Below are 72,089 nucleotides of genomic sequence, written 5' to 3' on the forward strand. Positions count from 1 at the left end.
TATTAGCGGGCAGAGGATAGCAGATCTGGGCCCTGCAGCTGCTCTTTTAAATCCCCACCCCTCTGCCTTCCCTCCTCCCAGTCACTAGGTTTTAGGATAGGATAATTACTAATGTGTTGAAATCTGGGTGGGGCACAGGTATATCTAAAATTACAAACCAGCTTGTGACAAACTATTTCAGCTGTGTACATTGTAAGGCACCATTTGCCTCAGGCAGCTGATTATCACTGTGTTGTAAAGTAATTTGGGTTGGGGGCAGGAGTAGGGAGGGTCCCCAGAGAGTGGGGACACCACGGCAGGGTCTCAGATGCTGTGTGCTGATCTGGGAAAGAACTCCAGTGGAACCCACGCACGGGAAGGGGAAGTCAGTCGCTCTCTGTTCTCTGTGTTCCAATTGATTCCTTGTGAGGGCTGGAGACAACTGAGCCAGAAGCAGAATGTACTAGGATTTGTTTCTGGCACCGGGGAAACCAGACTCTAAAGTGATTGTTATGTGCTCTTGCAAACCAAAACAAACCAAAACAACAAACAACAAACAAAAAAACCCAGGTGTCTTTGGCCAGCATTGAATAGTATGTTTTAGTTCTTTTCGGTATCTCCAAACTACTTTCCATAGAGGTACTAGTTTGCAGCCCAATCAAAATGTGTTTTTTTTTTTTTTTTAATTTTCTTTTTTCCTCCAAGACAATGCCTAAGTAGACCAAAATGTGTTGTACCCCTGTAAAACTCTGAAATTAAAAAAAAAACTCCTCGGAAGTGAGTTCTCAGAAACAGTTACTACAATCCTCCAAAGCGAGTTCACAGAAACAGTTACTACAACAAGAGCTCGGGGTATTTAGTGACCTTTTGCAGGGCTGGAATGAGCTCTACTTGTTTTTCAGGCAGAAACAAAACAAAGAGACCTTCGGGTCCTCTAGCTCAAAGGAAAATAGTCTTTATCTCTTTGAGGTCAGCCTCCCTTCTTGCTTAGCTCTGTTAATATCAAATGAAGGACACAAAAGGGTCAAACATGCCCATGCTTATCTCTTAGCCAAATCCAGGCTTTCTTCCTTGAAAACAAGTTTCAAGCACGGGCCGGCCGCTCTACACCAGTTTTGAGTTAACCAGATCTTTCTCTCTGGAGTTCCCTGGGGCAGCTGGCCAAGAATCGTGCCCCCACTCCCAAGCCCTTCCCACCAGGAAGAGTTAAGTTCTACCCTCCCAGTTTTACGAAAGTTGATGTAATATGGCTGCATCATAGTTCCTGTGTTGCGTTTGTCTAAAACAAACCGGAGCTTTCCATTGAATGAGAGTCAGGGAAGAGTGAAAGGGAAATTGGGGGACTAAGAGCAAGCAAAATTCCTTGTGGCATTTCTAAGTGGGGCTGTGATTATACGTACACACACACAGGTATATTATCGGCTCTAAAAGCAAGATGTGACATTTTTGCATCCAGATCAACCTTCCCTGAAAAATTTCCTGCTCAGTTTCTTTGGTATTGGCTTCCCTTCTTTTTTTCCCTTTCCCCTCCTCTGTCCTAGTTCCTTCTCCTTTGCTCCCCTCCATGGGCAATTTTGGAGGCAGGCAAATCAGCTCCTTCTGTCCACTGCAATGCCCGCATATGGGAGTAAAGCAGTCTGGACACGCAAACTGTGCCACAGCTTCACATCTGTGACAGCTAAGGCCTCTGAACAGAACTGTCTGGGAACATCAAGAGAAGTCTTGAGCCACTGGCTTATGAACTCTTTCATGTCTTTAATCCTCAAGCCTACAGAGCCAGAACCACCCCAAAGGAGGGAGTGGGTCTGCAGTTCCGAAACGCTGCTGTGACCAGGCTCCCACGCAGCCCAGCTCTCCATGGGTCTCCCAGAGTGTTCTTGGAAGCAGCTCACCCCACCCAGCCCTCTCTGCTCTGTCGCTCCCTCGGTGGTCCTGGAACGCTGACATCCAGACTGGAGCAATGAGAATGCTTGGGTAAGTATAAGTAGATAAAGTCCCTGGGCCTGCAGCTCCCCCAGTGACTAGGCAACATGCATCTGAGCCCAACAGGACTGGAAAAGGAATCAAAGAAGGAGGGCCAAAGCCTCCCCATCCACAAGCCCCATGTCAGAAATCTACCATGTACCTTCTTTGTGAGTAGGAACTTCTCGCCAGGGAGTGGCTGGGCTGCATCCCTGAGGCTCCTACCCTGAGGGGAGATTTGAGAATCCCTTTGGTCTGCAGGGGAGCCAGAGGTGGAATTTCCCTGGGGCTTCTCTTGGGTCACTCATCTTTAGAATTGGAGCTTTGGAACAGGATGGTGGAACCATCACCCACTCCCCACATACATACATCCAACCCTGCTCAAGAAGGAAAAATCTTTCCTTCTCTCACATATGAGAGCTTTGGACAGAGAAATGGTTCTAGTTCATCTGGTTATTTTGTTTTGTTTTTCTGTATGTGCACGGGAGACACAAAAAACAACAAAACCAGGAGGGTTTTTTGTTATTGCTATAGAAATGTTTGTTTTACAGTTAAACAAATGCGTAGACAAACTTGTCTAAACTTTTTGCTGAGAAGATGAAACTTGAACTTCAATCCTTGAAGGATTTCTAGAATACTCTTCAGGAGGGCAGAGGATCTCCACTTTTATCCTTTTCTTTTGCCCTTTGACCCCTGCTGCCTGCTTCCCTTCACACACATGCCAAGTAGACAGCGTGTCCTAACCCAAGGAGCTGGAAGTCTGGTGACGTTCAATCAGAAAACTGTCTGAAGGACACTGAGAAGAAACAGAGAGTAGCAAGTCCGCAGAGAGGCCATAACTAATCATGCTAACGGTAGCTAAGGCTGTTTTGCATGCAGGCGCTGTGCCCATGCTGTAAACGGATTATCCCACTTGAATATCACAACACCCTAGGGAGGAGCTGCTACATTCATCCCCATTTTACAATTCATGAAACTGGCAGCCCAGGGTAGGGCTGCAATGCTCAGTTTCTAGAGTCACACAGGCAGGTGGACATCTTCACTCCACCACTATCTTGTGCCCCAGTTTGTTTCTTTATAAATTGGGGATAATAATAGTACCCAGAGTTTCTGAGAAGAGCGAGATAAGATATACAAAGTGCTTAGGGCAGTGCTGAGTACACAGGAAGTTATGTTTTATCATTATCGCCTCATTCACTCAGCTGAGAGGCCATGACCCAGGATTAGACCCAAATCTGGCCACCGTGGCCTCTGGCTCTTGGTTGTGCAGTTAGATTCTAGGAAGCAAGGAGCCACTGACAAAGCCCTGGGGGCACAGTCTTAATTCTGTTTCAGGTGCACAGGTCTGGGTTTTCCCTGTCGCAGGAAAGCTGGGCTACTGCTCTGATGCCTTCTAACATGTCCGTCAGCAGTGAACCACAAACAAACAGACAAAACCTGTGAGTGCCCATCTGTCTCTGCAGTGGCCAGTTTGTGACGCAAATCCCTGCTCTGAGAAGTGATTCTAGGAGGCCTTTGCTGTACCTTTCAGCCCTGGTGTCCTGCCAAGCACTGTGCTTGAGGCAGCCTCATTCTCGAGCCCTGGCCTTTTGAGCACCACGCTTTTCTGTGAACAATTCAATGAGCTCTTTCTTCAGCCCAGCCATGCATCAGTGAGGCATGACATGGGCTTGGCTCACCACCTCCAATCAGTGGGATCACTGGACTCCAGTCCCCAGAGAGGGTGGCCCTCTCCCCACTGGGGGCTGCTCTTTTTTGGGTATTCCCCTGGCTGGTACCCTCACCCTGGTAACAACTCCCAAGGGACTGCTGTGATTGTTGTCAGAACAACCATCCCCCATCCCCATAACCCACTGCCAGGCAGGGCCTCCCTGAGCTTGGGGAAAGGAGGCCCAGGATTAGAGCCCATGGCACTGCTCAGTGCAGAAGCTTGAGGGACATCAAGGAGCCACTGCCCCAAATGCTTTCCCCATTGGTCAGCATTCTAAGTCTCTTCATTACAGGCATTCCTCCAGGTTATATTTAGCTTACACCTGTGTTCCAGGTTGCCAGGACACACCTAATTCACACTTGCCATCTGGTGCATAATTGTTAACAGGGCCCCTTTCATTCTCAAAAGTGTCTTGATTTGAGTGATAAACCATGTGGTCCTCCTAGTCTTAGCACATATTTTTTCTGAGAGATTCCTGTTAAAGATGCGCATGGTCCCTGGGCACTGACATTTACTAGTTTAGGTAACAAGGCAGAAAAGGACTTAAGGGGACTTGGAAGAATTGCTCTAGGTTTGTTTATCTGGTGTGCATTGTGGGGGGGTGGTGAGGGGGTGAGGGAGAGGAGAGACTTCAGATCAAGTGGGTTTAAGAAAAGACCAGAGGCTTCTATCTTCACCTCCCTGCCAAACTCAGTCTGGTCAGGTACCATCTTCTGTGTTTTCTAATCCTTCCTGGGGTTTACTCCAGGACTGCAATTGTCTGTGGATTTGCCAGATTCGCCAACAGAACAAAAGTTTCTTAAGAGCAAGGGCTACATGTCTTTCTACTTTCTATCCCCGGTGTCTAATCCCACATTTGTCACATAGGAAGCACTCATTAAAATCTATTTCTTAGTGAATGAATAAATGAATCAGAGACTCAATTTCTTCATCAGTAAAAGAAAAAAATCTAGCCTGTCAAGGTTGTTGGGAGGCTTCGAGATAATTTATGTAAACTCTTTAGCACATGCTTAGCAAATTATAGACTTTCATTAAATAATAACTAAGTTATTATTAAAAGGGTTTGTTCTGTAAAATTTGGATTCAGTCAAAAGTCCGCGCTCAAGGATCCAGCAGGCCACATGCGTCCCCGAGGCTGCAGGTTCCCCATCCCTAACTTAGATGTCATCATTGTTGTTAGTCTTTTAATCAACCTAAAAGCAGTCCCAATAAAACCAAGCCAGAGGACTGGAACTTCAGCTCTCAGAGAGTGTTGCCATTGTGTGTAAGGTGGTTTTCCGTCTCTGGGCTGCCTCTGAAGTTCAGTGTCAATGGGGTTGATCTCCATGGACTTACTGGGATGGCAGGGGGAGCACACAAGGTTATCTGTCCCGGAACTCACTCAGGGCCATCAGTTCTTAGAAAATAAGACAAATAATTGAACGAATGGGAGGAAGCATTAGGTGTTTGGGAAGGGTCTCTATCGTGATTGGCTGCAGAAGTGGGGCTGAGTTGGAGAGGTGGCAGGGGAAACACAAAGAATGGGAAGGAAGTTCCAAGGGCACCTTCATATGCTTTGCAGAGTTCCAGGACCAAGATGATTAAATACATTAGGTATTTAATCCTTAGAAAGTCCCATGAGATGCGGTATTATTGTGCCATTTTTATCTGAGAACACTGCAGGGGTGGTGGTTAGATAACTTACCTAGGGGGCTACAGCTGTTAAGAAGCGGCACTGGGGTTCACACCAGGTCTGTCCCAATCAGAGCTTACACACACTCTTTCCACAGTCTTCCCCCATGTGACCTTGAGACTGGGAAAGTAAGAAAGGTTTGGGAGGGGGTGGCCCAATCTCCATTCCCTGACCCAAGCTACAATAGGTGGGACACCCCCAGCACAGGACCTGGCCCACAGTAGGCTCCCAGCAAACATCGAATGGCCAATGAGAACTAAGTTCAGAGATGTTCTCGCCAGGCCATGGCAGTAGGCAGATAAATCTCCAAACTGGAAGTATCATTTGTATCATTCCTAGATGCTCTTCATCTTGCTTCTTCCACAAAGACTGTGAGTCAGGAACCCAGAGAGAAATGTAATTTACATATTTTGCATGAGAATCATTATTTTTCATTTTATTTATTTTACATAGGAGAGATAAAATAGAAAAACCTGTTAGATGCCTATAAAAAATAGGGTTGGCCTAAATAATATGCATATAATTTACAATTCATGCTTCATGACTTCTCTTTTATTCTAAGACTTTCTTTTTTTTCTTTTCTTTTTTTTTTTTTGAGACAGAGTCTCACTTTGTTGCCCAGGCTAGAGTGAGTGCCGTGGCGTCAGCTTAGCTCACAGCAACCTCAGGCTCCTGGGCTCAAGCGATCCTACTGCCTCAGCCTCCCGAGTAGCTGGGACTACAGGCATGTGCCACCATGCCCGGCTAATATTTCTATATATATATTTAGTTGTCCGTATAATTTCTTTCTATTTTTAGTAGAGACGGGGTCTTGCTCTTGCTCAGGCTGGTCTCGAACTCCTGACCTTGAGCGATCCACCCGCCTCGGCCTCCCAGAGTGCTAGGATTACAGGCATGAGCCACCGCGCCCGGCCTAGACTTTCTAAAATTAGAGTTTATATTTACAGGTGTAATATTTTGAAGCTGGAAAGAACCTCAGCATTCATCTGATAAAGCGTCCCACTTTTCAGATGAGAGAGTGGAGACACAATTGTTATGTGGCTTGTCTAAGGCCAGCCTCTATGGATGGCAAAGTTGGTTGAAAGGCCAGGGCATTCCCTCTAGGCTATAAGTTCTCAAATTGTGGAGAGCAAGCCATTAATGGGTGGTAAAATCAATTTTAGCAGGTTAAAACCAACTTTTTTTCTTACTTTTTAAAATTTTTTTTTACACTTTATTTTTAAAACAATTTTAGGTTAACACAAAAATTGCACAGAAGTTATGTTTGTTACAATTGATGAACCAACATTGATACACTGTTATTAACTAAGGTCCACAGTTTACATTAGGGTTCATTCTTTGTGTTGTACAGTTCTATGGGTTTTGATAAATGTATAATGTCATGAATCCCTCATTTCCACATCAGGTAGAATCATTTCACTGCCCTAAAAGTGCCCTGTGTTCCACCTATTCATCCCTTCCCTGCTCCTCTGAACCTCTGACCCAACTTTTTAAAAATATGATAGAATAGAATTTTTAAAAAACCCCAAAACATAGTGTATACCTCATTGTAAGAGTTTTATTTCATGAAGGTTTTGTTTTAGATATAATGTAAATATACATGTATTTAGGTTAAAATGCAAAATATATTTCTTACCATGAATTGGAGTAAAAAAATTACTTAAAATTCTCAGAAATAAATCCAGAAAATGAATGCGCAGATGGAACATTTCATATATGAAACCAAAACAAATTAACCAAGAAACTAAACAAGCACACAAAAATTCTCTGAAGAGTAAGTACAGAGAGGTCAGAGAGTTGATGGTTTTTCCCCAAATCGGTTTAGACTTTAGTTTCTTTGTTGGGGCTGCAAATCATTCAGAGACTTTAAAGTTCTCAGAGTACAAGATAGGGAAAGTTGGGGGTCGGGGGGGGTGGAGGGAATAGGGGGAGTAGTGAGGGTTTCATCCATATAAAGTGATACAGTTTAAAGTTTCCAAAAATGTTGTCCCTGGATGGTAATCAACAAACAAAAATTTCTTTTAAGCAGGGTTTTTTTTTAAAAAAAAAGATTTATCTGGCTCTATGTCTTCATATTCTTTACTTTTTCATCAGAAGCATCATGGAACTAAGAGGGATATTGTATTTAATTTCATGTTATGCCAAATGTCTGAAGATTTCTAAAGAATTTGAAGTTATTCTCGAGTTAGATTCCTCAGTTTTAAAAAATCTCCCTTCTGTGTACAGCAGCACTTCATCTGTCCAACAGAGATATGGGATCTAGATATACCAAAGTTTTCAGAGAAATCCTGACTTCAAACTTTGAATCACATTGGCCAATCATGTAGCAATCTTTGCTTTGATGCAGTAGAAAGACTGCAGGTATGCTAGGGCTCAAATTCCAGGCTGTGTGTCCCTGGAAAGGGATTCTCTCTTTGTATACTTTTTCGAGAATGATATATAGAAATTCCATATTATGTGATGCTAAGATTATATTAGGAGCTTTCTGTGTGAACAATGTGCTGTGCTAAGCCCTTTGCATGTGTTTCTAATCCTGTTAACAATCCTATGAAACAGAAATTATGCACTTATTTAACAATTGAATAAAATTGAATAAATTTAGGCTCAGAAAGCACAAGAAGCATGCCCAAAGTCACCCAGCAAGAGGGTGGTTAAACCAGATTGGAACCTACGTCTGAAAGAGCATAGGCCCATTCTCCACATGTGCCCAGGGCTTAAACATGGTGCTGGGTACACAGTTTAAGTGCTCATTGTACACGCTCTACATTTCCTGAAGGAAGGACTAACTGAAAAGCCAAGGCTTGGCAAAGAATTTGGGATGGTTGTAAGGATAAATAAGATGATACTACTACTATCACCTGTAATTTATTGAGCACGTACTTTGTTCCAGGGACGATATTAAAGGCTTTGCATGTATTTTCTTATATATACAATGTACATAAAAGACTTAACACAAGGTATGGCATGTAATAAAGACTTCAATGTTACTAATATCACTATATATCACTATAATGGTAGCTATCATCATTATAGTAAAAGAGCTTAACGTGATGATGTCTTCCAACCCACACCCTTGGTGTTTCTGTCAGACTTATCCAACAGGTCCAACTGAGGGTGAGCCCTTTCAGCAGTGAACCAGCTCCAAAACTGGTTTCTCCTTCCATCTCCTTTTCACATAGGCCTGATTGCAACACGATGTGTTGGTTAATCTCTGAATTACATAAAGAGCCCTCAATCTGCTTTTTGGTATGAGGGAGGAAGGGGGTTGTGTTCCTATGTTCATACCTAGTTTGCATAACGTACTCTTCTCTTTCGGGGTGGGGGTTGTGTATGTGTGGTGGGGATTGAGAAAGAGGCCACCTGCTCTGGTGGCAGCAGCTGGAGGAAAGTGTGGTGACTCGGCAAGGCTCTGAATGGAACAGTACAGGGTGGTTCATCCTGGCCGGGAGGAAGGAAGGGAAAAAACCCACCAGTGGTGAGACTTGGGCAGGCTTGTGAGTAGCCTTGGGGACACCGGGAAGAAGTTCTGGTGAACTGGACCACAAGGGGCTATCTTAGCACTGAAAGCTCTTTGTGATCTGAGCTAGCATACTTTAAAGTGAGGAAGTATTGAGTATTGCCCATGGGCATAGGTAATTTCAAGCCCAAAGCCTTGAAATTAAACTTCCAGATGGTAACTGGAATTCTTCATGAAGTTCATGCTGCAGGCAGGAGTATTATGCACATTTTTAGAAATAGAGTACTTTAATCTAGTGGTACTACTCAGTATCAATATATTTTGAAACAGGACTCATAAAAATATAATATGAAGCCATTGTTACCTCTGATGACTTAAAAATCTTTCATCAAAAACTCTCAAGAAAGGGATCTTAGAGTTTATTCATTTCTTTATTCATCCATCCACTCATTCAGTCCACAAATATTTATCATTGCTTTTTGTTCTCTATATTCCCTGAGGTAGAGCCGATGACCACCTGAGTAGATAGAAGTGGACTCAAACTGGTGTTTGAGTCCCATTTTCACTCGTATTTAATTGTGAGGTCTTGGGAAAGTTCCTTGTTTATAAAATGTGGAAAAAAATTCTTAGCCTATATTCTAAGAACTTTAAAAAATTCACATGAGATAATGTATGGAAAGTGATACAGCACCATACGAAATGATTGCATTTTAACTACTAAAGAAAGAGACACAGAGTGAACAAAAGATTTGCCCAAAGTCATAATTAGCTAGCAAGGGAGGTCGAGGTCAAAGATGAGATATAAATTCAGGTGACTGAACATGGTATAGGCCAGAGTTGATTCAGACAAACAATTTCTTTTTTTGTAGTCAGCATGCACGTTGACCGTGAGAGGCTATAGTGCACTGAGGTAGAAAGGGGCATTTACTGAGAGCATATAGAGATCTCACAGAATCCAAGGACGGAATAACAGGTGTTGCTGGGCCTCACTCAGACTAGCCAGAGGACTGGGGACTCCTCACCAACAGGGTGGCTCGACCCTGTGTTGCCCTTTTCTGTGCTTCTGAGCTAGCCGCAGCCTCTCGCCCGTTCTGTCTGCTTTCCTCTGCTCACTTATCCTGTGGGAGGCACGACATGGCCGATCCACCATATCCACTAAGCTCCAGTGTTCACAATCAACTGGCAACACTTGCTGAAAGTCCTCATGGAGAAATGACCTAGCCTGGCTCCTCTGAGAGAACCTGGACCACACAAGTCATTTCTGAACAAACCATTGGCTCCTGCTGGGTCAGGTGTGTGTCCAGCCAGCCATGGGCTTCCCCACCCACCCACCACCAACATAAGCCTGGAACCTTCCACCAAGCCTGGAAGCCATATTATCTCACTTTATCTCGAGCAGCTGTATCTGCAAGAGAGCTGTGGGAGGCAAGGGTGCTAAATTGCCAGGCTGGGTGTTATCGCATAAAGAGAGGAACTATTTATAGAGAGAGCATACTTTGAATGATTTTATGATGTATTTCAGTTATGAGATTTAAGACCCAATTTTCCTGGTCAAAAAAATCAATTCAGTTTAATATTATAAATATTGTGTTGGGCTCCTAAGATAGACACATCTGTTCACAAGTTCTATCCACAAATAGCTGTAATGTAAGACAGTCTTTCAAAGTTTCTTAGAAACTGTCTCATAAAATTACATGGAAGCATAAAAAAAGGATTAAATCTCCTGGAGGACTCAGAAACCTTCCACTGAGTGAGTGCAGTTTGAAATAGGTCTTGAAGCTTTCATTTAATTTTTATAGAGAGGCCGGGCGTGGTGGCCCACCTGTAATCCTAGCACTCTGGGAGGCCGAGGTGGGAGGATCGTTTGAGCTCAGGAATTCGAGACCAGCCTGAGCAAGAGCAAGACGCCGTCTCTACTAAAAAAAAAAAGAAAGAAATTAGCTGGACAACTAAAAAATATATATATATTAAAAAGATTAGCCGGGCATGGTGGCGCATGCCTGTAATTCCAGCTACTCAGGAGGCTGAGGCAGAAGGATTGCTTGAGCCCAGGAGTTTGAGGTTGCTGTGAGCTAGGCTGACGCCATGGCACTCTAGCCTGGGCAACAGAGTGAGACTCTATCTCAAAAAAAAAAATAAATTTTTTTTATAGAGAGAGGTGGAAGATGGGGAGGACACACGTGAAACAGTGGGAAAAGCACGACAAAAAAATTGGAGAAGTGAAATTACATGTACACAGGGAGAGGGCAAACACTACATATGGCGGAAGAGCTGGGCACAGGAGGAAGAAAAAGAAACCAGTGCTAATTGGCCAGTCTCAACCACATGCCGGACATTTTCAGATGACACCTCATTTAACCTTTCAACAATCCTTGAGGTAGCACCAACTGTCCCTATTTTACCAAGGTACACAAAGCCAGAAGGCACTCCCTCCATTGTACTATGATGGAGCTGAGGGGGAGAGAGATGGAGCGGAGGTCCCCCCACCAGCTAAGGAGCTCACACCAGATTCTGAAGGCACTAGGAGGTCGTGCAAGATTTCTGAGCAAAGAATGGCACAATCAGATCTGAATGTTCAAAAAATATGCTGGTGATAAGGTGGAGCTCAGACAGAGTATTCTTTCACTTTTCTTCATTCATTTAATTAAAAATATATATTGAAAACTTACTGTAGGTCAAGACTTTGCACCAGGCACTGTGGGAAAAAATGTTATATATGCCAGACATGGCCCCTATCTCATGAGGCTTATAACACATAGCTCATATATGCCTTTCTTTCTTTCTTTTTTTTTTTTTGGAGACAGAGTCTCACTCTGTTGCCCAGGCTAGAGTGCCGTGGCATTAGCCTAGTTCACAGCAACCTCAGACTCCTGGGCTCAAGTGATCCTTCTGCCTCAGCCTCCCGAGTAGCTGGTACTACAGGCATGTGCCACCATGCCCAGCTAATTTTTACTATATATTTTTAGTTGTCCAGCTAATTTCTTTCTATTTTTAGTAGAGACAGGGTCTCACTCTTGTTCAGGCTGGTCTCGAACTCCTGAGCTCAAACAATCCGCCCCCCTCGGCCTCCAGAGTGCTAGGATTACAGGTGTGAGCCACCGCGCCTGGACATATATGCCTTTCTTGACATATATTTTATAATCCAGATGATACTCAACTTATCATGAGGCTACATCCCAATAAGCCTATCATAAGCTGAAAGTATGGTAGGTCAAAAATGCATTTAATACCCTGATAAACCGTTGATCACAAAGTTGAAAAATTGTAAGTCAAACCCATCATAAGTTGGAGACTCTGGGCCGGGCGCAGTGGCTCACGCCTGTAATCCTAACACTCTGGGAGGCCGAGGCGGGTGGATCGCTCGAGGTCAGGAGTTCGAGACCAGCCTGAGCAAGAGTGAGACCCCATCTCTACTAAAAATAGAAAGAAATTATATGGACAACTAAAATATATATATATACAAAAAATTAGCCGGGCATGGTGGCACATGCCTGTAGTCCCAGCTACTCGGGAGGCTGAGGCAGTAGGATCGCTTAAGCCCAGGAGTTTGAGGTTGCTGTGAGCAAGGCTGACGCCACGGCACTCACTCTAGCCTGGGCAACAGAGTGAGACTCTGTCTCAAAAAAAAAAAAAAAAAAAAGAAAAAGAAAAAAGAAAAAAGAAGTTGGAGACTCTGTACACACACGAATACATATACAGAGAGAAACTTCTAAATTTTAATTATCTTTTAGCTCACAAAAACAGTATGATACCATTTTTGTTTTATTTATTTATTATTATTTTATTTTATCTTATTTTTTTGAGACAGTCTCTTTCTGTCACCCTGGCTAGAGTATAGTGGTGTCATCATAGCTGACTGCAACCTCAAACTCTTGGGCTCAGGCAGTCCTCCTGCTTCAGCCTCCTCTGGGACTACAGGTATGCACCACTATGTCTGGCTAATTTTTTCTATTTTTAGTAGAGATGGGGGTCTTGCTCTTGCTAAGGCTGGTCTTGAACTCCTGACCTCAAGCGATCCTCCCACCTTGACCTCCCAAAGTGCTAGCATTATAGGTGTGAGCCGCTGTGCCCAGCCCATTTTTATTTTAAATATAATTTATATATTCTGGCAGTGTCCAGATATATCCTTTATCAGATATATAATTTGCACATTTTTCTCCCATTATGTGGGTTGCCCTTTTACCATGTTGATAGTGTCTTTCAATGCCTGAAAGTTTTTAATTTTCTTCTTTTTTAAAAAAATGTTTTTGGGCCAGGCGCGGTGGCTCACGCCTGTAATCTTAGCACTCTGGGAGGCCGAGGTGGGTGGATAGCTCGAGGTCAGGAGTTTCAAGACCAGCCTGAGCAAGAGTGAGACCTCGTCTCTACTAACAATAGAAAGAAAATTAGCTGGACAACTAAAAATATATAGAAAAAATTAGCCGGGTGTGGTGGTGCATGCCTGTAGTCCCAGCTACTCAGGAGGCTGAGGCAGTAGGATCGCTTGAGCCCAGGAGTTTGAGGTTGCTGTGAACTAGGCTGACACAATGGCACTCTAGCCTGGGCAACAGAGTGAGACTCTGTCTCAAAAAAAAAAAAAAAAAAAAAGAAAAGAAAAGAAAAGAAAAGAAAAGAAAAAAGAAAAAAAAATTGTTTTTGTAGAGATGGGGATCTTGCTATGTTGCGCAGGCTGATCTCAAAGTCCTGGCCTCAAGTGACCCTCCCTCGCCCTCCCAAAGTGTTGGGATTACAGGTGTGAGCCACTGTGCCCAGCCAGTTTTTAATTTTCATGAGGTCTAATTTGTCTGTCTTTTATTTTGTTTCCTATGCCTTTGTTGTCACATCCAAGAAACTGTCGCCAAATCCAATGTCATAAAGATTTTCTCCTGTGCTTTCTTCTAAGAGTTTTATAGTTTTAGGTCTTAGGTTTAGGTCTTTGATCCACTTGAGTTAATTATTGTAAATGGTGTAAGGCAAGGGTCCAACTTCATTCTTTTGCATGTGGATATCCAGTTTTCCCAGCACCATTTGTTAAAAAGACTGTCCTTTCCCCAATGAATAGTCTTGGCACTGTTCTTGAAAATCAAGTGACCATAGATGTGAGGGTTTATTTCTGGACTCTCTATTCTATTCCATTCATCTATATGTCTGTCCTTACGCCAGTACCATACTGTTTTGACTACTGTAGATTTGTAGTAAGTTTTGAGATCAGAAAGTGTGAATCCTCCAACTTTTTTTTTAATCAAGGTTGTTTTGGCTATTCAGGGTCCCTTGAGATTTCATATAAACTTTAGCATGAATTTTTCTGCAAACAAAATAAAACAAAAAACAAACAAAAAAATGGGATTTTGATAGGGATTGCATTGACTCTGTGGATTGTGTGGGCAGTATTATAGTTACACAGCATTTTGAAGGCACTAGACGCCACTGAAATGTATACATTAAATGGTTAATTGCGAGTTATGTGAAATTCAGCTCAATTTAAAAAAATATTAGGTGATTATGCCTCAAGAGCAGGTATGGGGACAGCCTGAGGCAACTGGAAGAGAAGGAAGAATGTTGGCGTTTAAGACCTCTAATTCACAACAGTTTAGGGTAGGTGAAGGTCCCTGGAGTTGAGCAGATAAAAGTGGGGAAGAGCAAGGAGCTCCAAAAGTAATCCACAGGACAATGACTTCACAAGGAGATCCAAGACTGCAGTTTAGGAAGCACACACACCAAGCTGTGAACGGTGGTCACCACTGCAGTGGGGTGCAGAGAGGATTTTAGAGGGATTTTATTATAGTAGCTTCTTAAAGAGAAAGAATAACAAAAATTGTTTTAAAGCTGTAATTTAGGAACTTTAGTTTAGGAGGGAAAGATCATGAACCAGGTGCCTTTTAAAAAAAAAAATCCTTGTGGGAGTGACAGGAAGGTGTTAGATGATACAGGCATGGACGGATGGGGAGGCGGGCATGCCAGCTGGCTTAATCTCTTATTTATTTTCAGAGTAATGGTCTGGCAGTAGCATTGTGGAGCTGGGAGAAGGCCAACGCTGTCTCCCAACCCTGCAGTATATGAGGACTGGTAAACACCCCTCAACTCAAGGCAGCAGGAGGGGAAGCTATGTTCTTGTAAGGTAGCCAAGTTTCAGTTAAGGCAAGGAGTGGGAGACAGACTGGGTGTGTAGGACAGTTTGCTCACCATAAAATGGGGGCCCCAGAAGGTACAATAGAAAGGAGTGAGAAAGAAAGGAGCAATGGGGAAATGACTGTGGGAAGGGACCAGTGTACAGGATAAGATGGATGAGTGCAGGCGCTTACATTTTAAGCATTTATATAGCATGGGAATGAGGATTTATATAGGGAATAGCAGCCCTTAAGAGCCCAGAGAGACCTGTGATGTCAAGTTTAACAACAGTGAAACAGGCCTCCTGGGATCAGAACAGGATGTTGGACTTGAGCTGGGACGCTATGGATGGCAGAATTTGGGTAGAAAATAAAACAATGATACAAAGTCCCAGAGGCAGACACTAGCATGGATAACTCAAGGACCCAAGAGCAAACCAGACAGACTTAAGCAGAAGATTTGTGTTGGGGATTAGAAGCCTTGCTCCCAAGGGTAGCGCTGGCTTCTGGAGAGCCTTCTAAGCCAGCAGAGGAGTCGAGACATGATTTGTAAGAAACAAGGGCTTATTATGGGGGTTTTTTGTTGTGGTTTTTTTAACCAGTGGAGGGACAGATGAAAATAGCATTTAAGGACAATTACTGTGAGAAATATCCATGCAAAGTGGATTGGGGCAGGAAAACTTGAACACTGTAGATTTTGCAACTATCCAAATATGATATGGTGCAGGCTTGGACTAAGGAGAAGAAAAATATAATTTCAAAATAAAAACAAACAGAACTTATTTTATATGTGGGTGAAGGGAAGAAAAGAGGGGGTTAAAAATTTTCAAAATTTTGAGTATGGCTAATTAGAGAGTTATATTAAGAACATGGGGCTGGGTGAGGTCACTCACTCCTGCAATCCAAGCACTTTGAGAGCCTGAGGTGGGAGGACTGCTTGAAATCAGGAGATCAAGACCAGCCTGGGCAACATGGCAAGACCCTGCCTCTACAAAAAAAAAAAAAATTCACAGGGCATGGTGGCGTGCACCTGTAGTCCCAGCTACTCAGTAGGCTGAGGCAGGAAGATTGCTTGAGCCCAGGAGTTCGAGGTTACAGTGAGCTATGATGATGTCACTGAACTCTAGCCTGGGCAACAGAGCTTATCTCCAAAAAAAAAAAAAAAAAGAAAGAAAGAAAGAAATGACATTTATTATTTCTTGTAGTTTTGGAGGCTGAGAATTTGGAGGCTGAGAAGTCTAAGATTGAGGGGCCAAATCTGGTGAGAGCCTTCTTGCTGGCGGGGACTCTGCGGCATCCTGAGGTAGGTAGGGCATCACGTGATTGAGGGGCTGAGTGTGCTCATGTGCTAGTTAGGCCTCTCTTCTTCTTCTTATAAAGCCACTAGTTTCCCTCCCATGATAACCCATTAATCTATTAACCCATTAGTCCATGAATGGATTAATGGATCCAATCTCCTCATAAAGGGCCACCTCTCAACACTGCCACATTGGGGATTAAGTTTCAACATGAGTTTTGGAGTGGACATTCCAACCATAGCAATACCCATTTCTTTGTTTTTGTAATAAAGTTCACCTACATTGGGCAGTTCAATAAATATTGAGGCCGGGCGCAGTGGCTCACGCCTGTAATCCTAGCACTCTGGGAGGCCGAGGCGGGTGGATCGCTCAAGGTCAGAAGTTCGAGACCAGCCTGAGCAAGAGCGAGACCCCGTCTCTACTAAAAATAGAAAGAAATTATATGGACAACTAAAAAAATATACATAGAAAAATTAGCCGGGCATAGTGGCGCATGCCTGTAGTCCCAGCTACTCGGGAGGCTGAGGCAGGAGGATCGCTTGAGCCCAGGAGTTTGAGGTTGCTGTGAGCTAGGCTGACGCCACGGCACTCACTCTAGCCTGGGCAACAAAGTGAGACTCTGTCTCAAAAAAAAAAAAATAAAATAAAAAATAAATAAATAAATATTGAATCCACTGAGCTAAGTACGGGCATAGTTGGGGTACAAGGAAGGCAAAAATAATTTTGCTGAGAGGGAAAATTCATGGAAATTTCCAAAAAGGAAAATTACACTAGCCCTGATTCTTAAAGAATAAACAGGCATTTATCAGGAGACAAGATGGGGAAGTTTAAAGGTTATTCAATGATTATAATTTGGAATGCAGTTTATTTGTACTGATTTTAAGGCTGAGTGGAAATATGGCAGGCATGAAGGAAATATTTCATAATTTGAAAATCTCCAGTCTTATTAAAATGTGAAATATTGAGCAACTCATAGGACTTTATCATTTGATTTCAAATATATCTTTAGAAATCCTAACAGCGTAACAGAGTCTACAAGGTCTTAATGGCCATTTTACTAAATTAGCACTCCTGAATCTCACCTGTTTTCTATTATAAATTTTATAAAAATATTATAAAAATATTTTTATGAGCACTCTGATCATCTAAAAACTTGTATCCAATAGTTCAGAAATTTCTTTAAGGGTCCAACTTAGAATGCACTTAGGATAAAGGCTACTCTCCCATTTTCAAGGCTGTTAAGATAAAGTTGAAATTCTATCATAGTTTTATTTTTCTTTTCTTTTCTTTTTTTTTTTTTGAGACAGAGTCTCACTCTGTTGCCCAGGCTGGAGTGCCATGGTGTCAGCCTAGCTCACAGCAACCTCAAACTCCTGCGCTCAAGCAGTCCTTCTGCCTCAGCCTTTCGAGTAGCTGGGACTACAGGCATGTGCCACTATGCCCAGCTAATTTTTTCTATATATATTTTTAGTTGTCCAGCTAATTTCTTTCTATTGTTAGTAGAGATGTGGTCTCACTCTTTCTCAGGCTGGTCTTGAACTCCTGAGCTCAAATGATCCACCCACCTCGGCCTCCCAGAATACTAGGATTACAGGCGTGAGCCACCGCGCCAGCCTTTCATTGTTGATTTTACTAATTCTGTGAGCTTTGAAGGTCTCTATATCTGCCCCACATTCTAGCACCTTCCTGCTTTCTTCCTTTATAGATTTGGTGTTCTGGATGCTTAGGATTAAGAGCATGGATGAACTTCAAAAAATCAGGTTTGGCAATTTCCCAACATGGCAAAAATGACAGAACATTTGGTAGGTTTTCCAAGGGTTTCTGTCCTCATAAGAAAGCCATCACTGTAAAATATGTTGTCCCATACTATCCCCTGCAAATCTGGCTCGCTCTCTGAGTCTGTCAGATCACACAGGCTTTGACCCATCTAACCAGACTCCCTAACAACTAAGCAATCAGAGGGCAGGAACAAGCAGCAATGGGGAGGCCTTAAGTAATCCAGCTCATGATGTTTGGAAGAATATTGCTTTTGCTTTTCTGACAATTATTCTCTAACAATTAAAAGCTTTAGTTCATTAATTTACTGTGATATTAGCAACCAAATTTTGGATCCAAGTGTTCAACAGTTCTGTAACTCTTTTGCCAGTGGGTTATAGTACGCGGGAAGCAGGAGGCATGCTGCAACACAGACCCATTGGCATTAAATCATCTCCCACTCAAGGGCCGCTGCTGGCAGCTGGAAATTTGATTTAGGAACCAGTATACTGTTAAGCACCATTGTTTTTGTGTACAAAGAACAATGCACGACACTGGGTTTTTTAAGCATTCTTGATGTTATACTATTATAGTGTCCCTTATTTTCTATTCACTCACTTTCTTTGAATAGCAAACACTCTTTTTGGACTAAAATTAATAAATGCCTCTCAAATTAGACACAGACATTACTTTTTCTATTGTAGGCTGTTGATTTCCCTGGGGAGGAAGAGGAATCCATAAAATAGCCAAGCACAGATAAAAAGTATCCTCATTTTTGTATGGATAAACAAAGAATTGTAAATAAATATAACTTTTTATATGTTAATACACAATCATCAAACTTAAAATAATGTTAAATTCTTTTTAAAAATATATAAGTGAATAGCAATGTATACATTTGACCTCTACATTGTGGTTAAGGAAGGAAAGTCAGGGGTCCCTCTGGTCCAACATCCTCCCAGTGCATATGTTCCCTCTGTATCTCTGAACAAATCCCGTGACAAAGTAACTTTCCGCTCTGTGACACATCCCACTGCATTGTCATTTACTCCACTGTTAGGAAGTCATTAAAGGTCTGTGTGTGCAAGGTACTATACTGAGTGTTCTGTGAGATTAAAAAAAGAATCAAAGTCCTTGCCCTAAAGAAGCTTAATATCTTGTTCACAAAGTTCAGACAATAATTACGACAACATCAGACAAGAAATTAAAAGGGCCGCAGAAAGGCACAAACCCAACCTTATGAAAACTCAGAGGGAGGGATGAAAATAGCCTGTCAGGCGGAGGGAACCCACTGGTCCTACCTCTGTCTGTACTGACACTGTAATTTCTCCTACCTACTTGTTAGAGCTTGACACATTCTACGATGAAAGTTATCCAAAGAGGCAATATAGTTGAGGGGCTTGAAGCTTAGCCTTGGGAATCAGACACCTTTGGATAAGAATCTGGACCCTCTCTGTTTAGCTGGGTGACCTTGAACAAGTTACATAACCTCACTGCACTTCTGTTTTCTCATTTGTGAAATGGACGTAGTAAGATCCATCTGACAAGGTTACTGAAGGATTAAATAATAATATTATATAAAATGCTTTAGCATATGTGTGATACCTGGTGTTTAAAGATGGTAGCTTTTGTTTCTACTTTTTTTCATTTTCCTTCTATTTTTCTCCAATCTCTCTCTAGCATTGTTATCATTCCTAATAATATTGAATGATATTTTCTAGATCTCCTCACCTTTGTGCTATCCTCCTCCAACGATCTAGTTTTTACTCTCCTGTACGATGTGTTATCTAGAACTTTACAATAACAAAACTTTCCCCCAAACAGAAAAGCTACAGTTGGGATCCGACCAAATGCAGTAAACCAAACTGCTACTTCCCTTCTGACATAGATTTTTACTAATGTGATCCAAACTGCATTCAAGGTTTTTTTTGTTTGTTTTTCAAGCAATTCCATACCCGTGTTGGGTCATGGCAAGCTTATGGTCAACTAACATCTCTAGGCACTATTTAGATAGTGAACAACCAGGCCTCTCCTGTCTTGTACTTATGCAATTAATTTTTTCAACCTAAATAAAGATCTTTTTGTTTCTCTGTCTTGTGTAGGCCTGGACTCTTGGTTGCAAGTGACAGAGGGTAGTTGGACCTACGTTAGATAAAAGAATTTTTTTTTGTTAGTGTAACTGAAAAGCAAGAAAAATGGGACAACTGGAATGCTGACTCACCCCTCATCATCATGAACATTGGCTTCATTTTCTCACATACATTTCTTCTAGGACCCTGGTTACTGGCAGCTCCTGGCTCATATTATCATAATTTAAGCCACAGAAGAAATGATTCCCTCTTCAAGTCTTCCTTCCTGCAACCATTCATTATAGAAAAATCCCAGGAGAAGAACTGTCTGAATCAAACACATGTCAATCATTATTGAACTTCCCCGGCTCCCCCAAGACTGAGAAGTTGTCAGCTGTTATACCAATTACTGTGGTCGGGGAGCCCAGATTAAAATGACAGCTCCTAACAGAACTCAGGGTATGGCAAGGGAAGAGTACTTCCAAAGGAATGGGAATATATTTTAATGAAAGAAATGGAGGTGGTTCAGAGTTAAACCATCTTGGCCAAGTAGGGCTAGGACTAACTGAAGGTCTTTTAACTGCTATTATACTATAGGAGATTGAATGATCTTTTTCAGTCAGACACAAAAAGATTATTTTTGTGAAAGCAAGTCATTTGTGTTTCTTTTCCCTATTTTGATAAAGAACTAATATTTTATTGTCTTATTGCATGGACTTTTCTCCTTCCAGTTAAAATCAGATAAAGTAAATTTAAATTGATATAAATGTTTACAAGCAAATTGGCAAAACTTCAAATTAAATGACAAAGTAATTTAAAGCGTCTCATTAAATAAAATGTAGCCTGCAGTCACTGTTATTAACAATCATTTAGACAAGCTGCAGTGGCTTGCGCCTGTAATCCCAACACATTGGCTGGCCAAGGCAGGATGATGGCTTGAGGCCAGGAGTTCCAGACCAGCCTGGGCAACATAGTAAGACCCTGTATCTACAAAAAAAAAAAAAAAAAAAACACACACACACACAAAAAAACAATCATTTAGGAAGCATAATCAGCTCATGTGACAGCACCCAGGTTCAATTATTAAAAATTATAGAATAAACTACAATTCAAGTTAGACAAGATTAGATTTCAGAGCTCCTATTTTCTAATCCCTTAACCAAGAATTTTAGCTATCTGCCAGGCAGCTATTTTGACATACAGAGATATAAACTTGAGCCAGGCACAGGGGCTCACGCCTATAATCCTAGCACTTTGGGAGGCCAAGGCAAGAGGATCGCTTGAGGCCAGGAGTTTGAGACAGCTTGAGCAACATGGTGAGACCCCATTTCTACAAAAAATAGGAAAATTAGCAGGGCTTTACTTGGGAGGCTGGGCAGGAGGATCGCTTGAGCCCAGCCAGGAATTTGAGGTGGCAGGGAGCTATGATGATGCCACTGCACTCCAGTCTGGGAGACAGACTGAGACTCTGTCTCAAAAAATAAAGAAAATGAAATCAATTTTCTGAGGATTTCCTGACTTCTAAGGATTATATAAAGATATAAGGGAGCAAACTCATGGGTCATGTCCATTGACTATTCTAATTATCTAAGTTACATTTAATTTGTAAAACTGGATTACTGCTTTGGCCTCTTACATAGGTTTCTAAAGCAGTCCTCTTAAATTAACCTCGAGTAATTTGTTGTTTCTGGACGTAATAAAAGACATCAGTGTATTGCTTATGTCTTGCTTATTGCAGAAACCACCCAAGTCGCTCAGGAGAGGTCAAATGCTGACCCACATCTAATGACATACACGGCCAATGAAATGAAAACAGGAAAATGTTTTTCTTTTCCCTTATACCTGGATTATAAGCTGAGCTCAATCACCCTTTGCTTGCCATGCATACCATTCTATAGGTTAAATTATCCTATGGACAAAGGTATGGGTGATGGACATGGGCCAGTGCTGGGATGTAGGGCATTGCTAGACTGGAATGCCCTATAACCCTACTGACCTAGTCCTACATTTTGTGAAAAAAGATTAACTATGACAATAAAATTAAATTAAATGATTCCTCATCTAAGGTGAAAGCCAATCCAGGTAAAAGAATTTCAACTCCAAAGGATTTTAATAACAGAAAATCAGCAAATAAAGGAGTATCATCTATTCAGTTAAAAGAAAGAATGGTTTTTATAGTCCATAACCATAGCATCAGATTCTTGATAAGCAAGTCAGCTTTTTAGAAAGGTTGTCAGTGCACAAAAAGATGTGCTGGCAGGTGAAATATCATGTTTTAAAATGTGAATGTTTTTAACTATTCAAAACCTATATATTTTGTTTTTATGTATAAGGAGTACTTTAGGAAATTACCTTAGCAATAAAAATTCATATTAAGCTCTCTTTAAACATTCCCATTGTCTAGTCCACTTTGTGCTGCTATAACAGAATACCACAGACTGGTAATTTATAATGAACAGAAATGTATTGGCTCATAGTTCTGGGAGCTGATAAGTCCAAGATTGAGTGGCCAGCATCTGGTAAGGACCTTATTGCTGTGCCAACTCTTGAAGGAAGGGCAAACAGAGGGCCAGAGAAGAGAAAGAGAGAAAAGGGACTGAATTCATCCTTTTATAAGGAATCCATTCCTGGCATTGATCCGTTAACTCTGCCCTCATGGCCTAATCATCTCTCATTAGTCCCCACGCTCCAACACTGTTGCACTGGGGCTTAAGTTTCCAATACATGCCGTTTGGGAGACACATTCAAACCACAGAATTAAACTGGGATTTTAACTCTCAATTACCATTGGGCTCTTTACATTTGTCACTTTTATATCTGTGACTACATGAGATTTCCATTATGGGCTGGTGATTTTAGATTTACTCATTATTTTTGAGTGAGTTACCTTTATCAATAATCTAATTCATTCAAATCTTTTATATCTATTGGCACAAAATCAAATGGGTTTGAACCAGTGGACCAGGATGATCTAAGTGTGAATGGTATTATATCATTTTATCTTAGGGCTCTTTATTTAATGGTAATATTTTCACTGGTACTACCTGTGTATTTATGTATGAGTAACCCAACTTGGCAAAATAACCAAAACCAAAAACCCAAACACAATTAAATATGCTGTTCTCATTAGATAGCTATCACTCTATTAAAGTTACATACTATGTTGTCTACTCCAGTGTAGCACAGTTTTCAAGGTTCTATTGTATTAATTAAAAGCTAGCATTGGGGGTGGTGTAGCAAAAAAAAAAAAAAGCTAGCATTGTTCTTTAAAGCTGAATACACAAATGCTAATCACCATGGGCACATTGTTTTAATAATAAAAGTTGTTGAATTGCTTCATGGTGTAAATAATGTCAGATTAGGCCCTAGTCCAGTACCATCCACTTGAAGAGAGGTCAACATTCACTGACTTCACTTCAGCTGCTCTTCACTCAATCCTCTGCAACCTTCTGTTCTTCCTACTCCATTGAAATCACTCAGTTAAAGGTTACGGGTAACTTCTTTTCAGGTCCTTATCATTCTCCATGAATGACTACAATGGCTTCCCAAGTGGCCTCCCTGCCACAAATTTATAGTACTTTCTCTTCCCACACCCACTTTCTCCCCTTTTCTAAAATGCAAATCATTCCCATGATTGAAACCTTTCCCAATGCCTTTGGGATACAAATCCTCCAAGCTTCTTAACATGAGATCAGAGTTTACCAATAATATGCCATTTGCCAAAATGAGAGCCTCCTTTTAAACTGTTTGAGGAATATGACAACCCTCATCACTCATTCCATCTTGGAGCAAGCACCCTCTTCCTTGAATGGCTTGGCATTGCACTATTGTGATTCTCTCTCTACTTCTTTGGCTGGTTCTCTTGGTCTCTGCCCTTGTCTCTTCCCACTGGCATTTCCCTAGGTTCTGTGCTTATATCCCTTTTTCTGTAAACGTCAACAATTCCTTAATTATCATGTGTGTAGAAAAGGCTCCTAAATTCATGCCCAAAGGGCACCAGATAACCCTATTTCCAGAGGCCTTTGGACCATCTTTACCTGGCTATTTCATCAACAGCTCAAACCCTTTATGCTCAAAGCAGCCTTATCTTTTCCCTCCAAACTGAGTCCTTCTATTAATGTTTCTACCTCTGCTCATTGTTCCTGAATTCTCCCTGTTGATAAGCTTGATATTCCAAAATCATTTGACACTTTCTCCTCTCACTGGGAAGTCAAGATTACCTCTAGTCTTTCTATGCCTTTTCCCTCCATTCATTCTGAATTCCGTAGTACTTTTTTTCTTTTTCTTTCTTTCTTTCTTTTTTTTTTTTTTTGAGACAGAGTCTCACTCTGTTGCCTGGGCTAGAGTGCGGTGGAGTCAGTCTAGCTCACAGCAACCTCAAACAAACTCTGGGGCTCAAGCAATCCTACTGCCTCAGCCTCCCGAGTAGCTGGGACTACAGGCATGTGCCACCATGCCTGGCTAATTTTTTCTATATATATTTTTAGTTGTCTGGTTAATTTCTTTCCATTTTTTTTACTAGAGACGGGGTGTCGTTCTTGCTCAGGCTGGTCTCAAACTCCTGACCTCAAGCCAGAGTGCTAGGATTACAGGCGTGAGTCACCTCGACCGGCCCCTTAGTACTCTTTTTAAAACAGCTGTAGGAGTTTCCTTCACTTACAAATTTTCTACCTCTTTTCAATCCCATCCACTGATGCCAGCCTAATCTTTTAAAAACATATCTTTGAGCATATCATGTTCCTGCTTAAATGGTTCCAGAATAAAGTTCAATTCTAACCCTTTCTTGGTTTCACCCTAATCTACTTTTTCAATCTCATTTGCAACCATGAACCTATGTTGGAAGCAGAAAGCCCACTCATTTCCTTCTGCGATCAAAGGACTAGTGAAACTGCTGTGCTTTCAAACGTTCTGAATAGAACTTTTAAGAAATGAAAGAGCCAACATATAGCAGAGCAAAATACGGAAAAACGAAATGAGAATGAGTCCACAGCTCCCACTTTCTACCTAGTACTCTCTCATCTGAGAGACTACATTTCAGCATGGAAAGATATCCAGCCTTTCCACTTAGGAAGGCTCTCTGTTCCTTTCTCTTTTGATGATTTATTAATCAACCACAGTGCTGCTCACAAAGTAAACAGAGGGAAGAATGAAAGGGAAAAAAGGGTCTTAATCGCAAAATTCTTAACTTTGGAGGGGTGTGTCAATACATATTTCATCTATGCTGTTAATCTCAGTCGCAAAGCGTTAGCACGGGAGGGCTCAGGGTCTCTAATCACTAGTACTAAGACATCTAAAAAAAAGAGAATAAACTAAAAGCTATGTAGGTCATCTTAGACCCGCTAGTAAAAAAGTTTGTTATGGAGTAGAAAAATTAAAATGATCGCGAAAACGAGACCTGAGGAATTCATGTGCGCTCTTAATATCAATAACCCCCTCTCCAACACTAGTCCTACATTAATAAGGACTGGGACTGACTGGACCAACCCTTTTTAAAATGAAGACATAAGAGCCTCACTCCTCTAAAAAATTCCTGCTGCTCTATATTGCAACGTACGAGCACGGAGGACATTTTTATGCGGTCACAAGCCTCTTTAACCACCCGAACGCTGGGCCGATCTTTCCCGGCCAGGAGGAACTCGTTTCCATAAATGAGCACCAGGAGCCTCAGTCTGGGAGGACAGTCCCTGGGCGCAGACTACAGTCCTCACAAAGCAGACTGATCTCGACCAGGAAAGCTTCAGCGATGGCGTCCACAGGCTTCCCCGACTTGAGGCACTGCAGGGGTCGCGCCACCTCTGGCCTAGGGCCGCCCTCGGAGATGCCGCCAGCGCCGAGCGAGGCGCAGCTCACAATGCGCTGGGGCCTGCCGCCGCGTGAGCGCAGGCGTCCGCTGGGCGGTGGCGCGGGGCGCGCGGCGAGCTCAGTCGAGCCGCCTCCCCTCTCCCCCGCCCTGGGCCGCGCAGCTGGCCCTCCGCCTGCCGGGGAGCAGCGGGCGGCGGGAGGGCGGGAAAAGGCCCGGCCAGTCGGCACCTGCAAGACCCGGCCGCGCTGCGCTCCTCCCCTTTCGCCCTCTCGAGTCAGGGCTCCTTCCTCTTCCGCCCCTTTGCGTCTCCCCGGGCTGCAGCCGGGCTCCGCCCCGCTCGCGCGGCTGCCGGGCCGGCTGTGACGTCACAGGGTCCCGCCCCTTGTTATAAATACTGGCGTCGCCGGCACCACCTTCCCACACTCTCTGGCTCTCCTCAGGGCTGCACTGTTTCCTTTTTTTTTCCCCCTCTTGCTGTCGCCTTCTTTGCCTCTTCTCATCCTTTCTCGCTCTGCTACTCTGCGGTGTGACGAGGCCGAATCCCTTCCCCACCCAGCCCGCGCCTTTCTTCTTTTGCCCGCGCTGTTCTATTTCTCTCCTCCGGCCGCCGCCGCCACTGCTGCACAGCTGGTGTCGGTGCCGCGCTTTTTCCCCCACGTCGTTCCCGCAGCCTATGGCCCAGGCCGCCTTGGGTATTTCTGCTCAAGGTAACCACATCCCTCTTTAAAAATTCCGCCGAAAAAGAGAAGACGCTTTACCCGACTCTTTGGGCCGTTATCTCACGTGAGTACCGAGCCGAGGGGCGCGGGGCGGCGCGGGAGGGGCCAGGGCACGGGGCCGGCCTCGGGGGGGCGGCAGGTGCCTCCGGCTGGGCCCCGCCGCCCTCGGGCGTCCCCGCTGCGCCCGGGGCCGGCCGCCTCGAACATGGCGGACGGCGGCGTGTGTGGCGGCTGTCTGTGCCGCTGGCGGCGGCAGGCTGCGCCTCGGGACCCTCAGGCGGCCGCCAGACGTTCGGCCGAGCCGGAGCCGCTGCGGTTGGGGCGAGGGGGCGTGTGCGTGTCAGGGCGCGCGCGGGGGTCTCGCCACCGGGGGTCGCGGCTCCCACCCCTCTCCCGTGGTGCATTGCTGTTTCCGGGGAGGGGGCCGGCCGCAGCACTCTGGGGCCGGGGTCCCGCAGCCCCGGCCCCGCGCTGGGACGCCGCCTTTGCCTGCTGGAGTCCGGTGGGCGGGCGGCGCCCTGGGCTGCAACGGCCGGGGTCTTGGGTTATGAATGGAGTGGGGCGGGCTCGGCGCTGGCCTCTGGTGACAGCTGCGGAGGAAGTCGGATTCTTGGGGGAGGGGGAGTTCGGGGAGCGCGATTCCCCTCTGGTGGAGGAAAGTTGACGCCACTCGGGGCCTGGCGCCGGGGAAGCCCCGGTGTCAGGTAGCGAACGAGAGGCCTTTGGCCCCTTTCTGGAAGCCTCGGGGCTGCTGCTCCGCCCCTGCGGCGCTCCTGATTGGGCTAAGTCGCCTTCACTCACCCCAGTCACCTCCTGGAGCCTAAGGATTAGTCACCATGGCTTCGTTTTCCCGTCCGCGCCACGGTTCCTGGGCAAAAAGAGGGAGAAAGAATGGCAGGCTGGGGTGGCTTATCGAGTACTATGTGGTTGCCAGCAGTTAATGGTGGTGACGTGTTCTAACCCTTACATAGTGTATATCCTGAACGTGTGTTTCTCAGACTAAGCTGCTGGTTCAGAAACCTGAAACGGTCAGGGACAGAGTTTACAGCCCCATGATGTTTCAGCACATTTACCTGGATTTTGTGGTGGCATCTTGGATACGTTAAAATTCTGTGTCCCGTCGTGTTTCCACAGTGAATCCCCCATAGGTGGAAATCTGAGGACTCAAGGGAGACAGAATTGCTGTGTGCTCAGCAAAGGTTGATGTGGACTAGCCTGGCAGAAATATGGCTAATGATTGTCTGGAAAGGCCCTAATAATTCTTTAGTTTCTTTTACATATATGAGAGTGTAGACAAATGAGCCCTGAGGAGTTTTTACATTAAGTAGGAAAGACAGACTCCTAAATAAATGATTATAGGTGATAAGTGAAATCAAGTTATCAGTGCCTTTCTCCCCCAAGGTTTTACATAGATTTTCTAGGTGGTGGTACCTTCAAGTAGATTCTTCAGTTAACATTTGCCTTGTTTGTATTTGCCTTATCTTATTTTTTGATTCGTTTCAAAGTAAGTTGGAGACAGCAGAATGCTTCACCCCTCCAAACTTAGTATGTGCATGTCATTACACGTAGCTCAATACTGTTTACTGTTTTTTAAATTTGGGGGCGCTAAAATTCACATAACACTAAAACCCACAGAAAAAAAACAAAAATTCATCTGTGTAATCCAGACCCCTATTAAGATGTAGAAAGTTGCCATGGCCCCAAAGTTTTTTCTTGTCCCTTCATACTGTTTCCCACTCCCCACAGAGGCAACCACATTTCTAATTAAAAAAAAAAACATAGATTAGTTTTGCCTGTTCTAGAACTTTCACATAAATGGAATCATACAGTATGCATTCCTTTGTGTAAAAGGCTTCTTTGGCTCAGCACATTTTTGATATTCATCCATGTTGGATTTATCAGTGGATTGTTTCTTTGTATTGCTGAGTAGTAGTCAAGTATATGAATACCTTGCCTGAAATTTTTTTTGAATAAACTTTATTTGGGAATATTTTAGTTTTACAGAAAAGTTGCAAAGGTGGCGTTCCTCCATACTTCTCAGCCAATTTACCTTATTATTAATGTCTTACCACATCATAGTATGTTTGTCAAAACTAAGAAACTGATTTTGATACTATTTACTAAATTCCAGACTTTCTGGATTTCAACAGGTTTTCTTTAATGTCCTTTTTCTGTTCTGGAATCCAATCCAAGGTACTACATTGTATTGTCATGTCTTCCTCAGTTTGGTCTGTGGCAATTTTCTCAGTCTTCCCTTGTTTTTCATGACTTTGACAGTCTAGAGGAGTACTGGCTGGGTATCTGGTAGAATACCCACCTCCCCCCAATTTAGGTTTGTCTAGTGTTTTTCTCATGATTAGACTGGGGTTTGGGGTTTTTAGATAATACCACAGAGCAACTTAAAAAATCATTGGTAAAGGCAATGTGTGTTCAGAGAAATAGTGATAATTTTGAGATGCTAAGTTTTGGGTAGCTACTGTCAAAGTACAGGGTTTTTTGGTGTGTCTTCCTGGCCTACTGACTCAGTCAGGTCTTTGCCGTACTATTTTCTAAGGTGGTGTGGTAGAGAATTCTCTGCAAATGATTTTTAAGGAGCTTGATTGCAATGTTTACACACCATTTTAAATGAGAGTAATCTGTCTTTTATTCTATACTGCTTTTTCTCCGTTGTTCTTCCTGTTTTATTATCTTAAGGGTTCCGATTTTATCTATCCTATGTGTAAATGTCCTGCTTACCCTATGTACCCCTTTTATTTTTTCTGTTAACATGTGCCTTTCAAATTTGGGGACCTTCATTTTCTACCACCACTATCTTTGTGTTAAATGGAAATGTTTTAGAGATCTCACTGAAGAACATTCTTGAATGTCTGAAGTTTAATGTCCTTAATGTTTCAGGTCACTGCTCTTGGGTTGCATTAAGCAGCAAAATAGCTGTGGATGTGTAGCAGGGAAGAGATGAATAATGTTTCACCTAGGATAATTATCGTATTCCTTACAATAATTGAGAATGAATTGTCCCCAGCATGAGCGCTTTTTATTTATTTTAAAAATTATCTTCGTGTGGGAAGAATTGGACTGTTTGTTATGGAGTAATACATTGTTTGGAATCTAACATAAGGTTATAATCATTGTTGCATGCTGGTTTGGGTTCTTTCCTCATCATCTGTAAGTGTTCTTGAGAGTGTGATCAGTTTCCCCTATTAGAGGAACATTTTACCTCCCTCAGGGGTGCCTTGATCCTGATTGAGGTGAGGTAAGCTTTAGGTATTAATTTCTAGTTTTATAATTTTCTGGTTTCCTTCTTATTCACCCTTTTCTAGCAAATACTATTAGTTTATATTAAACAGGAGCCACTGAATTAAATAGAAATAGAGGCATAGCATTTTAGCTCAGAGGTGCTAATAAGTCCATCCGGTCAAACCGTAATGGGTAGTAGCCATTTCTACACTTACTGAGCATTTTGTGTAGTATGTCAAGCACTTTGACATTTATTTGCTCCTGGTGTTGATGGAGTGAAGTAGGTCTAAATAGATAGATATGAGGAGATAAAACTTAAAAGGTTACTTGCCTAATATTATAAGGTAGTTCCCAAAGATTATTTCAGTTGCATAATTTATTAGCTAAGTCATAAAATCTTTTGCTTATCTTTTTGGTATTGTAGTGGTATTTTATACTTTAAGCAAAGAAGAATTTGTTCTGGGTAGTTCTATCTAGACTATTAGGTCATGCTAGAACATTACGCATATAAAGTCTTGCATATACACCAGATTTTTGAGGGTACTTGGAAATTTTTACATTTTAGGCCACTTAAAAATTTGGGTTTTAGGGGACAAATAAAAAGCAAAAATGAAATTAGATAAAGGCAGGAAACACATGAGAAATAACTTGGTAAGATGGCTGTGACATCAAGTTCTGTGAATTTTGTAGTACAGCAGCTTGGAAATGTTGAGTGTAACAAATTACTTGGGTAAGTCCTTTGAAAACATCATTTGTGTAATGTGACTTTAATGAAACACACTATTAAAACTAACACTTATTCTACAGCTCATCTTTAAGTCAACTGAACATTTTTTTTTAACACAGGGCTATCTACTATTTCTTTTATTTCCTTCTTTAGGGCGAACTTTCTGACCAAGTATACAACTACCCAGAGGGCCTAGGAGAAGTGCTGTATAGAGAGCAGTTTGACTTCAACGCTGAGCCACCTTGGGAACCTAGCTGATGATAGGGGGGTTCCATCTCCCAACTTGTCCATGTAAGTATTTCACATCCATGAGGGACTTGTAAGATGAAGTAAAGTGCTATGTTGCTTAGTATTTTTCAAAATTTGAAATTATATTTACCTCTTTAAGTGCAGTGACCCTTAAGCTCTTTAAAGTTCTAAAATAGAGATTTAATAATTACAAGTTACAGACATGACTGATTTAGTTATATGCACTGTTTATCAATGACTGGATCACTTAAAACTTTATTTTGAATATATAACAAATTATTGCTGTATTAAGTATATATTACAGGGTAAGTTGTAGGAAATACTAGTTTAGGTTTTAATATAGTGGATGTTAGAGAGGGGTTTGGGATTTAAATTATAGTTTATCACATCATTCAACCATTTCACTTAGTGGATTTGAGTATTTGGGCTTAATCAGAAATCAGACATTTTTAAATAGAGCAAAAGATTCTGCTCTCATTCCACTCGTGAAGTTATACCCCGGAGCATGGGATATGAAAGATAAATCTAAGTTCTTGTTTTTCTAGTTATGAACATCTTGCCAGAGTCAATGTGATTTTCTAGAATTTATTCTCTTTCATAAGATGATTTATGTAATACTCAGCTATTGGGGGGGAAATGACTGTTTTTAGAGGACTTACTGAAAGTTGATATAGATACATAAATATATATATGTAGATATCTATCTCCCAGCATGCCACCTTTTGAACATATTTTCAAAGATAATTTTTTGATTATACTTGATTTTCTATGTATGGATTTAATTTTAGAATGGAGCCCCTGTGCAAAATGCAGTTCCACAGTAAACTTTGGATTTGAGCTTCTGTGGTTTCATTTAACAAATTCATAGTATATAAACTTCTTGCTGTTGAAATTTGGATATTTTTAACTTGGCCAGAGACTTGGAGGGAATAATAGCATTAGCTTTCCTGAAAATTCAGGAGAGCCGAGGGTATTAATTTAGTGTTTCTTTAGTCTGATCTTGTTAAACAAATTCTATTGAATAAACCTGTTTGTTCTCATTTTAGAGTATGTATAGCAAATCTTTTAAATACATTTGATGTTAATACATATTAGAATTTTAAACTCAAGTTTTTATGGCTAAAATGAAGGAAAAGCAGTTTAAATAGTAGGATTTCTTGAAAGTTCTGACTTGCAATAATTGTAGTGTTTCTCGTACTCTTTTTCCTACCTGTGTAAATTTGAGCAAATTGCTTATTTTTTCAATCCCAGCGATAAAGTTGGGGCTAAAACAGTTCTTTTAGTCCTAAACTGGCATGATGATTTCTTTATGAGTGTATTATGGTCTTTGTTTATGCAGCATAGTCTTTGGATGAGCTGCTGAGTTAGCATTGTCTCCTAGGACAGAAATAGGAAATCTCAGCCCCACCCAAACCTGAATCAGAATCTGCATTTTAACCACATCTCTTGTATACATGTTAAAGAGAAGCAAGGTTGTCACCTCTCAGTAGCAAGTCAAGTCAGTTATCTAATTTTTGTTTGTCCATCTATGTTCTACTTCTGATATACATGATGTTTTTCTCCTAAGTTGGCTTGGAACTATTTTGGGGGTGGATTCTAGTTGCCATCATAGTCATGAGTAGATTCTACAGTGGAAATTTAGAAAAAGCTTCATCTTTTGAGGACAAAAGACCAGAATAAAGGAGATAAGCATTCTTTTAGTTAAGAGTCTTGCTCTAATGGAAACTTAACCCTGCATTGTTTTAATATTTCTAGTGGTATTTCCTCTTAGAGACTTGAGACATTGGTCTCAATATATCAAGGAGCTGATATATTAATGATTTTTGCCAACTCAGGGAAAAGTGGTCTTTAGAACAATGAATAATATTGTAGAGTTCAGTCCATAATGTCACCCTCTCTTTAGGGGTGGGGAGGATGGGAGCAGATAGGATACACACTGAAGATATTTATTATTCCATGGGTTCTGGCAGCCAGAGTACCTGAATCTTAAATTTATTATGGCCAGATACAATGTATATTATGGTAAACAAAATTCTAGTACTTGATTCTTTGCGATAAAGCTACAGGTCCACAATCCCTTGTTCATATAATTCTGGAATCCAAAAAAACCCTTAAATTTATTTATTTATTTATTTATTTATTTTTTAATGAGACAGAATCTCACTCTGTTGCCCAGGTTAGAGTGCCGTGGCATCAGCCTAGCTCACAACAACCTCAAACTCTTTGGCTCAAGCAATCCTGCCTCAGCCTCCCAAGTAGCTGGGACTATAGGCATGCGCCACCATGTCCGGCTAATTTTTTATATAAATATTTTTTAGTTGTCCAGCTAATTTCTTTCTATTTTTTTAGTAGAGATGGGGTCTCGCTTTTGCTCAGGCTGGTCTCGAACTCCTGAGCTCAAATGATCCTCCTGCCTCGGCCTTCCAGAGTGCTAGGATTACAGGCGTGAGCCATCGCGCCTGGCCCCACCCTTAACATTGTTTTAAATAACTTCCTTTGTATGACCTAAACTAATTTGGAAAAAAAAAACCACTTGACCTGAATCTGTGCTGATTTGAGCCTATTTTTGTCTTTACTTATCCCATTTAGTGTTAATATTCCTAAATTTTGCTGCAGAAATATTGTGATTACAGGGTGCTGACTCACATTCTCCCGGAAAGTATTATATAATATATATGAAGTGCTTGTACTACATTACTGTTCTAAAATCTGAGAAATTCTGAATTCAGAAGGATACCTAGTCCCAAAGGTTTCTTGACTAGAATTAGTAAAAATGGCAAGAGAAAATTCCACATTCCAGAAATGTGTTATCCTTGTATCAGTAACAGTTTGCTCTACCAGACACTGAAATCCTGAGATTTTCTGTGGATCAACAACACTACTTGGCAACAATTAAAAGGACTCAAAACATTGGCCTTCATGGAAATTACATGGCACATAGCATTGCAAAGCATGTAGCTATATGAACTCTTTTTGAACTGTGTTGTACTCCAATACCCCAGTAGAATTTCTGTGCAGGTCGTCTGAGCTCCAGGATTTGGCTTCAGGGTTAGGTTTTAAATCTCGGAACCATCTGAATTTTGAGATAGTTCATTCCATTAAGAATCTGGAAACTTCTGGAAGTTGCTTACATAATTTTTTTCTTTCAAAACTTCCTTAGAATATGTGTACGATGGAGTATGTGAGCGCTGTAAGAATATCTTGACAAAATAGATTAATGTCAATATTTCATATTAAAGTGATGAGCTCCCTAGTTGTGGAGAAGTTTCTACATGTCTTAAAAAATTCTTTAGGGCTTTAAGCTGGAGTATAGTTATTCCAGTGGGCTAGTTTTCAATTCATTTCAGCTATAGGTCCAATTATGATTAATAAATTAGCTAATGGAAAATAATTTAAAACTTAAGAAACTAAATTTGCTTCTAGCAATTGCTTCTACTAGTGGATCTGATGATAAAGTTGGATTGAATTGATCATTATCATATACCTTTTAACGTGTTGTAAGTATGGAAAAGGGAGTCAATTAATAGATTTGTTTAAATGGACTCTTAAAGTTTGCTTAAAATTATATTTTTACCTCATTGTCATTAGTTGACTCTGTATGTTCATGTAGGAACTTCATAAGAACATCAGCATTTTAAATACTCGTAGTCAGCCTTACTTTTAGTATTTGCATGTGCCTTAATTGGACTTGCCCTACCTAAGTTAGAATTGTTTTGACTAGGAAAAAATGTTCTTTGTTAGTGCTCCTTCCTCATGTTTCACTGTTGTCAGTAGAAAAGGGAGGTTATTGACCCTGGTTATGGAGAAAAGGGGGAATTTTAGTTATGATATTTGGTAATTTAAAGACACTGTGATGCAGGCAAATTCAACAGAACATTCATGGAGCTTGATGCTCTTTGACCAAAAAGATGAATAAAACTGAGGCCAAGGAGGGATGATTGCTTGAAGTCAGGAGTTCAAGACCAGCCTGAGCAAGAGCGAGACCCCATCTCTACTAAAAATAGAAAAAAAAAAAATTAGCCAGTCAACTAAAAATAGAAAAAAAAAAAAAAAAATTATCCGGGCGTGGTGGCTTGCACCTGTAGTCCCAGCTACTCGGGAGGCTTACTTGAGCCGCCAGGAGTTTGAGGTTGCTGTGAGCTAGGCTGACACCACAGCATTCCAGCCTGGGGAACAGGGTGAGACTCTGTCTCCAAAAAAAAGAAAAAGATACTATCATTGAAATACACAGATTTTAAAGTATGTATATCCCCTTGGTGTGCATAAAGTAGTGTTTAATGGTGCTTCACTGCTTATGTAAAGTAACAGAAAAATATTCTGTACAAGCACAATGTGAATAAATGGCCTGTTAATGGATAAAAACAAGGTTTTAGGGACGTGGTGTTCTTACTTTGGTCGAATTTAGAATTTTTTATAGGAGGGTCAAAAGATTGGAAAGCAGTGTAGACCAATTTTTAAAGTAGATAAATGGTTTTTGCATTATCCACAGAGGATAGTTGAGCAGAGTGAATTAATAGCTTCTACCAGTCTATGTGTTCATCTCTTCTCCCAACCTGGTCTTATTTCAGAGTTTTCCACTTTGGGGTTTCTCCTGCTCTCCTTCTCAACCCCCATGAGGGGAAAAAACCATTTATGACAGTTAACTTACATTAAAGTAAATGAGGTATCGCATAAATGGTAGGCTGTTGTTCTAGGCTGGCCATTGTTCAGATAAGCCTAAGGAGGCTTTTCCAAGTGGTGTTGCTCACATACTGGTAAGGCCCAGGAAACACTGACATTTTTCCTTCCCCCATTCCAGGGTCATCCATGCCCACTTAAACATTTTGTCACAAGTTATTGAAGGAGAGATTTAGTCATACTTTAGCGTTCTTAGTATTATGCAGGAGTAGAAAATATTTGCATGGCATACTGAGTTACAAGGATGATCAACCTGCCCAGGCCATACCCAGCCACCATGAGGTTTTTGAAGTGCCTATAACTAACTGATTTGCAGCAGGAGCCAAGACAGCAAACCTTTTTGGAATGCTCTGGTCTAAACTTTTTGCTTTATCTTATGTGTAAGCACATATTTCGAGTCTCTGTTCAGGATTTACTTGCTATAAAGTTTTGTTACGTTTTGTCCACTTACTCTCTAGGTTTGTCAACTTGTAAAGTGATCTTTGTTACCTTGAACAAAGTCATTCTGGGGATGATGGGTTTTTATCTGTGATATGTGTGGTCTTGATCCCTAGAAGTCTGAAAATTTCTTACGAAAACAGCATCTTTTAGAACTCTTAGTTCAGAACAGAATCCACTGGACAGTTGGCTATTGAAATTTAATAAATTTAAACTAAATAAAATTAAAAATTCAGTTCCTCAGTTGCTTGAGCTCTACATTTCAAATGTGGCTAGTGACTATTTCAGTTATCACAGAAAGTTGTATTGGGCAGCAGTAATCTAGGATAATTATTATGAATGTGAGTAGCATTAGCCACAGTAATCTTAAAACATCTATTAATAAGAACCATACATGATAGACATTTTCTTTGTTCTTTCTCCTTAGATTTGTCTATTTAAAAAACCTGTTTCTTAATTGTAAGGGCTTTTTGATTTTATGTTCTCTTTGAATCCTTTAGTTGCCTAGCATGTTCTTAGGATACAGCTACTTAACAATGACTCTGTTCATATAGACTGAAATACTTACCTATTTCTTGCTCTTTTACTACAAGGATCCTCTGATACCCAGTTTGCAAAGAGCTCCTAAATAAGTATGGTAATCTTCATAGCTCGTTACCTCGGTTGAGCATGATGAGCACGTTACATTTGGAATGACAAAAAGTAGAATGGGACATCCTAGTACCTTAACATATAACAAAGCAATCCCCAAATAAACAGTCCTCAAAATGAGAGATGTTTGCTATCCTACATTTGTGAAGAGCTCTTAGGAATCAACAAGAAAAGGCAAAAACACAATAGAAAAATGAGCAAAAGGCTTGAAAACCATTTTCTGTTACCAACCTAGCAGATCCATTCCCAGGTATGTCCTGGGCTCTAGTCCCTAGGTCAGTGCTACTTAAACTGCCAGTCAGCAGAATAGGGTCTCTTGTACCAGAATGTAAAGTAGCATGCTACTACTGAACACTGTTTTAGGGTCACATAGAAGAATAAAACTGGATTAGAAAAGGTCTAAACATTCTAAGGGAAATGCATCCACCTGGGAAAGATATAGTAGGGGCCTCTGAGGTATTAAATCTAATTTCTTAGCAGCCTGCCTAGCCTGGTCGTGGCTATTATAATTAAATGTATGTTTTATATATAATTTTTCTTGAGAGGAGTAGGAGGCAGAAATTAGATTTGTCTTAAGCTAACCAAAATAGTACATTTCTTTAGAGGGTTATTCCCTATGCTGCTGCATTGAAACCAGGAGAGCTAGAAAACATAATATGGTTTATGTGCTTCATGTTGTATTATTGTAGTTATCTTTAATGTTATCACATCTTAATTGCCAAAAGGAATTCAAGTATGTTACTTGTGTGCAAGTACACACTTTCTCCAGAAAAAAATTTAGTCCTTCGTATTGAATAGTCAAGATACTTTTTTTTTTTGGAAACAGAATTTCACCCTGTTCCCCGGGCTGGAATGCTGTGGCGTCGGCCTAGCTCACAGCAACCTCCAACTCCTGGGCTCAAGCAATCCTCCTGCCTCAGCCTCCTCAGTAGCTGGGACTACAGGCACATGCCACCATGCCTGGCTAATTTTTTTTTTCTATTTTTGGCAGGGATGGGATCTAGCTCTTGCTCAGGCTGGTCTTGGAACTCTTGAGCTCAAGAAATCCTCCCACCTCGGCCTCTCAGAGTGCTAGGATTACAGGTGTGACCCATTGCACCCGGTCTTTAAGGGAGTTTAATCATGTCCCTCTCAATATATATTCAAAATGATACCGATTGCTGTGACAATTCTGTATTTTGTTTTCTCATTAGGATGATATTTTAACATTTATTGTGAGGTATTTCACTGGGCAACCTTTTCATAAGTATTTCATACTTGGCCTGATGGGCTTATTCCCTTTAGAGGTCCCCGTGCATGCCTTGTATATCTCTTGCTCGGTCTCCCATCCAAGTACTAACCAGGCCTCCTGCTCGTTCTTGTTCTTCTCTTTAAAATAATTCTTAAGAAGCTGTCTTTAATGATCTTCCATTAGGGTTACTTAGTTTTTTCCAACCTCATCACCTGAAATATAAGTTTAAGGGTGTTTCTCGTGATTACTGGCTTTCCAGTTAAGCAAGCCCTGTCCTGATCATCCTTAGTACTTGATATGGGCTGTTTTTACTGTCCATCACTTGTTTTGGGGTCCAGTGTGACAAAAGTTTATGTGATCTTGGCATCACCCAACTTACTCAAACTTCCTTTTTTTAGTGGTTCAGGCCTGCTCTAGGCCTCACATCAATAGTGTCAGAGTCATCCTTTATTTGGAAGCTTCTTCTAGTACTTCTAGTCAATTACTTTTAAAGGTATTCTGTGTGGTAAGTAATATTTTTTTTCTGTTGTAGGTAGAATGCAGAGGGGACTTCAACAGAATTATCTGTTTTTAAAGCTGTGAGCTGAGCGCTAATTCATCAAACGCATATGTAAGAATAAAGGTAGAAATGCCCTTAGGCATCTTCAGAGATTACTAGTAGTAGTGTAAATTTCAAAATATCTAAAGTTCTCATTTTTAATGAGTAAAACTCCTTTTAGAAAAGTGATTGATGTGTTAAGGTTGGGTTTCCTGCTTAGGTGTCTCTGAAACAGTACTCTCAACCTTTCAGCTCTCCCTGTTCTACTTCCAGGGAGGTCTCCACTTCAGAAATCCAAGACTCATATTCATCCAGCTTGGTGTCAAGTGGGCTGTTGCTGCCAGAATTATCTTGTGATTATTTGAGAGATGTATCAGTTTCTTCTGAAGTACAATCAACTGTAGAAGCCTTTGTAGCAGGTGTGTAACAAGGCAAGTGCCCAGCTGCTGCAGCCACTACTCTTAGAGCTACCCTCTCGGTGAACATGAGGACTCAGCAGCCTCATGAAAGGCTCCGGGGAGCAGTTTGTGGTTCTTTGGAACCTTTTGTTTCCTTTGGCAGTATTACCAAAAAACACCAGTATGAAGGTGTAAATAAGGAATGTTATACATTTTTTTCTTCCCAGCTATGAGGAAATTACTTACTAATACAAGTAGTATTTTCATTATAGCTACTGTATTAGTGTAAAATAACCGGAGCTTTCTCTCAACAAGGTGTTTGGTTGTGGAAATAGCTTAAGAGTACTTGAGTAGAGAACACCTTCTAGTGCCTGTTGATACCAATAAACATCAGAGCTTTTATTAAAAATAGATTTTCTGTTAAGTCTTGAAGCATTTTGATGAAGACATTCTAAGATTTACATAGAGTAGATATTTAATTTTTTTTTTTGTTTTTTCTCTGTGACCCAGGCTAGAGTGCAGTGGCACAATCATAGCTCACTGTTACCTCGAACTCCTGGGTGCAGGCGATCCTCCTGAGTAGCTAGGAGTAGCTGGGACCATAGGCACGCACTACCATGCCCAGCTAATTTTTAGTGGGGTTTTTTTTTTTTTTCTGATAGAGACAGTCTTCCTATATTGCCCAGGCTGGTCTTGAACTCCTATCCTCAAGCCATCCTCCCTCCTGGGCCTCCCAAGGCACTGGTATTACAGGTGTGAGCCACCATGCCCAGCCTAGATTTTTAAAAGTTTAGTGCAACTAATTCAAGGTCCACCAGCACCAGACCATAGTATATATAGTGGTCCATAATGTGTTGGAGCGAGTAAATCAGTCCTATTTCTAATGTGTAAGCCAGAAAAAGTAGTGTAGTACTATTGAATTATTATTGCCACCCAGAATTGCAGGTAGGTTTGGTATATTACCTTGGTTTGAGTTTGCATTCTTAGTGGACAGGATGGAGAGTTCCTAGAAAAAGAGTCCCTGTGGTGTTCAAAATTGAGGTGTATTAACTTGGTATATCTGGCATAAGGTATGAACTCTGCTCATCCCCAACACATGCACGCTTATTTTTATGCTGACTCCCTAGAACGTGCCGTGTCTCAGATTTTTGGTTTAACATATTATCACTAATTAATGGCTCTTAAAAACACATTTTAGCAAAATATTTCTTTAGTGTTTTAAGTAAGGCAAAAATTTCAGAACATAAACCTTTTTGTGACAGTGGAGCCGTATTGTATTTTTGCTAATGTATTAAGAAAATTGCAAGCAAAGACTCCCAGAGGTATGATTTTGAACTGCTTTTTAGGACTTCCTTCAGTGAGATAAGGGTATAATATTAGAAGTCGGAAAGACTCAGGTCACTATCAGCCTACCCTCACCCACCTATTTATTATCCCTTTTCAATTGTTGGAAATACTGGGCTTCCAAGTCATATTTCATTTGAACAAAGAAGTTTGTTGGCTCAAAGTATATTAGAAAACCTGTCTATTGGCTGGGCATCGTGGCTCATGCCTGTAATCCTAGGCTGAGGCAGAAGGATTGTTTTGAGGCCAAGAGTTCCAAACAAGCCTGGGGAACATAGCGAGACCCTGTCTCTACAAACAAAATAGAAAAATTAGCTGGGCATGGTGGGCTCACTCCCGCAGTCCTAGCTACTCGGGAGGCCGAGGCAAGGCAGGAGGATTGCTTGAGCCCAGGAGTTTAAGGTTGCAGTAAACTATGATGATGCCACTGCACTCTAGCCCAGGCAACAGTGGGAGACCTGTCTCAAAAGAAAAAAATATCTTACCATTTGGTCCATTCTTGACAGAAATATGTGGCACATGACTGTACATGTGGATCACTTGCACATTAAGAATATGGGCTCCTTATAAGAATGTAAAAGATGTATCCTTTTGTATTTCATAAGCTTAAAGATTGGGTTTTCATATTCCTGTGAGATGTACCTCCCTCAAACCTTGTTATGATGTTGACACATTACCTATCTGATGGCAAAACAGAACAGAAAGAATGAAAGATGGGCCTTCTTTTTCAAAACATTTCCAGGGAGTTCATTACCACCACCCCTAAGTTTAAGAACTCTCTACTCTTAGTGTTATGAAGTCCTTTGTCCATTTGTTTTTGAGCCCTACCCTGGGCTAGGAATTCATGGGGATCTCAAAGCCTTTAGGGAGGATCTGAGAGAGAAACCCCCATCAGAGCTTTATTAATATTGGTTTTATTTTAAATCAGCGATTTTATTGTGATTACTAATATGTTTAAGGAAACCAAGTAATGTTACATGTGCTACATCTATTTTAATGGTTTCAGGTGGGCCTTAATCCCTTTTATCAAGTAATGCCAATGTAGCAAGTGAATTTTATTTCATTTTTCCAACAGAGTCCTTTTATCAGCCAGCCAGGGGTTGGTTAACAACTCTGCAGTTACTTCTGAAGTGACAGTTCCATTTCAGAGATGAATATCCATTCTACAAGCATTGTATCTTTCCTTTAGAGCAGGGCATACTTTCTAATATTTTCATTTATATTGGTAGTATATTTTTATTCAGAATGATAGTACCATTATTTGTCATCTGTTTTGATTTGGACTTCAGTTGGTGTTTAAAATATTTCACTTCTATAACAGTCTAATTTATAGTGACAGGAAGCTGGTTAGTGGTTGCCTGGGGTGGAGTTGGGGATATGCTGCAAAAGGGACATGAGGGAACTTATCTTTATGGTAGTGGTCGTAACACAGTTATATACCTTTGTCAAAATGGGCACACATTATTGCATGTAAACTATTAATAAGTGGATAAAAAAATATTTCAAATTTGGGGTCTTAATATCTGACAGACAAAAGATACAGAGATATATACAGCAATATTAAAATGTAGGCAATAGTCATCTGAAAATGTCTGTGGTAATGGATACCCCAATTATCCTGATTTGATTAATTCACATTCTATACCTGTATCAAAACATCACATGTACCCTATGAAGACATACAACTATTATGTACCCATAATAAAAATTTTAAAAAAAGTCATATGAAGAAAGATAAAAAGGCTACTAGTAGGCATAAGAGATAGGATGTTTTATACCAGTGTGAGTAAACTTAGAGTTTATCAACAACCAAGGGGGTTGGTATGTCTGAAAAAGGTTAGTTGATTATGTGGATATCAAAAGAGACTGAGAGCTATGTTGGATTTCTAAAAAAGGAATCCTGTAGTTTATAGGGATGGGATGATGGGGAGGCAGGTTATCATTTTGTTTTAAACATGGTTTGATCACCACCATCTCTAGAGCACTTAACTATTCTGTGCCTCAGTATCTTGATGTGTAAAATGGGGATAAATACCATCATTGTTGGTTTAAAGGTTAAGAAAATTAATGTTGAATAGATAAAATACTTAGAACAGCACCCCACACAGTGCTATATAAATGTTTATTATTAGATTTAAGCTAGCGTAGCAGGCAGTGAGAATTGAGCCTACTAGATAATGTAGTTAGAAAATACTTGGGAAAGACATCTTTATCCATATGATTATACTAATACAGAAGAGGCTCTGAAAAAATATAGTAGGCATTCAGCAGGTAAGACTGACTGATTTAGATCCAGTAGACCCAATGTTTTCTTGAGTACTGAGGATCCTGAATGTTAGAGGAAAATTCCGCTTCCTATGAGAACCGTAGCTATAGGGAATTGAGCTTCATCTTGTCCTGACTTGAAAAGTAGACCTCTTGTATTTGGCAGTAGTTGCCTAAGTTGGTCAGTAATTGTGTTCAAGTAAGTACTAAATACTACATATATACTTAGAAGATATTACACTTGGAGACTGATGAACTGAGATACAGTAAGTCCTCTAACAACATCTGTAGGTTCTTGGAAACTGTGACTTTTAAGTGAAACGGCACACCGGAAGTCCTTGGAGAACATTGTTACAATGTCATTGCAGTGTTATTACAATGTTGTCATCATGCTAAGAAAAAAATTGGTTTCATTATAGGTCAGTTCACTTAAAGTAAGTGAAACTTTATTGTACTAGGAGAAAGATTTTTTTTATTTCAAAGTATATTTTATGTAGGCTACACATCTTGATTTAATATTTTTTCATCTAGTTAATAGAATAAGTGAAAGCTGGCTGTTCTGCCAAAAAGATGATGATGCTAAATGTAACAGAAGTTCTTACCTTACTTTTCTCTGGCCTTTATCTTTTCTATTGCTCTTAGTGTTTAGTTGATCCTCCTAAAATTGGTGTTCCAGCTAGAGTTTCATTGCGTAAAATAAATATGCATCCTCACCCTAAATGTCTACTTTGTGGGTGCAGACTTACATCAGTCCTGGTGTAACAACCTTTAGAGAATGTCCAGGCTGTGATTTGACTTCACTGCATAAGTATTAGGGCTCATTCAGATAGGCCTCAATTAACTCTTGATAAAATAAAAATAGCCTCAACTTTTCAGTTTCATAGCATGAAAGAGATATGATGAGTTGAACTGAATATAGTTGGTTTCTTAGAAATGAATCTGTATTAGTGTTTTAAAAGTTAAAACTAAGTATTGTTTGTATTCTGTGAAATTTGACTAACACTACAGCTTATTTAAAAGTTAGTTTTGGTGCAGCCAGAATGCTGACACTTTGGGAACCATTAGAATGGAGTATACTTTCAGGATGAGAGCCATCACCCAAGGATGAACTCTAGCATGAAGCAACAAGGAAGTGGAGGGGCGTGGCGGGAGAAATCAAGGACACAGGAAAGGCTGTGCAGATTTTAAAACAGGTTGCCAAGACGGCTGCTGTATGCCCATTTTTTTTTTAACTCTTTTACTTTTTTTCCTATTTTATTTTAATAGATTTAGAGGGTACAAGATGAATTCTGTTACATGTATATATATATTGTATAGTGGTGTCCTCGTTATTAATGTGGCAACCAGAAATCAGTATCAGGCAGTGAGTAATATCCCATCTGGAGGACTTGTTTTTATCACATTTATGTTAAATAATTTCCTAAATTAAACTAAGGACCAGTGAAATTCAGCAAAGAAAAACAGATGATGAAAATGTCAGTATGTGTTGCCCCAGAGAAGAATGAGTAACCTGGGAGAGGGAGGAGGTTTATTTGATTGATTGATTAGAAGGGGTAGGATTCAGCCTAAAGCTTTTTTAAAAATCAGATTTCTTAGTAGCTGGCTCACGATACATACAGATGCCTAGTAACTGGCTCAGGGTATGTGCTTAGCTTATACCTAGTTTCCAATTATGATAGCATTTTTGTTAATTAGCAACTTAATTTTACCTCTAGAAAAATTTTAATTCCCATGCTATGATTTTATTTTTACACAACCTTTTGAGGAAATAATTAAGATAGGTAGCTGAGGTTTAGCGAAATTGATGTAGGATCGCTGTACTATTAAATGGTGTAGCCAGGACTAGGTCTTCTGATTCCTACCTAGTCCAGTTATTTCAACAAATGAAGTCACTTCCTAGAGGTCTGTGTTGCTAACTCTATGTAGCTAGTACCATTTTAGTTTTAGACATAGGCAGTCTGTATCAAAGCTGTAAATTGTTTCCTAAAACCACCCTCTGCCCCTACTTATTTCTATTATTTTCACCAACTTTGAAATTTTTTTCAATGTGATAGTATTAAGTGGTTTTTGGGATTTTATTTATAAGACATGTATCTGCCGTTACTGGCTATGCTATGTATGTTATGTGGCTGGCATTATATTGGTGTTCAGTTTAATATTTTAATTTCTTGGCTGAAGATGCTTACTTCATTAGCTTTCTTTACTTAAAATGAGTACAATTATATGTGTTAACAGAAGCAGCACAAAATAAGATATGAATGATGGAGATTGAGTCTATAACTCTGGGTAAATAAGATGATCATAGAGGCTTGTAATATATTGTGTGCATATGTGGGTTACCCTTAAGAAGTTACATTGACATTGTTTTATAAATGTATAAAATAGATATTTACTCATTTTTTAAAATGGGTATTACAGAATATTGATAATCCATTGTTACTGAAAGTATTAAATGATTTCATGAATTCCTCATTAGGCACATAGCACACTTTCATTGACAAGTCATACATCATGTTTAACTATTGGAATAATAGACTTTGATTTAACTTTTGTTTTGGCAGTTTGTTGCATATTCTAAGGACCCAGACATAGGCTTGGTGGCCCGTCTCTTGTTTTTCCTGGTTTATGACTTTCGGCTTTGTGGAATACGGCTGAGATGAAAGGATTTATTGATGATGCAAACTACTCCGTTGGCCTGTTGGATGAAGGAACAAACCTTGGAAATGTTATTGATAACTATGTTTATGAACATACCCTGGTAAGTGTACCATCTCATATTTATCAAATATAGTGTTTATAATTCTCCAAATTCTAAAATATCAATGCTTTGTTAATTTCCAAGATATTCATCTGATAAAAGTACTTGGTTCAGATGTTAACTTTTCCAGGTTGTCTTAACTCTCCATCCTCACCCCAACCCCCACTCCCCTTGTGATATGATTCTCTTTTGGTTCCACATTTAAAAATACTTCCTGATAGCCCTTTCTCTGCTATGCCTTTTGGCATCTGGCTCTCATGTTCTATTTTATTGATGTGTTACCTGCCAACCTTCTAATTGGTATATGGCTTCATACTCATTTTTCTTAACCCTATTCTTCAGCAGATTTTAATTTACTTTCACATAATCTGAGTTGTGTACATTGACTGAGAATTTGATAATTTATACTGAATGCTTGCTCTCTACGGCCCCAGGAGACAACTTCTACCAAATGATATTCACTGCTACTTAAAGTCATTTATTTTCATTTTAGATTTACTGATAGTGTTATTTTCATTAATTCATGTACTGATTGAAATTATTTCTTTATTGGAGCTAATTTCCCGTGTTCTCCCAAACTTGTTGGAGAATTAGTTTCATGTTACTGGTTTTCAGTAATAGAATACTCAAGAAACTTCTCTCTCTTCTTGCCCTTCAGTCTACAGATGTGCTCACCCCAGCAAAAATCCCTTTATTTCTCTCTTCCTCTGCTATCAAACTTTGTGAAAATATAGTGACACTTGTCATACTATTCAACCATTTCCTGCCAAGCCACTCTTCAGTTAATTTTCTCATGTCACCAGGAAGCTCCTGGTCAAATTTTGGTGACCTTTCTCTTAGTCACTTAACTTTCCTCTTCTGACCTCTGCAACAGTTTTCTTGGGTCAGATACAAACCTTGAAATACTCCTGTCATCCATTCTTGTCCCATATACTAAATTATCCCACATTTAGTACATTTAGTGAGGGTTTGTCCTCATCCCTATTGTCTTCCTCTGGCAGTCTTGTCTAATTGTATGGCTCAAGGGTGGTACTTCTGTGGAGTTTTTTTTTTTCTCCTGAGTCACTCAGCCCTCCTGTTGTTTGTCCTCCCTTACTTGCCCTTGATCTTTCCTCCATAATGTTCTTGTATTCATTCCCCTCCTTCCTCTATGCCCATTATCTTAGTCTGCCTTTACACAACTACCTTTTCTGTTTTTGTTCTTTTTCCGTAGTTTGCTTAATTTTGTTGAATATTTATTATATACAAAGCTTCTCTGCTCCCTAAATTCTTTAGTTTTCCACTGCCTACTGAGAATTTTCCAGGCTCACATTGTGCCTAAGAAAGGAAACTGAATACCTTGTTGTTTTATCCCATTTCTCTTGCTGGTACCCATAAATATCTTATTTTTTTCCCCATCAAAGTAAATATAAAATTTCTGTTGCCAGTATACTATGGATGGCATATCTTGTGAGGATGGGCAACTTAATACAGCTGTCACCCGTAACCCATATTATACATTTATATTTTATCAATGTGGCAGTATATTCCAATAAGGAACATTTTCAAATAACATGGGCTACAGTTGAAACAGTGAAATTGTCTTCCTGGGTTCCCAAACAATGTTTGGATGTTGAACATCCTAAATAAGATTATTTTGTCTGCTGTCTAATGTTCAGTAATTTATGCTCTGGTCAACACATTACAGTCATGTTTCTAGTCCTACAATAGCCACAACTTTAAAATCATTATAGATCTCTCCCAGATCGCTAATTAAAATAAGTTTATTTCTGAGGGCAGATTATCCTTATTCAGGTTTATCTGACATTTGATATACTTCTGTGCTTAAATCTAATTTTTGCCATCTATGTGCACATAGACTAACAACTTTGTCGTCTTAAAAATGGTCTCCCAGTGAAGTTACTCTCTTTTATCATCTGTCTTAAGAGGCCATTTTAACGGAGATACTGTTTTGTTGAGCATTCTTGATTCTACTTACTCTATTAGGGAATTCTATCCTGAACTGCCAAAGTATTTTCAACAGTGGGGGAACCATGGGAGGAAATAGGTCTCTTTCTCTCAACTATCTAAAAAGTAAAATCAAGGCAGTTGATTCTGAAAGAGAACGTCACAGTAATTGATTTCTTTTTTTGGAGATGAGGTTTCACTTTGTCACCCAAGCTGGATTGCTGTGGTGTGATCATAGCTCACTGCTGCCTCAAAACTCCTAGGCTCAAGCAGTCCTCCTGCCTTGGCCTCCCAAAGTGCTAGGATTATAGGCGTGAGCTACCATGCCCAACATGATGTTAAAAATCTCAGAGAATATTTTATATGCCAGTGTGGCATGGCAAAAGGTCAGGTTTACAAAAGAAAAAACTAATGTGTTTAGATTCTTCTTTAATGTATAGTAGATCTTATTAAATTGCTATTAAGAAGCTTTAAATATACTAGCCTATGTAAATATATGTCTTGGCTCATGTGAAGGGAAAAAAGGATGTTCTTTTCTACTTATGATACTTTGTTTTCAGTGGTTCTTTGATCATGTTTATCTTTTTTCATAACCATAATAGACAGGAAAAAATGCATTTTTTGTGGGAGATCTTGGAAAAATTGTGAAGAAACATAGTCAGTGGCAGAATGTAGTGGCTCAGATAAAGCCATTCTACACAGTGAAATGCAACTCTGCTCCAGCTGTACTTGAGATTTTGGCAGCCCTTGGAACTGGATTTGCTTGTTCCAGTAAAGTAAGTATTTTTCATTTTTTCACTAAACTACAATTTAAAATCCATCTAGTTACAGCAGTAGGAGAACAAATGCAAGGAAGTTTGGCTTTTGAATGGTGTTTTTAAATAATTGCTTAAATTTGTAGTCTGATTGGGAATTTACAAACTTTTCAAGGGATAAAAGAGATAGTTTCAGTGTGATGAGTGTTTCAAAGCTTTCTTTTTATTAACGGAAAACCTTTATTTGTTCCTCATTCTTAGGCTAGAGCTAGTTCTAGACCAAACTACTGACTACGGCAAAATTTCTCTGGTACAAACAAGTCTTGCTCTGTTGCCTGGGCTAGAGTGCTGTGGCGTCAGCCTAGCTCACAGCAACCTCCAACTCCTGGGCTCAAGCAATCCTCCTGCCTCAGCCTCCCGAGTAGCTGGAACTACAGGCACGCGCCACCATGCCCGGCTAATTTTTTCTATTTTTAGTTGTCAGGCTAATTTCTTTTTATTTTTAGTAGAAACAGGGTCTCGCTCTTGCTCAGGCTGGTCTCGAACTCCTAACCTCAAGCAATCCTCCTGCCTTGGCCTCCCAGAGTGCTAGGATTACAGGTGTGAGCCACCGCGCTGGACTGAGAAAGGTTTTTAACAGTGTAGGCAGCTTTAGCAGAATATGAACTGTGACATTGTATCATCTTAATGTAATTTTAGTTTAACCAAAAAGTAGCGAGTATGATAGTAACCAAATGAAAAGCAATAGAAATTTTACTTTTTAGATGATATAGTTTAAAATCCATTTTCACAGAATGAAATGGCTTTAGTGCAAGAATTGGGTGTATCTCCAGAAAATATTATTTACATAAGTCCCTGCAAGCAAGTGTCTCAGATAAAGTATGCAGCGAAGGTTGGAGTGAATATCATGACATGTGACAATGAAATTGAATTGAAGAAGATTGCACGTAACCACCCAAATGCCAAGTAAGTGTAAAACTTAAGTGCTTGTGGATATTATCTTACTATTTAGGGGGTTGGGTTTGCCTGGGAAGAAAGAACATTTATGGTAGAGCAGTGATGTGTATAATAATTATAACTTACCTTCTTTAAAGTTCCCATATGGAAAATGCTAATGGCATTTTATTGGCTGCTTGCTTCTGATCCTTCATGTGGAATTGGGATGAAATAACGGCAATCAGAATATGATCTTGTAATCTTTAATTCAAGGAAGAAAAGTTGAAGTGATAATCAAATTAGGGCCATTGATATATTTTCATATTTACAGTAACCTTCTTAGTTATTTGACATGGGAACAGGATGTATTTTGGTCAGGTTTTTTTTGTGTTTTGCTGAGGATTTAATCTACCCTTGGCTGTAGTTCTTGAATGGTCATACTTAGTGACAGTGTTTTAGGAACTTAGTTGATAGATTGAAGGGGTCTCTTTTTTTTTTTTTTTTTTTTTTTTTTTAATTTATAGAGATGGAGTCTCACTCTTGCTCAGGCTAGTCTTGAACTCCTGTCCTCAAACGATCCTCCTGCCTCATCCCCCCAGAGTGCTACGTTTACAGGCGTGAGCCACCACGCCTGGCCCAAGGGGTTTTGTTTTTAAGGCTCACACTTTTCTTTTGGAACATGTAGTTTAAGTTTTTACTTGCAGCTGTATGCATCCAGAAATAGGTTGTTTTTTTTATTATTATTATTAATTAAAAAGTTTACTTTTTAAAACAAAGTTTTCGGGCAAAATTTATGTTGTCATGAAACTGATATATCAAGAGGCCTTTAGAATATACTGAAAAGCCTATTGTATTTTTATGAAATTGTTGACTTTTAGTGAGCTATATATGTACTGAAAAAGTGTATTATATCTACATTGTCTTTGTATGTCTATAATTTTCTTAATGACTTAACTAACTTCAGTGGTATTCTGAAGATTCTCTCAAAACCTTTGGATAAAAGCGTTTTTGGCAAAATTGTAGGGAGCCGCTTGTTTTTCTAAAAAATCTTCCTGTTTAGTGAACTTATGCTGTTCAGTGAACTTAATGAAGACAAGCTTTTATCAGGGATATTTACTGTGTTAGTTTGTAAACTGAATGGTTCGTTCTTTTCTTTTCTTTTTTTTTTTTGAGACAGAGTTTCACTATTGCTTGGGTGAGTGCCGCCGTGGCATCAGCCTAGCTCACAGCAACCTCAAACTCCTTGGCTCAAGTGATCGTCCTTAGTAGCTGGGATGACAGGCACGCACCACCACACTGGCAATTTTTTTCTATTTTTAGTAGAGACAAGGTCTGGCTCTTGACCAGGCTGGTCTTGAACTCCTGAGCTCGAGCTATCCTCCTGCCTTGGCCTCCCAGAGTGCTAGGATGATAGGCATGAGCCACCATGCCCGGCCTGAATGGTGCATTCTTGATAGAGCTGATTCTACCCTCAGGTAGAATAATTTTGCTTTTTATCAACCTTGCCCTGATTTACCAACCTTTGCATTAATTTTGGTCAAATTAGGGCCAAAACTATATCTTCATAATTGCATTGACTGTTTTAGTCAACGTGTTCAAGTAACACGTTCCTTGTGAAAATAGCTTGACAAATAGCATTTTTATATATGCATCTTTTAGTGGTTTGTAATTACTTAACTCCTGAAAATAGGAAAAATTAATGTCTTGATCATCTTGTCTTGGTTTGGAAGAAAATACCAAATAGATATGAATCAGTAGACTAAAAGGCTGCTGTGTACATAAAATAAATCTTCCTAGTTTTTTCCAGTTAGAAACCTGCTGGGATGTAAGAGGTTAATAGGAATGTTCAGAGTAAGTGGTGGAGGTTTAGCTAGTGTGAACATCTAAGGAAATTTGAAGACATTTAAAGCCCTGATCTTTTTATTGAAAGACAATGATGGCATTGCTATTCAATTTAGTCTTTCTAGGTGAATTTATGGACTGATGGACTTCATTTGAAAGTAATGTCTCCGTCTTTCATTACAGAGCCCAACCGACTCTTGATGCTACAACAGTCTTAACTTGCTGCATTTTCCAAAATCCCGTCCTTGAAAGCTTCATGCTTTAGGCCCTAATTGCTAGTTTTTTCTCTATACAGGATTGTTTTTCATTAGGTTCACTTGATTCATCCGTCGCTGGATTTGGGAGCCCTGGCAACATAATCAACACACTTCCTACAATCTTCAGGCTTCCACATGTGCTGATGATGATGTAAACCAACTCTGCCCCAATCATCTTCCCCTTCTCTTAGGGTCTTACTACATATTGCAACAGAAGATAATATTGGAGGCGAAGAGGGTAACATGAAGTTTGGTACTACACTGAAGAACTGTAGGCATCTCTTGGAATGTGCCAAGGAACTTGATGTCCAAATAATTGGGGTTAAGTGAGTATTTATTTTAAACTTTTAAAACTTTTTTTTTAGTTAAGGGGAAAAAACTAAATGTATGCTTTTCCATACTATTTTGCATCTGTACCTTCTCCCCCAATAAAGAGAAAAAATAGTAAACAGTAAATCACCTCCTTTTAAATTAAATAGAGATTATCTAGAATTCCAGTGAATGAATATTGAAATGTCATTGAGCTTCTAAGTTGTAGGTATCATTTCATTTTTTCTGTTCTCTGTCTGAAGACTTTTTCTCTTCTTAATCCCTGGGAGGCATTTTAATAAATCAAACTTTGTTTTACCTTAAATAGTTTGTGTGTCTTTCTAAATCTCTTTGTACATACACATAATTCTTTTATATGAAAAATTGGATTGTGCTGTACCCTACACAATAGATATTCCATGTTAGCCTAGATAAAATTTTAATTCTACCTTAGGTGATGATACTGACATATTGGAGAGTTTTGCTCATATTTGAACTTAATTTTATTTAACACACAGAAAACTTGACTTTTGGGGTATACAGTTGTGTGAATTTTAACGTTTAACAATCAATATACAGAACCATATTGCAGTTAAATTTAAATATTTTGAAGCCTCAAGTATCACTAATACTAGTAAATGTAACTTACTGGTTTAATTAATGTTCATTTGTATTTATTTTATAATAGACACTGTTTTGGGGAGGTGGGGAGACAGCATCTTGCTCTGTTGCCTAGGCTAGAGTACAGTGGTGTCATCATAGCTCACTATGACCTCAGACTCCTGGACTTAATCCTCCTGCCTCAGCCTCCCAAATAGCTGGGACTACAGGCACATGCTACTGCGCCCAGCTAGTTTTTGTATTTTTTGTAGAAATGGAGGTCTCACTATTGTTCCTCAGGCTGATCTTGAACTCCTTGTCTCAAGCAGTCCTCCTGCCTCAGCCTCCCAAAGTGCTAGGATTAATAGGTGTGTGCCATCATGCCTGGCTACAATAGGCACATTTTTGTGTTTGGTCAGATATATTGAATGTTCAAATTAAGGATTTTGTGAGCCAATTCGATTGGTAGTGCTTGTTACTTTACCATATATACATAAAAACATGCCCTATTGTATAAACATGGAGCACAACTGATGTTTAACTTAGTAAAATTTTTGTTTATAGAATTATAGTATAAACACTGACTTCTAAAAAGCTGGTACTGTAGCTTGGATAATTAGAGACTAGTGCTTCTAATATTTAAAATATTTGATAAAGTTAACATGAATACTTACAGTGTCAATACATCGAATGACAGTTGAAAGGAATTATCTCTAAAACTTGCTGCTTTAAAGTTATTACCCTATTTCTTTCAGATTTCATGTTTCAAGTGCTTGCAAAGAGTCTCAAGTATATGTTCATGCTCTGTCTGATGCTCGATGTGTATTTGACATGGCTGTAAGTTCTAAAATTATTTTGATATTTTACAGTTTTAAGGTTCAGTATTGTTTTCTGCCTGTGTGAATTACTCTAATTACACCCAGTATGACACACACCTCATTTTTTTAAAAAATAAGCATTCAGGGCTCTATACAGTTGTACTTTTTAAATGGGTAAAGGGGTGAATTAGATAGTACAGATAGGATCAGTGAAACAATATACATAACATGGAATTAATCTGTTTCTGTTAATAAAAAACCAAGAACTTGCTGTACTAAAGGTCAGAACAGATATTTACCTGCCTGGGTTTTTGAAATGTTCTCATATCCATTACAATTTGGAATTTAAAGTATTTTTTTCATCTCTAGGGAGAATTTGGCTTTACAATGAACATGTTAGACATTGGTGGAGGCTTCACAGGAACCGAATTTCAATTGGAAGAGGTAAACTTTCTTCAGTGGATAACATACCAGAATAATTGCTTTCTTTGTTACTTAAGTGGTGGATGTGTAGGTCTGGATTTTTACAATGGCAGAAAGTAAAGCCTGTAATTATCTATTTAAAATTTCATTCTTAGAAAATACCCAGGCAATGAGAAAACCTAGTTAACTTTGATAGAAACGTTTGATAAAATTCTTGGAACCTTGTAACATTATCACAAAAGATTTTCTGTTTCAGTTGTGTTTCTGTACTTGATGGCACAAAATGAATTCGTAACTTAACTTTAGCTGTTTTATCCAGGTGCACATCACTCCTCTGTCCCTCATTCTGTAATGTCTAGAAAGATTTTAGTTGAAATTCTGCCGCCTCTGCTATCTATCAAGTATTAAAAAAAAAGACTTTAAAAGAAAAACACTAATAGGTATTTGGTATTAGAGTTATTCTATGTATTTTTTTAAAATGAATGCCATTCTGATAGTTACAAAGTAAACTTTGACTTAAGAATGTGCATCAGTAAATTGCTTGAAAATAGCCACTAAACATTAATAACTAAGCTTCATGGTCTCCAATTGGAACTGCTCAATTTTCCTAGAAAACTTAGTTAATAGCCATCAATCTCTGAGTATTGTAAATTATCTAATCCAATATTGAAACTATAATCTAGGATTTTAAATCCATAGGTTAATCATGTTATCAGCCCTCTGTTGGATATCTACTTTCCTGAAGGATCTGGCATTAAGATAATTTCAGAACCTGGAAGCTACTATGTGTCTTCTGCATTTACACTTGCAGTTAATATCATAGCAAAGAAAGTTGTTGAAAATGATAAATTTTCCTCTGGAGGTAAGGTTTATAGTTTTATTTTTGTTAGTAGGTAATTCCAGTTACCATGGAGATGAGTAGATGGCCATAAAGTTGTTGGTGGTCTTAAGCCAGCTATAGGCATCTTGGGGAGCCTTTCCAGATGCCATAGCCAAAGTCCCATTCCATAAGAACACCTGACTCCAGCTCTCCTGGTTGTGATGTTTAGATAGGTATGTACGTTTTAAGTAAACTTCCACCAGATGACTGATTCTTATCCCTTATTCAGAACTGAGGTTTTATTGTGTTCCTTTTCCATTCCTCTTACCTCAGATGGATCACGGGGGAATCTGCTTCATACTTTCTAATATAAATAAGAAGGGCCAACAAAGAGTCCTTTTAATCGCATCTCAAATGAAACCAACAAAAAGACAGTAGACAGTGTTGACCAGTATTGCTGTAGGAGATACTGTTCTCATTAAGGAGATTTATTTTTTCCCCACCATACACTAATCCATAGTCCATAGGGATTGTCTGTTTACCCAATATTATCCTTTACTGCTTTTTATTTTTCCCCATTTGGACTACAGTCCAGAATTATGTATTGCACTTGTCATTTCTCCTTTAATCAGGAAAAATTTTCTCAGCTCATGACTTTGTATTTCTTTAACGTTTTTGAAGAGTAGGAGTTTTTTAGATGTTCCTCATTTCAGGTTTGTTTGATTGATATATCCTCCTGATTAGATGTTTTAGACTATGTGTTTGGGGCATAAAGTTCACCAAAGAAATATTCTATTCTTGGTGCATCATTTAGGAGACCACATGGTAGTGGTCTTTTCTAATGTAGATGGTATTAGATTTTCTGTTTTGTTTTTTGATGCTAGTTTTGATCACTTGGTGTCAGGCAGGTTTCTCCATTGTAAAATGACAAGGTAATTTGAAACTGTAAATAAGCTACCCGTTTCTCAGCAGACTTTCACCCCATTTGGTTATAGCATCTATTGATGAATGTCTTATTTAAAATTTTTGTGTTTTCTTTTTTTTTTGTCTATTTAACTTGTCACTGAGTTAAAGTTCAAAATTTCTAACTCCATTATTCAGTCTGTACTAGTTGGCCTTTACTTGAAGAGCTTTTCCTTCCTTCCTATTTATATTGTTTAGACTTAAGAGATATTTATTCAAAAGGTTATATAATCTATTACTTTCATTATTTATTCTACCATCACAGATTTGGGTCCTTTTAACATATCACACCATATTCTCTGAGCACTTCTTTATTTTGTGAAATATTAAGATGTTCCAGGTTCATTTTATCCTTTCCCTGCTTCAGTCCTATAATCAATCCTTTCTTGAAAGAGCCCTGGTTCATTTTTGTGGAGAGTGGTATTTAAAAAAAACAGGAAATGAGGCCTGTCGTGGTGGCTCACGCCTGTAATCCAGCACTCTGGGAGGCCGAGGCCGGCAGATCGTTTGAGCTTAGGAGTTCGAGACCAGCCTGAGCAAGAGCGAGACCCCGTCTCTACTAAAAACAGAAAGAAATTAGATGGACAGCTAAAACTATATAGAAAAAAATTAGCCGGGCATGGTGGTGCATGCCTATAGTCCCAGCTACTCGGGAGGCTGAGGCAGGAGGATTGCTTGAGCCCAGGAGTTTGAGGTTGCTGTTGAGCTAGGCTGACACCACGGCACTCTAGCCCCCGGGCAACAGAGTGAGACTCTGTCTCCAATAAATAAATAAATAAATAAATAAAAACAGGAAATGAGTATTGGTTGTGCTAAGAGTAGGATTGCTGGGTCCTAGAATGGATGTTTTCAAAGTAATAGTTGGTATTGTATGCTCCCACTGGCAGTGTATACTTGTGAGTTCTGATCATTCCTCACCCTCACTGGTGTTTCGTGTTAACAGTCTTTAAGTTTATGATCTCGTAAATGAGTACTCATAAACATAAGGTAAATGGCAATAATTTGCATTTACCTGATGACTAATGTAGAGACTTTTTCATTTGCTCATTGGTTATTTTCCTTTGTGAAGTGTATGTTCAGTTTTTTAAGCTGTTTCATTTTAAGGTAGGTCTGCATATCAGTCTCTCTTTTAGTTAATTTAAATATTTTGAGAAATGTAAAGATTACATTAATTAAAGGCTATTACTTCAGTCTATTTGATAAGCCTTGGGTACTAAGTATATATGACATCTTACTATGAACTCATCTTCCCTTTTCATGTTTATTTCAGTAGAAAAAACCGGAAGTGATGAACCAGCCTTCATGTATTATATGAATGATGGTGTTTATGGTTCTTTTGCAAGTAAACTGTCTGAGGACTTAAATACCATTCCAGAGGTTCACAAGGTAAGTTTTCACACAAATAATATCAGAACCTATTTGGCAATTTATAAACTGAACTGTTATTTTTAAGATGCCCTCCCCCCCCCAATTTTTTTGAGAAATATTTTAGGATGGAGAAAAATGCCCCCTCTGTTAGGATTTGCATTTTTCTGGGCTGAGTCCCTTTAGTTAGCTGCCCTCATATGGAGTTAATGGTACCACTGAGGCTTAAGAAGGAGCACTCCTTCCTCTGGTTCTAGGACGTTCTTCCATAGGCACATTGTACCTGAGATAGTGAATAATGCTTTTCTGATCTACCCCAGATTCAACACCTACATGAGTATGAGTAGAAATTAATAATTTTTAAAAAAAACTTTCCCTGCAGAAATACAAGGAAGATGAGCCTCTGTTTACAAGCAGCCTTTGGGGTCCATCCTGTGATGAGCTTGATCAAATTGTGGAAAGCTGTCTTCTTCCTGAGCTGAATGTGGGAGATTGGCTTATCTTTGAAAACATGGGGGCAGATTCTTTCCATGAACCATCTGCTTTTAATGATTTTCAAAGGCCAGCTATTTATTACATGATGTCATTCAGTGATTGGTAAGGTGATTTTATTTTAAAGCAGGTGGGATGTTTGAGGTGACATTTTAGATTTGCTAATAACTTTAATTTTGTAATGAATGCATAACTTACAAGTATAGTTGTGTGTCACTTAATGATGTGATTTTTGTTTTGAGAAATGTGTCATAAGGCTATTTCAAGATGGTAGAGCCTACTACACCTAGGCTATATAGTGTAGGCTATTGCTTCTAGGCTACAAAGCTGTACAACATGTTGCTATATTGAATACGGTAGGCAGTTCTAACACAATTGTAAGTTACTTGTATATCTAAAGATACTTAAACACAGAAGTTTCTGTCATAACAGCTGTGACATCACCAGGCAATAGGAATTTTTCAGCTCCATTATAGTCTTAGGTACCATAGTTGTATATGCCGTTTAGTTTCATCAAAATGTTGCTATGCAGCACATGACTGTAATAGAAAAATGATAATCTTCTAAGGGTTTTTTGGAAGACTAGTTATAGGTATGTCTCATTTTCCATTTGTTATGTGATTGTGTGGTCTTTGGGCTTTAATTCAGAATTTTGCTTATTTTTATTTAGGTATGAGATGCAAGATGCTGGAGTTACTTCAGACACAATGATGAAGAACTTCTTCTTTGTGCCTTCTTGCATTCAGCTGAGCCAAGAAGACAGCTTTTCCACTGAAGCTTAAACAGGCACTAACGCTTCTTTAGATCTGAAGTTGCAGGTTAAGTTTGTCTGGTCAACATTCCAGTGTGGAAAAAATTCAAACAATCTTACTCTGTTAATTCTCTTGGAAACAAAACTATTAATAATAGCTATTTGGGACCAGACAAAATCAGCTTTCATCTATAATTCATTGGGGGTAATGGGAGATTTAGATAATGTATCCAGATTTAAACTTAACAGTTTGTCCTACCCCTTAAGCGTTTAAAATAAAATATGCAACAAAATGGATGACTTAGTGGAGATGGAAGCCCATTAATTGGGTTCCCCGTTAAACCGTTTACATACAAGTACACAGTTTTTATACTAAGGATTCGTGTTAAAAAGTCTTGTAAAGTTAATGTCTTTCACCCAGATATATCAAATGTCAGTGGAAGACCAGTGTGACTTCATTAGATACGTTTAGTGTATTTAGAATGTGTAAATTTGTGCTTTGAACTGTAGTTTAATAAATGTAAAATTGCATCATAGTATTTGTTGTATTTGACCTAATGTAACCCTTGTATGATTGCAATAAAATTTTGTGTAGATTTTACTGTTTTTTCAGGCTAAAACTTTGGGAAAGGGGCTAGCTAGCAAAGGTAGGTTTGAAATAGATGTGTATTTGGACTGTTTTGAAGGTTATTTTTCTTTATAGCCCATTTAAGTTTAGTTTGGCTCAGTGGATTTTTCAGTTATTTAATTAGTAATTTAAGTAAAGTGTTTGGTAAATCATTGTGAAGTTCAGATTCATTATGGAGAGTTGATGTGCAGTAAGCATGATGTTTAACAATTTTAACACCAAAAATGTTAATCCTGCATAAACCAATTGTAATAATTAATAGGTGTTTCTGTATAGATAGATGCGTAGAGTACCTTAGTAAATCTTTGAATCACAAATCTTTCGGCTGAAATGGAAGATTCTATTAAATACTTTGAAGAAACTTGGGGGGAGGGAAATAAAATTGCAGAAAACTGCAGAGCACTAAAACTTAAAAGAAGGGCTACATGTTTATTCAGAAACCTGATGCTCTTTTGCACGGAATATTTAAATTCAGAGTTGGGGGTTTGGGGTGAAGCACACTTACTTTCTTCAATTTCTCAATTGCAATGATTTCAAATTTTGGTCTTTATGGTTGGTTTGAACAATTCCCTTAGTTTCTTTTTCCCATTTGTTCAGCTTAATAATTTTAATTCTTTTCATACTAAAATTTTGTGGTGGTTGGGGAAGGGAGTTAGCATCACTAACCTGACAATTGTTGCCAGGAATTTGCTTTGTTCACTGCTAGTATATTAGTAATCCTAGATCTCAGAATCACAATAGTAATAAAATAAACACAGGGGTCATTTTTTTCCTAACTTACTCTATGTTCAGATGTGGAATTTCTGTCTCCCAAGAGGAAATGTGACTTCACTTTGGTGCCAATGGACAGAAAATTCTACCTGTGCTACATAGGAGAAGTTTGGAATGCACTTAATAACTGGTTTTGAACACCTTGATTTCAAGGTGGAAAGAAATTGATCATGAATCTCTAATAAATTTTAATCTCTTAAACCAGTAGGTGCTTAATATTTTTTTGATTTGATGCCCATTTGAATTTCATGGGTTCTATTAATTAAAAAAGTTTAGGATCCCAATCCATTGTCATCTAATTGCCCTTGGACTTTTCCAAGGTATACTGTGGGATTTTATGCAAAATTCCAAGCTACCATGCAACTTTTTTTAAAACCATACAAGGAGGAGGAATTGTTTCCTACCTTCTTTACATGTTGTGCATTGTTGTGGTCCAGAAATGCCAAACCTTTTTAAAGATGGTGCAACTTTGAGTCCTTGGCTTAACTATACAGCCTTGAACTTCGTGGCATATCAGTTTTGCCATATCCATAGGAGAGCTGTTCTATGTGAAACAGCTCAAGAGTTGCAGATATCACATGTGAATAATATGGTAACTTTAAGACATGTCTGTATTGTATTTGAAGACTGTTTGCCATAAATCTGAAGTTTGAACCTATGTATTTCAATTTGGTATGCTAAAAAAGTACTGAATTAATGTAAATTTTTTTGTTACGATATTGTAATCTCAGTTCAAAATTTAACTGAAAATATAAAACCCAAATGATTTCTATATAGTAAATTGAACTGTAAAGGTAACTCGTGTGTGATTCTGAATACATAGATAAAATGTTTTTATTCCTCCTCACGTTTTACTTTGATGGCTTCTACCATGAAATAGAGGTGAAATTTTACGTATCAGCTTTATGTATATTAGCTTGCAAGCGTTCTTTAGGAATCTTAATTGCTTTATTACAAAGTAAATTGAATCTGATAAAATAGATGGTGGGATGAGATTCATTGTTACATATGGAACAATGAAAGTTTTGACAAAGTGTATATATGTATATGTGTGTGTGTGTGTGTGTGTGTGTGTGTGTGTGTATAAGCACTAAGATGTTTCTAGAGCTACTCTTTCTAGATACTTGAGTTCACTGGCCTCATAACAGTTTTAAACTTGGACTGAATGAACTAGATTGATATAAATTAAGGTAGATGTTATTCAAGTTAACATGGAAACTGATACTGTTCAATGCAAATATTGAGTTAGAAAAGTCACATTCTCTGCAATCCCCTTTATCTCCCCCTTGTTTCTAGAGTATATAGTTGCTAACCTGTCTTGGCTTTAAGCAGTCTTCCGAACTCTTGCTGAAATGAAAATCAACATCTTTTTGTTCTTTAAACACTTTAGTTAACTGGGTGACTTGATAGGAAATTTTGTTTCATTCACTGTTTTTCCAGAAGGAATATTAAATCTAAAGATTTTATTATTTAGGCAATTTGGTGTAGTATAAGGTGATAGTTACAGGTGTAGACTTTGACTCCTATCTGCCTGACTGAAATTCTGCCTCTGCCACTTACACTACCTGTGTGAAAATAGTCTATTCACTTAACCCTTCTGTGCTTCAGTTTTCCCAGATAGGAAATGGAAATAAATAATAAAAGTGGCAGCTTCATAAGATTTCAACTTTAGAACAGTGCCTGGCATACAGTAAGGGTTCAATTAACTCTGGTTTCCTTGTCCGTTGGATGGAGGCGGTAGAACCCAACTTTGCCAGGTCACTGCAGATTAAAGATTAGTATTCTAAAAAGTTGCCTGGCTGCAGTCCTGCTACATGCATGCAGATGGCACTGGTGTTGATGCTTGATATTAAGATGACTGTAGCATATGCTTGACCATTCTGCTTTATCCTTGAAAATATGAACTTTTGGGTGGGTGTGTCAGGGGAAGGTTATGCATTGCTGCCTGTTATTTAGTTGATTTGATTTTTTTAATATAACCTTGTAGTATTATCTAAAGGAACAATAATTGTAGAAACTTAAATTGCCTAAGCGGAATCAATTAAAATGTTAATGTAAAACCAAAAATTTAGTCTTCTACATTCAAGTTGTAAATAAATCCTATGAATCTCATCCATCCTGAAGGGGGAAAATATATGGTGCAAGTAGTGGCAGATGCAAGCTTTCATAAAGGGGAGAAACATGGCTTCGTCTTGGTGTTGACTGGAATTTGCTGGAGGCTGTCTCTGCCTACATAAAGTGTTTGCTAGCTACTGGCCTTAAGGGTGGCTGTATTTTGATAGCAAAAGATACATCTGTGGTTCCTGGAGCCTCTTTCAGTGGCTGGGACTGGAATCAAATTTGAGTCAAGGATTGTTTGAATTGGGTTTTTTCCTCACCCTCATGTTACTAATTTGGGGCATTAGAAAGATAGAAATAGGGAAGTGATTTATGTTGTAAGTTTGAAGAAATTGCAGTGATGTATGATCATCTATTTGGGTAATTTAAAGCTAACCTGAGACTGGGCAAGGTGGGTCATGTCTAATCCTAGCAATCTGGGAGGCAGAGGCAGGAGAATCATTTGAGCTCAGGAGTTCGAGACCAGCCTGAGCAAGAGCGAGACCCCATCTCTACTAAAAAAATAGAAAAATTAGCTGGGCATGGTGGTGCACACCTGTAGTCCCAGCTCCTCAGGAGACTGAGGCCAGGAGGATTGCTGGAGCCTAGGAGTTTGAGGTTGCAATGAGCTATAGTGATGCCACTGCCCTCACTGTAGCCTGCATGGCAGAGTGAGACTGTCTCAAAGTAAGTAACTTAGTAAATAAATAAAGCTAACCTGAAAAGTTTTCTGACTAAAAAGTCACAGTTCCTACTCAAATATACTGAGGAATTGTTTTTCCTTTACATACAGATGGTAAGTGTTACATGTGTCCTCACCTAGAAAGGAACGTAGATGCAGGAACGCTGACACCACCCCTGGCTCAAAGGGCAATCTGACTTCAGTGTTACACAGTTGAGGGATTTATGTTTTGTTTATTGGGAACTGGAACTAGTCAAACTAAGTATTTTTTTAAATGGCCATTAGTAGACGGTTTAACATGCTCCATTTTTGTTGTCTTGCCATACAAAATGGAGCAGATCACAACCATTTTTCATACTCCTGAATTTCTTTTTCTTTCTTTCTTTCTTTTTTTTTTTTTTTTTTGGAGACAGAGTCTCACTCTCTTGCCTGAGGTTGAGTGCCGTGGCGTCAGCCTAGTTCACAGCAACCTCAAACTCCTGGGCTCAAACAATCCTCCTGCTTCAGCCTCCCAAGTAGCTGGGACTACAGGCACGTGCCACCATGCCTGGCTATTTTTTTCTATTTTTAGTAGAGGACGGGGTCTTGCTCTTCAGGCTGGTCTCAAACTCCTGAGCTCAAGCAATCCTCCTGCCTCGGCCTCCCAGAGTGCTAGGATTACAGGCGTGAGCCACTGCGCCCAGCCCAAATTTATCTTAAATTGTCTTGTTTTTCAACTAACCTGTGTCTTCTATGATTCCAGGCATTCCTCAAATGTTTGGTAACCCTGTATCTGAGTGGGGAACTGCAGAGCCAGTAGGCGGCTCTGAGTGCATGAGTGTAGTTTGTCAACTGAAAAAATAAGTCCCAACAGATCAGATGAGAACTTTTTATGTTATTATTTTGATGTCTTAGCTGATCCTCAAATCAGTGTTCTTCATATGTCTTGCCTGAAGTGTGATGGGCCATCTGCCAGTGTTCTAGAAGCCCAGCAGTGTAAGAGGGTTGGGCCTCTGATTCCAGTGTGCAGGGGGCACCCCTGCCATTCTAGAGAGTATGGCTGCCATCAGAGACCTGGTTATCTTCTCTAGAGAATGAACCTTCAGTCTTGCCAAATGAGAAAGGGCTCTTGCCCAGACATGGAATGTAGAAAAAAGGACCTGGAATTTGAATGTTTCAACAGCTAATCTTTATTTTGCCTCCACATACAGAGAGGTCAGGACTGCTGCCAATTCCTGTACTTTTTTTGAATTTCTGAGTATTTTTTTCCCTACTGCTGGCCTTGGGATTTGATTTCCTGAAGCTGCTAAATTATGTACTGATCTGTCTACTTTCCAGCTTTCTTTCCTTTTTTTTTTTTTTTTTTTTTTTTTGGTGTGTTTTGATCTCCCCAAACTTGTGAGTTTTCCCTTTTAAATATGCCCTTTTAGTTTTGGAAGGAATAAGAATAGGTGCATTTCCAATCCACTGGTGATAATGTGTCCCTGAATATGTACCACATGCATAAACATAATTGTCAAAATAAGGGGCCTTTTAGATTTCAGGAGACCATCCAAACTGCCTCTGTCTGCCTCTAAATTCGGAACTAAATTTGAGAGGCATTTTAAAGGTACTCTGGCATCCAAAATATAACGAAGTAAAGTTCTGTGCAAGATTACAGAAATAGTATATGAAGTTTTATACATTTTGTGGATTGATTGTACACCTAATCAACAATCCTTTACCATAGTGATATGCAGAAATAGAATTTTAATTTCTGCATCTGAAATTATTTTTAAACTTAGTGAGTGGGATGCTTTTAACTTCTAACTTACATATGTAAGTCTTTGAAACACATAACCTGTGCTGCTTTTATGTCACTACAGACTAGTCTCATTGCACCCAAGTCTCCATACGTATTGGTACTCAGTAATGCCCTTCAGATTTAATTACTTTATGGCTTAAACCTACCCTTCCTTACTGTTAGGTTCTCAATAGAAATAAAGGAAATGAGAGCATTTTCAAAGTTTGGCTTTCTCCTTTGCTAATTTTACGATTCTGTTGGAGGCAAGAATGGAAACAAGACACTTAAAAAGCTTGCTGGGAGAGGGAAGAAAACTTTAGTGGTCCCCAAAGACATCATTTTAAAATTGGTTTAGGTTTAGGTAATGCTAGCTTCATGGCCTAATCACCTCTTAATAGGCTTCACCTCTCAACACTGCTGCATTGGGGATTAAGTTTTCCACAGTAACGGTGGGTCATAACACTGGCAACCTGGTTCTAACCTTTAGTTATGCCTGTAAGTTTCAAAAGGGGAATGGGGTTACTGGTGGTGAAGGGTTGAGTAAAATCCTTGCTTTGAACTGCTTTGTTCCTAGGCCTTTATTCTTTCAAGGTAGAAACTAATTGTTGGCCCTTTTTGCATATAACCTCAAGCTAAAATGTGGGAGGACTGGGTCTCTCTGGACATCTTTTAAGTACAGGGTGTTTGAGATCTTTTAGGAAAAGTAGCACAAGCCCTCCTTCAAGGTAAAGCTGTGGTCCCCAACCCCGGGCTGCAGACCAGTACCAGTCTATGGCCTGTTAGGAACTGGGCCACACAGCAGGAGGTGAGCGGCTAGCCAGTGAGCCAAGTTTCATCCGTATTTACGGCTGCTGCCCATGCTTGTATCACCGCCTGAGCTCTGCATCCTGTCAGATCAGCAGCAGCATTAGATTCTCATAGGAACTCAAACCCTACTGTAAACTGTGCATGCGAGGGATCTAGGTTGCATGCTCCTAGAATCTAATGCCTGATGATCTGAGGTGGACCTGAGGCAGTGATGCTAGCACTGGGGAGGGGCTGCAAATACAGATTATCATTAGCGGAGAGGTCTGACGGCACTATAAATGTAATGTGCTTGAATCATCCCGAAACCATCCCCCCTCCCCTGTCCATGTAAAAATTGTCTTCTATGAAACTGGTCCTTGGTGCCAAAAAAGGTTGGGGACCACTGAGATAAGGGACTATAGGGGTGAGATAGTAGGTGTGGCAAGGTTACCAATGTCACACTTTCTAGGTCTTACCTATATGATCCAGATCTTTAGCTATCTCAAGGGTTCCATCTTAAAGGGAAGATTCTTTATGTTCTTACACTTAAGGCCATAGGCCCCCAGGATTGGTGATAGTGATAACAAAACTGATGGTGACCTCTTTTAAGAGCTAAGAAGTCTGCTATTTCCTGAACTACTTTGAAAGCCCTGTGCTGTACCGTAGCCCCAGTGAGAAAACCAACATTACTCTAATTGTAATTCCAGTGGGAGGATCTAATGCAAAGCCAGGGGCCTGCAGAATCATGCAGCCATTGCAATATTTTGTTTCCAGCACTGTTCTAAAGTCTTGGGCTATTAACCCTTTTAGTCTTCTAAATGAACTCAATCTTCAGAGCAACCCTATGAGATAGAGATTCATGGCCCCTTCAAGAAGGTCACACAGTTAAGTGACAGAGCTAGGACTGTAATTCAGGCAGGACTGCTGTGGATCTATTCTCTTCCCCCAAACCCTACCGTATTCCACTGGGATCTCCTCTCAACCAAATTTCAAACTTCCTATAAAAAGTTCTATTTAGCTAGAAAACCCAAATATTAGGTTATTAAGTATGGAATGTCCTGATATGTCTGACATTTCACTTTGACACTTCTTGTTTTATTTTTTATTGTGAAGGTACATCCTCACGTTTTGTCTTGTGATTATCTTTCAAATTTTTTTTTTAGAGAAATTTTTGTGAAACCATGGATAAGTCAAAAATTTGTGTTATTTTTGGATATGAGTTCTGTCGTGGAGCCAATGCAGCACAGACAGCTCGAAATATTGATGAAGTGTTTGGGAAGGATGCGGCTAATGAACACACAGTAAGTCGATGGTTTGAGAAGTTCCATTTGGGTGATTTTAATCTTGAAAATGAGCCATGTGGGTGACCTGAGACCAAGGTGGATAATGATGAGCTGAAAGCTGTAATGGAAGCAAATCCATCTCAACCTACGTGTGAATTAGCAGCAAGGTTTCACATTACTATTCCAACAATATTGGACCATTTGAAACAAATGGGCAAGGAAAAGAAACTGAATAGATGGGTTTTGCGTGAATTAAACGAGTATCAGAAGAGAAATCATCTCAAAGCTTGCCTTTCTTTGTTGTCATGACATAAAGGCAAACCATTTCCTTTTTTTTTTTTTTTTTTTTTTTTATGTCCTTTCCTGTTATGTTATGGTATCAAGGTGATATTGGCTTTGTGGAACAAGTTGGGGAGGATTCCTTCCTTCTTGATGTTATGAAATAATCTCTGCAGTGTAGGTACCAGTTGTTCTTTGCAGGTCTGGTAAAATTCAGCTGTGAAACCATCTGGTCCAGGACTCTTTTTTGTTGAAAGATTTTTTATTGCTGCTTCAATTTTGTTACTTGATATTAGTCTGTTCAGGAGTTCTATTTCTTCCTAATTGAGCCTAGGGAGGTTATGTGTTTCCAGGAATTTGTCCATTTCCTCAAAGTTTTCAAGTTTATATACATAAGAGATTTTTATAGTATTCAGAGATGATATTTTGTATTTCTGTGGTATCAGTTGTAAACTCCTTTTTTCATTTCTGATTAAGTTTATTAGGGTCCTTTTCTGTTTCTGGTTAATCTAGCAAGAGGCCTGTCAATTTTGTTTATCATTACGAAGAACAAACTTTGTTTCATTAATTCTGCATACTTCTTTTGAAATTGATTTCATTTAGTTCTGCTCTGACCGTAGTTATTTCTTTTCTTATGCTGGGTTTGGGATTGGTTTGCTCTAACTTTTCCAATTCCTTAAGATGATTCAGTAGATTATTGATTTGTGATCTTTCTGTCTTTTGGATCTAGGCATTTAAGGCTATGAATTTTCCTCTGAGGACTGCTTTTGCAGGATCCCACACATTTTGGTAACTTGTGACCCCTTTGTCATTTAGTTCAAAGAATCTTTTGATTTCCAACTGAATTTCCTCCTTGGCCCAATAATCATTGAACAGTAGGTTGAATTTTATTCCACGGTGGTCTGAGAAGATACATGGTATAATTTCTATTTTTTTTTAATTTGTTGAGACATGTTTTATGGCTAGGATGTGAGCAATCTTAAGAGAATGTTCCAGGACCTGAGAAGAACATATATTCAGTAGTTTTGGGGTAGAATGTTCTGTAAATGTCTGTTGGGCCCATTTGTTCTAGTGTCCTGTTTAATTCCATTGTTTCTTTGTTTATTTTCTGTTTGGAAGATCTGTCCCATTCATTCTCTCAATGGGATGTTGAAGTCCCTGGCTATTATAATGCTGCTGTTTATCATTTTGTTTAGATCAAGTAGAATTTGCTTTGTGAACCTGGGCACACCTGTGTTGGGTGCATAAATATTTAGGATTACTGTGTCTTCTTGTTGAATTATTCCCTTCATCATTATATAATGACTATCCTTGATTCTCTTTACTTTTGTTGATTTGAAGTCTATGTTATCTGATATGAGAATGGCTACACCAGCTTTCTTTTGGTTTCCATTTGCATGGAATATTGTTTTCCATCCCCTTCACCTTGAGTCCAAATGAGTCCTTGTGGATTAAATGTGTTTCCTGGAGACAGCAGATACTTCGCTTATATTTTTTTAATCCATTCAGACAGGCTGCGTCTCTTCAGTGGGGAGTTCAAGCCACATTTAAAGAATTGATAAGTTGGGTGGATTTCTGTTCATTCTGTTTCGTAGAACTTTATTGCTTTGTTTTGCCTCTTAAGCCACTGTGGTATCTGTCTGGGCTCTGAACTTTAGCTCTTGGATGGTTTTACACTGGTCGGTGTTTATTATGCTAATCAGTATATAATGCAAATCTGAGTACTTCTGCAGGGCAGGTCTGGTCTGTTCTTGACAAACTCTCTCAGTGTTTTCTTGTCTGAGAAAGTCTTTAATTCTCCCTCATATAAGGAAATTAGTTTTGCAGGATATGAAATTCTAGGTTGGCCATTATTCTGTTTGAGAAGACTGAGAATGGAGCCCCAGTCTCTTCTGGTTTATAAGGTCTCAGCTGAGAAGTCTACAATTAGTCTGACGTGTTTTTGTTTGTAAGTTACCTGATGCTTTCACCTTACGGTTGGTAGGAATTCCTCTTTTGTGTTAACTTTGGCCAGTCTGATGACTATATGTCATGGTGATTGCCTCTTGATGATGAATCTCCCAGGAGTCTGTTGAGCTTCTAGTACCTACATGTCCAGATTTCTAGCAAGGCCTGGGAAGTGTTCCTCAAGTATGCTCTCAAATAGGTTTTCCAGTCCTTATGTAATTTCTTCTTCACCCTCAAGGATTCCTGTACTTCTTCTGTTAGGACTCTTTACATAATCCCATATTTCTTGTAGGCTTTGTTCGTTCCTCTTATTTCTCTGTTCTTTATCTTTGACTTGTTTAATTCAAAGGTGGTGCCTTCTAGCTCTGAGATTCTTTCTTCTGCCTGACCCTAGTGTACTCTTAAGGCTTTCCACTGTATTTGTTTTGTATTTCCTTGAATGAATTTTTCATTTCCAGAAGCTCTGCTTGACTTTTTTTTAATAATTCAATTTCTGTAATCCACCGTATTCACCAGACCATGCACCAACTGACTACCACTTATTCCAGGCTTTAGACCACTTCTTGTAAGGAAAAATACTCAATTCTCAACAAGCTGTCGAAAATGCCTTTCCCAATTTCATTGGCACTCACTCTCCAGGTTTCTTCGTGGCTGGCATAAGCAAGCTACTGTAAAGATGGCAAAACTGTGTCAATAGTTCAGGCACACACTTTGATTAATTGTACTGCTTCTTGTTTGAGATATATTATACTTTTGGTTAGAAATCAGACATTTCATATTTAATGACCTAATAGAAAGGTGTTCTTCCTGTATACTGTATGAGTCCAAATTTCCCCTTTTTATAAGGATACTAGTTATATTGGATTAGGTCTCACCCTAATGACTTCATGTTAACTGGACTAGTATCTGCAATGACTCTACTTCCAAATAAGTTCACATTCTGAGGTACTGAGGGTTGGGATTTCAACATAGGACTTTTGATGAGGACACAACCCATAAAATATGTGCGGCCATTTAGAACAGGAGCACTGGCTGGGCGCAGTGGCTCACACCTGTAATCCTAGCACTTTGGGAGCTCAAGGCAGAAGGATCACTTGAGGCCAGGAGTTTGATACCAGCCTGAGCAACATAGCAAGCCCCCCTGTCTACAAAAAATACATTTATCTGGGCGTGTTGGCCTGCACCTACCTGTGGTGCCAGCTACTCCAGAGACTGAGGCAGGAGGATCACTCGAGTCCAGGAGTTTGAGTTTGCAGTGAGCTATGATGATGCCACTGCACTCTGCACTGTAGCTGGAGCGGTACAACAAGATCCTGTCTCAAAACAAAACATTTAAAAACAAAACCTAGGAGCACTATCTTGACCTTTGACCCATCGTGCTCGGTGGCTGTTCTTTCCTTCTGCTCTCTCCCTTTCTCTCCTTATCAAGCTCCCATTGTCATCCTGCTTTCTGTCTTCCTTTTTTTCCTACAAAGTTAAGAGATCTTTGTTTTTCCCTATTATAAAATTCTTTTAAATTATCAAAATTCCAATAATAATACAGAAAAGTATAAAAAGCCATTTAAAAAAATCACCTGACAGCTCCCCAACAGAGATTCCTGCCTTAATCTGTGGCACTGCCTTCTGGACGCCTCTGTTTTCGTTCCAACCTTCCAGCCCCCTTTCTTCTCTCTCTGCAAACCAGGGAAAGCCCAGCATTTCACCTCTGCCACTCCCAATCCTTTTACACCTTTCCTCTCTAATAGTACAAGAATGGCTTCCGGTATTGTAGATGTCCCCTGACTACAGGGAAGAGTCTGGGAGACAAGCTTTCGGACACCTGCACAGTGATCTGGGAGTGTGGAAACAGTAGAGTCCAGCTGGACTTTCCAGAAGGGATTTGGCTGCAGCTCTCAAGATGCTCTTTAGGGGAAGGTGAGCTCCAGGTTCAGGCCTCCCTGGTCCAGCCAAGAGGACAACTGAGGGCGTGAGGTCATGTCCAAGAACCAGTTTCTTTAACCTGAATGACCTCTTTTTATTATCAACATTTTTGTCTTTCTCTTCCTGTAACTCAGTCCCCTGACCAGCAACTTAGAGGCCCATCATCCGGTTCCTTGTACCTCATTCCCTCTCCTAGCCTCAGCCTGCTGACAGCACACACTGCACCATCCAGATGTGCAGCATCAGCCCACCCAAGCACCCAGGGCAGGGCAGAGACCACGCCTGGTTCTAGAGCCCTGCCAATTCCACCCCCTCCCAGGTCCTGCCTGGACTATTTCAGTGGTTTCGAGTGGTACCTCTGCCACTCAGATCTCCCCTTGGGCCACCATCCTTGTGGCGGTACAGTGAACTTCTGAAACTGGTTGGATCAAAACGCTAACCTGCTTGAAAATCTCCCTTCACAGTTTTGTGTGGGATGTGACTGGGGTTGTGCTTTCCAGGCTGTGGTCGGCCTTCAAATGGAAGGCACCGTTTCCCACCCATCCCGGGAGATCCCTCAGCACTTCTCAGATACCTTGACCCCTTCACAGCAAAGTCTGGGAGAGATTTCAACTGTATCATTCATCCATTCGTTTGATGATTTATCCACCCAACAATTTTTTTTATATTTAGGTGTCAGACACTATTCTAGCACTGAGCAGTAAACAAAACAGCCCCAAATCCCTGCCTCAGGGCACTTCCAGTGGGCTTCTAGAGCCTTCCAACTGAGAGACAGGTCCGCCTCCCCTTGATCACAGACCTGGCACAGTCAGTAGTCTGACACTTTAGGTGTGGGATGCTGTGCTGGGCAGGTATCAACAACTATAATATCCACACAACCCCAGTCACATGCCAAGCAACCGCAGGTGCTTCTGTGCCCCATAAATCCCCAGCTCTCTCTGCCGGCTGCTGGTCCAGCTTGTTTTGGCTGGTGCCTGGCTGGGAGCTCATGAAGCAGCAGTAGAGCTTAGTAGTTAAGAACATGGGCTTGGGGTGGCCTAATCCATTTCTATCACTCACTAGCTGTGTGACCGTGGGTGAGTTATTTAACCTCTCTGAGCCTTAGTTACCCCTTCCATAATAGGAGGGTATTCATTATTTATTCTTGTGTAATGAATTACCCCCAAACTGAGCTTCATTTGGTCACCTGTAATAATAGGGTTGTAAGAATTAAATGAGTTTACACATATCAAATGCTTACAAAAGTGCCCTGCATATATTAATAGGAAAGGTTCAGTATGTGTTAGCCATTGTATCTCCACGGTTCCTGCTCACTGATGTCTCTGACACCCTGAATTGTCACCCTGATGACCCCTGAGTGAGCTATCTCAGAAGGTAACAGAGACTCTGTGACTCTACGTGGAATTGCCGATGGCTCCACCTTCTTCCAAAAATCCTTTGAAATATCTTTCGTACAAGAAACTAGATACGGAAAATGACAGTTAAGTGGAAAAAAGGCTTTAAAAATTAGGTAAAACAGAGGTAAGGTTAGTATGCAAAGAGATCATCCTAAGATCCTTCTAAAGATGAACCCATTTTTGGCACAGAGGTTTCTGGGGGCCAGGATTAAAAGGGAAACTGGTGGAGCGTGGTGGCGCATGCCTGTAATCCTAGCACTCTGGGAGGCCGAGGCAGGCGGATTGTTTGAGCTCAGGAGTTCCAGACCAGCCTGAGCAAGAGCGAGACCCATCTCTACTAAAAAAATAGAAAGAAATTAGCTGGACAACTAAAAAATATATATATATGTGTGTGTGTGTGTGTATATATATATATATATATATATATTATCCGGGCATGGTGGCACATGCCTGTAGTCCCAGCTACTCAGGAGGCTGAGGCAGTGGGATCGCTTGAGCCCAGGAGTTTGAGGTTGCTGTGAGCTAGGCTGATGCCACGGCACTCTAGCCCGGGCAACAGAGTGAGACTGTCTCAAAAAAAAGAAAAAAGGGGGAAACGCATTGAATTCAAATTCCAAAAAAATGTGAACAAAATTCAAAGCGTCCATAGAATACAGGTGAGGCTTGTTTTCTGCAGTGCAGAGCAGAGTGCCCGAGGCAACCAAGCTGGACGTGCTTGTCTCTGATGGATGCGGCCGGCTGGCCGCCTCGCGGGTGTGCAGAGCGCAGCCTCTCACAGCGCAGGCTGCGGTGCAGCAGGAGTTCAGGGCGGGGGCCGCAGTGGCAGGTCGTCCCACCAGATGGCGCTCGTGGATTACCTTTGCTCATAGTGCCGGAGGCGTTGCCCCAAACAGTTGTTTCTCAGTGTACAGCTAGCTGATTTCACGTATATTAAACTCATGTTCCATCACGTTTCCGAGCGTCGCAAGTGCCCCCACTTCCGTGTCCTTTGCATCGCTACACTGTGTTTTGAGGTAGGGAGGAGCCAGGAGGAAGAGGGGATTCCTGTCTCACTTTCTCTCCCCTTCCCAAAGTCCCCGTTTGCCAGCCCAAGTCCCAAGGTACGATACAGGTTTCCAGTCCCCAAGACAACTGCCAGAGCTCTGAGCAGAATGGGAAGGGGCAGCGGGGATTTGAGAGGATGTTCCCGCGTGTGAAACAACATATCAAGTGGCAAGAAGACCCTGGCTTCAGAT

At 40.0% G+C, this 72,089-nt stretch overlaps 1 protein-coding gene and 1 non-coding gene across 12 annotated transcripts; both read left to right on the forward strand.

Annotated features, from left to right (window-relative positions):
* The first annotated feature begins 26,178 nt into the window (after positions 1-26,178).
* On the forward strand, positions 26,179-59,607 carry AZIN1 (antizyme inhibitor 1). Of its 11 annotated transcripts, none has more exons than XM_069465442.1 (13): positions 26,179-26,575; positions 30,629-30,766; positions 38,512-38,678; positions 44,828-45,024; positions 47,574-47,747; positions 48,520-48,692; positions 50,953-51,087; positions 52,426-52,507; positions 52,858-52,932; positions 53,611-53,773; positions 55,965-56,080; positions 56,442-56,656; positions 57,222-59,607. In XM_069465442.1, exons 4-13 carry the CDS (start codon positions 44,923-44,925, stop codon positions 57,331-57,333), a joined length of 1,347 nt encoding a protein of 448 aa, XP_069321543.1. In that variant the 5' UTR covers positions 26,179-26,575; positions 30,629-30,766; positions 38,512-38,678; positions 44,828-44,922; the 3' UTR covers positions 57,334-59,607. The 11 variants fall into 11 exon arrangements, with proteins under 11 accessions (XP_069321543.1, XP_069321544.1, XP_069321549.1 ...); XM_069465443.1 differs by having other exon boundaries at positions 38,533-38,690; XM_069465448.1 differs by having other exon boundaries at positions 38,533-38,690; positions 55,968-56,080.
* Positions 40,587-40,688, forward strand: LOC138382302 (small nucleolar RNA U13). The gene has a single exon (XR_011233389.1). It is a non-coding gene; the product is annotated as a small nucleolar RNA U13 (small nucleolar RNA).
* Positions 59,608-72,089: the final 12,482 nt, after the last annotated feature.

The sequence above is a fragment of the Eulemur rufifrons genome, chromosome 3 (genome assembly GCF_041146395.1).
Source record: "Eulemur rufifrons isolate Redbay chromosome 3, OSU_ERuf_1, whole genome shotgun sequence".
In the NCBI taxonomy this organism is placed as follows: Eukaryota; Metazoa; Chordata; class Mammalia; order Primates; family Lemuridae; genus Eulemur; species Eulemur rufifrons.

Bases quoted from the DNA above. Each gene is read 5' to 3' on its own strand.
- AZIN1 (XM_069465442.1), top strand. From the start codon at position 44,923: ATGAAAGGATTTATTGATGATGCAAACTACTCCGTTGGCCTGTTGGAT. The intron at 47,748-48,519 runs GTAAGTATTTTT...CCATTTTCACAG, and splicing joins GATTTGCTTGTTCCAGTAAA to AATGAAATGGCTTTAGTGCA. The intron at 48,693-50,952 runs GTAAGTGTAAAA...CCCTTCTCTTAG, and splicing joins CGTAACCACCCAAATGCCAA to GGTCTTACTACATATTGCAA.